General features: G+C 44.9%; 1 protein-coding gene across 1 annotated transcript; it reads left to right on the forward strand.

Annotated features, from left to right (window-relative positions):
* Window positions 1-33,719: 33,719 nt before the first annotated feature.
* On the forward strand, window positions 33,720-51,494 carry HYPK (huntingtin interacting protein K). The gene is made up of 4 exons (XM_069222639.1): window positions 33,720-33,950; window positions 41,092-41,147; window positions 47,148-47,199; window positions 51,206-51,494. Exons 1-4 carry the CDS (start codon window positions 33,789-33,791, stop codon window positions 51,299-51,301), a joined length of 366 nt encoding a protein of 121 aa, XP_069078740.1. The 5' UTR covers window positions 33,720-33,788; the 3' UTR covers window positions 51,302-51,494.
* Window positions 51,495-72,089: the final 20,595 nt, after the last annotated feature.

The raw sequence follows: 72,089 nt of genomic DNA on the forward strand, positions 1-72,089 counted from the left end.
TCTGGGCTACTGGGTCCCTCGGTGTTGGTGGTATGATGACTTGAGTTCCTGTGACCAGCAGCTTCCCCACACGGCTGTGCCAGTATCCTTCGCCTGCCCATGCTGATGCTGGAAAACAGAAAGAGAGGTAGGGTCATCACGTTCTTTTAATACACTAACATCACACTGTACACATCTTTAACATTACATCTAGTAGTACTACACCCCCAGGTAGAACTAGGTTAGTGCCAACATCATGTCACAACAAGATACAATCTATACCCCTATATAACAATAATTTCACACGCCAGCTATCTCACACCTACAATACCATCATATAAGTAGAGCATTGACACTAACCATGCCATGTCAAACTGACTTGGCTACATGATTCTTGGTCCCTATCAATAGCAACATAGTCAACCAACAACCAAGCTATGGAAAATATTGTTAACATTGATTTCCACATATCACATACACAAAATCTACACAGACTTACAATTTGACCTGCTATCACGTACCGAGAAAGGAACCTTATCATATGCTAAACACAAGACAGCATGTGGCATACAAGCAAAACCATTTCATGTCACAGAGTTCACAACCTTCACAACTGAAACTTGTAAACATGCAACTACTCTCTTTGGCATATCCAAATTTGGAGTATGAAAGAGTCTAAACATGTCACCAAGACATGTACCAATAGAGATGTAGGAAAGGATGATACATACTAAGTGGACCTACTCATCTTAGTCATTGCCCACCTGTAAACAAAGCCTTGCACACTTATAAGGGCCTATTTAGCCCACAGCATTTACCCATAGATAACTACAGGTAGCATAACTACTCTTTAAATACAGTGGACACCTGTCATGTGCATGAAGGCCATATACAGTTCGACGTATCATGATGAGTGGCAACATCAATATCCACAAATCAGACATGTGTAGTCTTACATCTGTTTAGAAAAATATCAGTGACACAAAGCACACCTGAGCGCACCATGATAGATACATACACCTTGATGCAAGCCAATTGACTGACTACACATACCATTCCACCCACATGTGCTTGTGCTCTACCACACCTGCACCACAATGTAGTCAGTGCAAACAATATGTTTCCATACAAAAAGAAGTAAAAACATATCCAAAATAGCAATAGAAATTATGTTTAAGACACATTACAATGTTGGTTTATGACAGAACTTTACAATATACACATTATGTTGGCAAAAACCAGTTAGGATTGTAACTGTTAGAAAATGTATTGGCCTATGTATCATGCATACCACACAATGGATAAGGAATTAGCTGTGTAGCCACTTACCGCCTACAGAACATGAACATGGTATTAACATTCATAGCTCTGACATCAATGTATGTGTTCCAATAGCAGTCAGGCAATATCCCTATGGTTACCTACATTTAGGATGTCCACTCAGATGACACATTACAGGGGCCAATGTACAGCCCTTGCTTACCAAAGAGACATTGGAATAGACAGAGGGCAAAGACCTGGAGAACTTACCATCATAATATTGGGAGTATGGATCTATAGGTGGGAAGGAACAACCAGCAGGATATGAATAGCTGTATAGTGGTACACATATGACACAGTTACAAGTACATCATCATATTATTCTGTACAGAGGGGATAACATAGGAGAGTAATATGACACTATACACAATGGAATGGGCACACCTGGGTAACAATGTTGAGGACTACATCTATGTTTTCCTTGGAGACCTTTAACCCTTTGCACTTACCACATTGTCACTGCTTAGATTCTATCACTTCATAAACGGACCTGGCAGAGGGATGGAAATATGTTAAGTCAGTACTTATTCCCTTGTGGCTGTGCTGTGCTGCCCTCAAACGTCCATCCAACTCAGGTTGGACAAATGCCAACATGCGGACCATTAGGGGGGTGAAGTTCCGACAGGCACCCCTTTCTCCTTGGGAGGACAACCCCAGATGGGGCTCTGCGGGCTTCCAGGCCCAGCGTCACAGGTCCTCCCACCGCTTCTTACAGTGTGTGCTTTGCTAGCTGCGGATCCCCAGGGTCTGCAATTTCTTGGCGATGGCATGCCAGATTCCCTTCTTCTGATGGGTGTTGACCTGCATGGATGACACAGTCAAGAGTAGAAAGTCATCCCCACATGCACCATACCAAAACAAGAAGGGTGAAACAAAAGTTAGTGTAAAGTAGCCATACACACACTTCCTCCAACATCCCCATCTATATGGAATGGCAATCTGAAGTCAGGCCATGGGTGAAGTCTGAGTCAGGCATACAACATGCTTATCCAGCACCAGGTGTCAGCTAGAAACACATGACCAGACCACAAGCATGTCTTAAAACATGTTATATGTGTTCAAATATTTTTTACATCACCCTCAATTTTCAAGTTAGCTGGTAGGTGGGTCAGGGTACATACATCACACTCTCCCTGCTATGTATCAGGGTTCAAAATCTATCCAAGCACATGTGCACATGTCCATCTTGCCACACATCTGCTCCCAATCCATCATTCAAACACATTTCCTAAACATCATCGTACACTCAACAGTTGAAACACTTGTACTCCATTGCACTTACCTGCCTCTGGTGCACCATAGAGCTGTCAATACAGGGGTAGCACTTCCTCCACAAGCTGTCCCGCTTGTCAGCTGAGAAGGCAGGGGCCCTATCACTTGTAGGGCACGACATGATTGCTCCCAGGGGCAGTACACAGCAGCTCAGGTCGTGGATCTCTTGCTGGCAGCAGTGTCAGGAGTAAAGTGAGGGATGAGAGATGGTGGTCATGTCCGCCACTTAAGAGACAGTCATCACCAGCGGACATCGTCATAGGCCCAGGTCCACGAAAGACAGCATTGTGTCCTCCGCGGTTGTGTCCACCTACTGCCATGATGACATCCCTCGGCGGGGTTAGGTCACTTCCTGATGTCAAGTACAGTAGGTCAGGTAGCTGCCATTTTAAGGCTCATATATGTACGTTAACATTTTTATGACATTCGGTTAACTGCTGGCTTTATGCAAACATGTAGTAACGTGCATGTAATATGTAGAGGATGTATCCTGAGTTATGTACATGAAATAGTATTGGCAGCAGAGTAATGACAATCTGAAAATAGTATAGGTGTACTAACTATGTTAAACATATTAAGTAAGTTGATGTGACTTTTACTGTCAGTGATGTGTCTCCTTTTAAAGAACATGTTAGGGGTTAGGGGATCTGAATGTAGTCATTAACCAAATGTTGCCTAGGTATGTGCTGAGTACAGCGTTTTCACTGTTTCCTGTGACAAAATGTATCTTTATCTGTGACGTTGGTGTGATCATACTTATGATGTATGGACTGAGTCATACACATATATTCTGGTGTTGTTTCACATAGTCACCCTGCCATGAAAAGAGCAAGACAACCTCCAGTGTACCGTCTACTAGCAGACCATGGAAGAACGACGGGATCCAAATATATTGCCTGGATAGGCAAGACAATCAAGGATCTCGGTTATCAGTTAGAGCCATATCTGATGCCTGTCATTCGTAATGCCAATAGCATACCTCCCATTGTACAATTCATGTCAGTGCAACACTTCCTGGCCACTGGGTCCTTTCACAATACTGTGGCCCTAACTGCAGGACTGTCTCAGCCTATGTTCAGTCTGATCATGAAGGCTATACTGGCTGCATTGTTGAAGCACCTGGACAGCTACATCCGATTTCCACAAGATGAAGATTTGGCACACGTAGAGGCTGATTTGTATGCTTTGGAACACATCCCATATGTGTTTGGAGCCATAGATGGCACCCATGTAGCCTTGGTTCCCCAAATGCCACTGAACAGGTGTATAGAAACAGGAAAAACTTCCACTCCATCAATGTCCAAGTGGTCTGTTTGGCTGACCTCTACATATCATGTTTGTGCAAAGTATCCTGGGTCAGTCAATGATTCCTTCCTCATGTGGAACAGCAATATTCCACTGCTAATGACACAACAATCCACAGAGAGGTCCTGGCTGGTTGGTAAGTCATGTATGTCATGTGTGTCGGTACCTTTTATCTACTACCAGATATGTGGATGTGCAAGATTAAAGTTTTGCTTGTTGTAACTATTCTTTACACGGGACTCTGGCTACCCAAACCTTCCTTTGTTGTTGTCACCAGTACCCAACCCCGCCAGGGTAAGTCCGCTTCAATGAAGCCCACGGAAGGACAAGGTGTGTGGTAGAGTGGACATTTGGGCTCCTGAAGGCAAGATTTTGCAGCATTGATAAACCTGGAGGAGCCCTCCTCTACTCACCTAACAAAGTTTGTCAAATTATTGTTGGCTGCTGCATGCTCCACAACCTCGCCCTGAGACATCATTCATACCAGATGAGGGAGAGCCAGCAGATCATGTGGGTGATAATGCAGATTTGCCAAGTGAGGATGAGCATGATGAGGATGAAGCTGGAGACACCAGGGTGATCTATTCAATCTGTACTCCACCTGACTTAAGGTATGTGATGTGAAGTAATGCAAGTGATTCAGTGGGGTATTGGTGAGGTTTGACCACCAGATAGCTCATAATCACCTCCAATGCCGTTTACTCTGATATGCATGCACATTGGTACATGGAGTTGTGTACAGACATGTTATTAACATAGTCTAATGTTATCACAATGCACACTCAAAGTCACATTTGTACACATGAATTGGCTGTGTAATGTACATTACTGTGTAATGTACATGTATCAATATAACCTATACCTTATGTTTCTCAATTATTGATTGCAGATAGGCTGCTTGGCTCATCCTCATTTGTCAATATCAGACAGTGGCACAGGCAGATGGGATTTGCAGACTGACATGTGAAGGGATTTGTGGTGTATGAGTTCTATGCCCAGACTGTCAGGGCATTGGGATGGTAGTGTCCAAAGACCTGTTTGGTATTGGAGATGGGGCCATGTGTGTCTTCATTTGTCTCTGACACATGTTACAATGTGGTATGCAGACCCTCTAACATCATAATGGTTTGTGTTGGATGAGAACTAACTTATATGTAGCTGTCAGTGTTTTTCCAATTTGCAGACCCAATTTGCATGTGTCTGAATGCTGACATAAGTGAATGGCAAGCCTACAGATACCTGACCATGGTAAGTGGAAGGTTTCATGACTGGGGACATTAGTACTGACCTCTGTCTGTTACATGGGGTCTGTTATTTTTTGTAACTATGGTATGGGTATGTGATAAGGCTTTAGCTGATGGTGCACTGAACCAATGTGGTTGCATCCTGGCATTGTGAAACACTGACATGTCCCTAACTTCAGAAGTGTGAGGGGTTGTAGTGTATGACACCTATGCTGAAACTCACAAGTTAGCAGAAGTACTTAACTATATGGTCATTGGCATTTTCCAAATCTATATGTGTGAAAGGACAATAAAAGTGACCTGTTTCATGTATATTATACTTTGTCAACGCAATATCTACCCTTGTTAGACAGTACATGTGTAATGACTATGCCTACGTTTTTACATTACATATAAACATTATAGTGCAAGAGTTGTTATACATGACAGTTGTATATGGTTGATAAATCACACTAACATATGATCTGTGGTTCAGTGGTATTTTTTGGGGACTGCACAGAAAAATTAGTGATTAGAAACAAAAATAACATAAGGAAAACAGCGAAGGGTTCAGTCATGGTGTATGAAAACATAAGGGTAGTTGCTATACCATTTGGAAACACAAGTCCAGTGTCCTTGTAACATAGGAAAATTGAGATAGATTTCGAAACTGTCAACAGGGTGTATCTGTGCCACACAAGAGGAAGCAATCAGTAGATGTTCACTGCTTGGCAGGGGGTTTGGTCCTGGCATCTGCTCCTCCTAGGTGTCTGGGTGGGCGTCCACGTTTGCAGAGGGGTTCTTCAGTTACAGAGGGTGGGGTGTCTGATACATTCCCTTCCCCTGGCATGGCCTCCATTCCACTAGCTGCCACAGATGTAGAAGGGCCTAATGTTTCATTGCAAGTGAAAGAGGCCTGGTGTTGAGTACAAAACCTACTCAGTGTGGTATTAATGTCTCCCAACACCCCAGCAATGGAAGCCAGGTTGGCATTTTGGGCATGCCACTGCTGCATAACGTCCTGGTGGTTGTCCCTCTGCAGCTGTTGGATCTCCCCCATCAGGGTCAGTACCTGGCCCATCATGCCTTGGGAATATTGGTATGCTCCCAAGACTTGGGAGACAGTGAATTGGCCAGTTGTGTCTCTTGGAGGCCCCATCCTCTGGCCCACACCATGCCTCCCACGCACCCAACCCCCATGTGTCTGTGCCCACTCCCACTAGTGGCAGGTCCATCATTGTCAGGGGTGACAACAGGAGACTCAGGTACCTGTACTGGAGGGCACACAATGGAAGACACTCTCCTTGGGACACAGGTTTGGGGGCAAATGGTTGCCTGTGATGTAGATGCAACAGAGCTAGGAGGAATCAATGTGGGGAGGGGGAGGCTCACAGTTGTTGACTGAGCAGGTATCCCTGATGGGCCAGCTTTGCATCAGTGTTCAAACATCCAGGGGTGTTTTCCTCACTGGGTCTTCATTCAGAATGGTAATGTCAGTGTCTGGTGTCCTCTCCATGGTGACAATGGCAAGGTTACCTGTAGGAGAAGTGGAACACTGTAACTAATGCAACATGTGATGTTTAACTTTGACCACTAGACATGCTATGTGACATGTTCACCTTGCCTTTTCATGATTCCCTGATGTGACAATGACAGCTGCTTCCAAATCTGGGTTAGAGCAATGTGGGACACAGAGATTTGCAATTGCATACACCATGCTCCAAGCTCTTGGAGTATGTTGGTGATTAAATGACTGTTGATTCACTCATATCTTGTCTGAGGAAAGACATGACAATGTACATTTATCTCCTAGTAAGGTGTATGGTATCATTGATTCAACTAACAGCTGGACAATGCACAATGATGACAGAGCTGGCTAACAGTTTGGGAGTTACCATGTGACTTGGGCTTCTGTATGGGTGTAGTGCAAGTACATCCAGTGTCTTATATACTTATCCCCCAGGTAAGTAAATTACATTGTTTGGAAGGTTATCTCAAAGGCCAGTTTAGTAGGGAACTCAGCTGTAGCTGTGTTCTGCTTGTGATAGTACTGGTAGTGGGCCATAGCATTGCTGTCATTGCCATGGACTGTTAAATAGTGGAGCATTTATGATGGCCTGCATTGATTGTTAGTGTAACATGCAAGGCAATTTCACTTGTTCTGTTCTGGTTTTCTTACAGGTGGAACAGGGCTGCTGGGAGTTTTAGTGCTGTCAGTCCCGTACTTCACATGCAATACACAAACACTGTGACCCCAGGCACGTTTGGTTTACATGTGGAATGCCAGAGAGGGGCATTTAGACATTTGAACACAGGGGTGGTGGGTGGTTTGGTCACTGAGGTAGGGAAAGGTTATCAGTGTGCATGCAAGACAAAACTTCTTGATGACACGAATGGTGTAGTGACTTACCAGACTCCACTCCCCCAGGTATTCAGTCCGAAATGTGGATTTTTTTGTGGGGACATGGTAGTGGTGGACGAGACAGGGGAAAAATCAGGTGATGAGGTGAGGATGCTGTGATGTGATGTGAGTGGATGACGGTGGGTGTGTGTAGTGTGGGGTACTAAATTGTGTGTTCTATGTTGTGCAGGTGTGGGATGAGTGCTGTGTGAAATGTGTAGGGGTGCCTATTGTGTGATTTGGTATAATTTTTATTTTTGGCCTGTGTGTGACTGTGTGTCATGATCTGGTTGCAAAGGATTGTGGGATGTGAAGGGATGTTATATAGTGTTATTTGTAGGTGTGTCGGGTGTGTCAGGTGCGTGGATGTCTGTCAGGTGTGGGGTATTCAAACTATCCAATGTGGTGTGGGGTTTGACTGATGTGACTTTAGACTGCTGCGCTTCGCACTGCCAATGGTTTTCTGACATGGAAGAACCGCTCTTGTAATTTGTGGATCGTAATGTGATCGTAGATTTTTTGGCAGTCCGGCAGTGTTGTTGGTCAGACTGCCTCTTTTCCATCCGCCAGTGTCCGGGCGGTTTCAGAAATGTGGCTGTGTTTTGGCGCAGTTAGCTCTGTGACTCTTAATACGGCGGTCGGATCACCACCAACATGGTGTTCTTTTGGCAGCCACCACCATGGCGGTCTTGCCAAAAGACTGCCAAACTCGGAATAAGGCTCATAGTGTTTTTTTTTCCTTTCTTTTTTCTTTCTACTCCCATAACTTTTTTCATTTTTTCTTTGTTTTCTTATTTTACTCTCCTTATTTTCCTATTTTGTTTTTTTTCTTTTTCTTCTCTACTGTCTCTCGTTCATATTTCTCTTATTTTCTTCTTCCACCCTCTGTCTGGTTCTTTCTTTTGTCTCGTTCTTCATTCCTCCTTCTTTATACTCCTTTTTCTTTCATCCCCATTTATACTTCAAGTTCTTCTCTTCTATCTCTGTTTAGTTCATTGTTTCTTTCTGTTTTTTTTGTTTTATCATTCTTTCTCTATTTACATCTTGCTTCTTTTTTCCAATGATCAATTCACTTTCTCTCTGTCACTTTGTTTGGCTCTTCTGTCATCTTTAGTACCTACTCTTCCATTCTGTCATGCCGTTCAATACTGTGTTATGTATGTATCAGCTTTGGTCTGAACAACGTTGGAGAGGTTTCGCAAGGTACATTTCATTTTAAAGATTCAGAATGATTCAGGGCTAGTAAATTGCTTGAGCCAACCTAGTGGGCCCAGTGGCAGCCCCTGCTGCAACTGCACGAACTGGGGCATATTGACCTCCTGCATAACTTTCAGTCGATTGACTCTTAAAAAGATGGTCCAAGTCAGCTACACAGGAGACACATAAAAGCCAATGAAGGGAAATCATATTTCACAGGGTGCAGACATTTTGTAAACTGTGTTCCCTTATTTAATTATTTGAATTATATGGCTTATCGTGTGAATGAAAATTAAATTAACCTGTTTTCTTAAGGACTAATGTGATAGCAGATGCCATTTTACATAGCCATGCTAACTCGTATTATTGCACAACACTGTATTGTGTGCATAATCTTGCAAAGCCTCATTCCTGAGCTGGCAGTACTCAGTTTGAATCCTGAAACGGTTTGTTCATTATTTTGATGTTTTTATTCAAGTAACATTTTAAAGGACAGTCTGTTCTGTCTCTGGTTTGCTTCCATCTCCCCTTCAGAGAGTGGACAATGTTTCAAAAGTGACACATGCAATGTTTGTTAGAGGCTTCTGTTAGAAATTCTATAAATGAGGTTTGTAAATTAATGAAGGGAGCATTATTAATGCTCATATGGGAAGGCGACATTCTATCGCTCTGAAAAGTAATCGATTAAATAAACGTGTATCAGACTTCTCATGGTCTATTTTACTTTGTTGATGGCAAGGTTGAAAGTGGTTCGAAAGTGGTTGACATTCAAACTATACTGATTTTGCTTTCTGTGTAGTTCCATGAAACTGAGCTGCAATACCAATCTTGAGAAAATAGCTCTTGTGTCTACAAATCAAAGAGAGGAAGCCATGTCAGACTTCTTGTGGGCTGTTTTACTTCATCAGATGGTCCATTGGTTGGGAAGCACCTATGTTTATCATGGATAGAAAAGATGGATCAAGCTCCACATGAGGACCTCTTGTGAGGAGATTTTTCTCCAGGGTTACTTGGTGGAGAGCATCCCAGCACCCGACCCACCTTTGATGTAAGGCACCATTATTGCGGTTGAATTTAAATTTTGAAGTCTGGTTATGTTTAGTGAGATAATTAGGGTATAGAGTTTAAAGGAAACTGGAAACTCATGTTGTCGTCAGCGTAGATGACAACAGGACAGACAGGTAGGGAGTCCAAGGAGCTAGAAATGTGAATGACATCCAAAGAATAGAGCAGGTGGGCTCTAGAATAGAGTTGGAGAAGGGGAAGCTAGACAGGAGAGCCAGGAGGTTTGCACAGGACCCTTGTATGTGAATGTGCGAGTGAAATCAATCAAGATCGTGAGTGGAGAATTCAGAACGCAAGGGAGTCAGTGTTGGTGACTGATAGATACTTTCTTACCATCCTCCGAGGAACAGTTTAGGAATTTACTGTTAGGTCTCTCCGTTCCTGTTGTGCCTTTCTACTCAAACCCCTCCATGGGATAAGCTGCAGCACAAGGCAGGCCGACACCTAAATGTTTTCCTTTTTGTGACTGTGTCCTGATATGGGGGCAAAGAAGTGGAGACTGCAGCACCTGGAAAAAGCGATTGTAACCCATGCTATGTACCACCAGTATGGAAAAAGCACATGCAGCTAATGAGGATGGGAAGAATTCTTTCTGAGTAAGGTGCCTTTGATTTAGAGCACTTAAACAATTTGAAAAAGAAATGTAAAGATCTGAGAGTAAGATAGGGGCTGAACAGTGGATAGTGTTTTTCAGATTGGTATGAAGAAGCAAATAAACGCAAACATGAAGCACTGTTGCAAGGAATAAAGTAGTCTTATTCGACGCTCAGATTACAGGTTTACTTATTTGACCAACAGAGTTAGGGATTGTGCTCCACCTCCTCCATATCTATTTCCTCAAAATGTTTTGGGAAAAGGTGAGGCATATGAGACAAGGGAGGAGGATGTATTGAGTTTTCCCATGGCAACAGCAGATGCTGGCAGTGCTCCACCTAAAAATGGGAAGTGCAGGTTAACAACCAGCAGAAGGAATGCAGACAAACAATATGTAGGTAAGCACAGCAAGCGCGTCAAGACAAGTGACAGATGAAGAAGCCGACAACAAGAGACTGACTATGACAGTAAAGGAAAATGGGATGTGTTTAAAAAGAAAACAATGAAACATTTAAGTTTCATTTTTTAAGAGTAGGTAGTGGTCCATGGGACCACTGCCTGCTCTTAAAAAATATTTTTCAACATTCTCAAAGGAGAAAGGGTCTCAAGGTGACCCCTTTTCATCTGCGAATGGTTTACCACCACTTTTAAAATGGTGGTAAATTATTACTGTTTTGCGACTGTAATTCAGTTGCACAACAGCAATACACACCTTATCAACTCAGTATTTGGAGGGGACACCAAAATCACACTCCTTCCAAATACTGAAACACAAATGCTAATTGTGATTCAGAAACAAGTTACCGATTTGCATTTTGCACATTTGAAACAGCATTTGACTGGTCACAAACAGCGCAATTCTACAAATCTGGTCATTTACAAACAGAAAAATGCTTTGTACATTTGGCCCTTTTTTCCGCGATTTGGAATTCTGTTATGAATTTCCAGTTACCTAATTTTGTGTAATCTGCAATACAAGCAGCATTAGGACTAATTTTCACTGTAAATATTACCCTGAGTCAGCAGGTAAAGTAGAAAGGGTGATTGGCACGATAAAGAATACATTAGCTAAGATTTTTTCAGAAATTGACCTCAGACGACCAGATGCATTACTATTAGCACTTTGGTCACTCAGAGCTTTTCCAACCTAGAAAGTCTTCTTGTATTTGTGATGAGCCATCTGGTGGTACTTCCACTCCTCCTTGTTTCTGTCTTTGCTCGATCTACATTTAAAGGAGATTGCAACTTTCCAAAACTGCAAACAATTAATTTGCTTTCTTTTCAGAAACCACTCAAAGGTTCAGGATGCATTTCTTGCCAGTTTTGCTGAAGCTTTCCACAGTACTATTTCCACAATACTGGATATTTGAAAAATCCTTCCAGGAAAAAACAGCTTTACAGTCACAATGGTGAATCCTTTCCAGATCATGCTCATGAAAAATGCAGCAGTAAGGAATTGAAGACTCCCAACATGATTCCACATCCAGCACTAATAGAAGACACCAGAACCACCAGAAACAGATGAACCACAGTTAATGCACCTGTGGTCCAAGGTATTTTTTAACAAGGCAGTTGAGTTGAGCCAAGATCAACAAGTCGGAGAGACATTTCTGAACGCAGACTCTACGTCTAGTTAATCCCAGCTTCAGTTATAACAACTGAAAGACCTCCAATCATTTAATTCCTCTTTGGATCTGTACAATCTTTTTGCTGAAAGCGTTGTTACTCTTTTTCAATAAGGTATTCTCTGGAGTAATTAGAAAGTTTGTGTGCAGGAGTTAATTGCACCCACCATATGATTAATTCATGGGCACAACATTCTTTCTACAGTAAGAACATTTATTTTCACTTTATTGTGCAATATCAACAAACTTTGAATATTTCCTGTTGAATTTGCACTCATTTCGAACCAATGTACAGGGAAGTGTTGCCATGATTTCGGTGTCTTCTGTCAAAGAAGAAAATATGTCTTTATTTATACTTGCATGGTCACTTCCCTGATGTAGAATAATATTTCTGTTTGTTATCGAATGTCCAGTCCAGTTCCCCTGCAGTTGTTCATCTTGCTAATAATTGTCAAGGACAGAGTTATGAAAATGGTAACTACAGAATCTGTCTAGAGAAAACTGAGTGCCTATTCTATGCCCAATCCTACCGGACTCTAAAGCAAGTTTCTTCTATTTCATGCTACCATCAAGAGTCCTTTGTTCTTTTAGGTCTTTATTCCTGTGGTAAGACACAGGCATACCAGGACAAACTTCGTGTCTGGTGATAATACATGTGCTTGGATCCAGAGGGTCTGGTCTGGATCGTGCAACCAAGCATTTGTAGTTCCAACTATATGTCACCTTCTTTCTAACTGTCCACACCGGAAAAGACCAGTGAGAGTGACATCTGCTACTGTGTGGTTCTTTGTGATTCTGTTTTCCATGTATGGAATGGAATTGGCAACATGTGAACTATAATTGTTACTGAAAGTTTAGAAGATGTTATTAACTCCACAGCAACCACTCTGGGACTGATACCTGATGAGTTCGAAGCTCAAGGCACTGTGATCTTGCAAATTAGAATGCCTCTATAGTTCATCTAAACTGCAAAAGGAGACGAGTGCTATCATGGGTTCAGAATGTTGCAATTGCATACTATAGGAAAGTGGACTATTATGTGGTGCAGGTGTTAGTCCTCACCCCGTAATATTCTCACAATGCCCCAAAGAAGGTCCTTGGATTCACACTAATACATCCTTAGCTCAGTCCTGGTAGTGTGGCAAAGAGCAGTCAGGGTTTACTACAGAAATATGTGTTGAGCTTTTCAGAGCACCAACATGGACAATAAGTAATTTAATTAACATGGCTTGAAAGAAATCTGACACCGATTTATAAAAATTGAGATTATTTTTTATCTAATTTTAGACAGCAAAACAAATGGAATCCCATCAGTACAACCAGAGTTTTTAGAAGCAATATTAAATCAATGTAAAAATGTACTTGGAAAACATAATATTGCCGCAAATGAGAAAAAACACTAGTACCAATCGCCCACTTCGAGGTTGAGTTATGTGAAACTCTTATAGGGATAAGGTGGTACGGGCCCAAGGACCAGGCCACAACAGTCAGTTCACATTTACCTAGCCTGGGGAAGTCCGGGTGCAGAGTTGTCCTGGCTATCCGTGGTGCTGATTTTACTGCTTACATAATGCTACAAGAATCAAGATGCAAATACACAGCAGGGACTAAGTTGTCGAAGTCAGGTTGCAGGATCTGCCCTGTAGATGCAGTGTTGAGTGTGGGGGCAGGTTACCAGACAACAACTGTAGGAAAGTAGCAACCTTTCTGACATAGTTACCCCCACTTTTTGCCTGGTGTCAGTATATTTAGACTGCAGTACACTAGGATCCTGCAAACTAGGACCCCAGTGTCAGTGTTCTCACCCCTAAATTTAGTTGGTAAGTAACTTTTACACCTCACAATTGGCATACAGGTGCACCCATGTAAGTCCCAATATTAGTTAGGTAGCTAGGGTATTGTTACACCAGGGTCCCCCATGGGCTGCAGCATGTATTGTGCCACCCATGGGGGCCCATGCAAACTATGACTACAAGCCTGCTATTGAAGCCTCTGTGCATGCACCCTTCACCCCAAATATAGGGTTTACCTAATATCACGGTCACTGCACTCTGACCCTATAGGTCACCCCTACGGTAGGCCCTTCAGCCCAAGGGCAGGGTGAATGATTCTCAGTGTCAAGGCACCCCTGCATGAGCAAAGGTGCCCCTTCAAACACCAGAGGGGATGCCATCTTAAGGTATGTAGTGGATGCTGCTCAACACGAGATGTGTAACTACATAATGGCTTCACTGAACCTAGTCATGTTTGGTATCAAACAAGTTGGAATCATGCAACTACACCAATTCCAGTGCTAGTTGCATGATACTATGTGCTCTAGGGGTTCCCTAGGGGATCCCCCATTTCTGCATGTACAGCCTTGCAGGGTCTGCATGCCAGCCCATGCTGCTGCCGACCTCAGACACTGTTCTGCCATCCTGCTGCTGACCCTAACTCGAACACGGGAAGACAGAACAAAGGAATTCGTGTAGAGGAGAAGTGTTACCACCTCTCCTTTAGAAATCGGTGTCTTTGGGCTGGGTTAGGGGTGCCTCTGAGTGCCACCAGACTGCTTTGAAGGGCACATTTGGTGACCTTGTTGCATAAACTGGTTTACTCCAGTGCAGGAGCCCCCAGCTCTCACTCTGGTGCAAAATCACAAAAAGGACAGGGGAGTGGCCAACCCCCTGTCCAGCTCCTCCGCTAGGGAGGTGTACAGAGCTCTGCTAGGTGCCACTTGATTCTGCCATCTTGAAACTAAGATGTGCAGAGGCCCCTGGGAGCATCGGACTGGGTTGGTGGGTCACTGCAGTAAGTGTCCAAAACCCTTCCTGGGTTACTTAAGGGCTCCCGTGAGGGTGGGACCCTAGATTCGTCTATGGATTCATCCCTGGAACCATCTGAAGACTCTTCTGCAAGACACTTCTGCAACCTGGACACTGTAACCGCTGCTGGACTTTGCTGGGACCTACGACAAGACTGCACCTAGTAGGAGGACTCCTATGTCAACAATGTCCCCGTGCACTCTAAGGACTCTGCAACCTCTGTAGCAATGTATCCTCCAGAGTCACAAGAACTCTGCCTGCAACTAGGAAAGCAAGAAGAAATCTCCCACCTCAGTGTTGATGACCGGTTTGTGGATTCTGCTGTCCCATGGCTTTGCCAAGGCTCGACAACACAGGTGGTGGTTCTGTGGCCCTCCAAAAGCCGGACCTATATTCTTTGCAACTGAGAATTCTCAGGTCACTCCCTGGAGCTACCTGGCTGGAACCCCTGTGCACCGCATCTGTTTGTCATTGCCAAGGCTTGTTGGCTCTTCAGGCTAAAGACCTCCTAACTCCAAGAAACCCCAGCACTGCACAGCTCCAAGAATGACATCCTCTCTGCAAATCCTGCGACGTGGCCCCCCCTTTGCTGTCCTGCTGAGGCCTCCCTGTGACTCCCTGTGCCTGCTGCCAGAGGGTACTTCTGGGAGCTCCAATGATTCCTGCTGGATGTCCTGCTTGCTCAGGGCTGGCCCTGACTTATCTACAAAGGTAGAGTCTCCTGGACCTTGCTGGTCTCCAAAATTCTGCAACACTCAGTGCAGTGCTTTCTTGCATTTTACAATGTTTCAAACCAAAGTTAGTTTAGTGTTTGTTATAATACATAATACATTATTTTTCACTGGTGTGGTTCTTTCCTGTGTGTACATCACTGGCTGACCTGTGTGGTATCTGCAACTGATTTACACCCTCCTGGATAAGCCTTAGAAGCTCTCCACAGCTACCCTATGGTGATTTAGAACCTCTTACACTATCACTAAGGGTTGCCTGGACTCTGTAGAGAGTGCCTCACCTATAAGTGTACACCATATACTGGGCCAGCCTCTTACAACAACCAACAAGCCTTAGCGGCGGTAAGCACAATAAAAATCTTTGGGAACTTTACAAGGTCCTAGGGAGTGATGTAGCGTCCTGATACTTCAGGGCAGCCGAGACTATAACTCCCAGAACACAATGGACCATCTGAATTTGGGCAATCCCACGGATTACCCGATGGCAAGTGAATCTTGGCTCCTGCAGGGTTTTTTACCTGTAGTTTGGAGGGGACTGGTGCCACTAGTCCGAGGGAGAGGGAGGGTGCTTTTGACATCCACAGGAGTCTCTCTGGTCTTGAATGCTGAGTTTGAGCCAAGGACAAGGGTCGATCACACAGCTTCAAGTCTGTTGCCACAGGGACAGAGTATCCCTCTTTTGCTTTGTTGAAGTGGGCAAAGTCCTGTTGTCAGCGACACGGGTTACCTCTTGGTCCTTCTTTGAAGTCAGTTGTTCAGATCTGCGGTTCTAGTGTCAGGGGAGTCCCTTAAATCCTGGGTTTAGGGGAGTTATGAGTGTGGAGGATAGTGGCCAATGGGCAGCTAGCTGCTGCAGCTAATCCACCCCTAAGGTGACAACATCCGGGGGAATGGGTAACCTTCTACTACACAGAACCCTCTATTCTGCCACTCCTAACATGGCAGAAATCAAAATTTACTGCACAGACTGGGCTGCTCACCCTAGGGGTGTGGTCAGCCTTCTGGGGTTATGCACTAACCTGCATACCAAATTTCCCACCTGTCCATGAGCAGATGTGCCTGGGGCAAGAGGAAGACTGTGTCCTCAGGGGCAGTGAAGGAACACAAAAGGATGATGAACGGAGTGTTGAACAATGCAAACACTCACCCCCAGTCACAGATCTGGGTTTAATCCATCGTTCATACACTGAGCCTTTTAAAGACAGAGTTTAAAGCTTGCCTTTTTTCTTTTTTTCCGTTCTTCAGGAAACAATCAAAAACAAGGCTGGCGAGACAATAGACTCTTCAGTAGTTTTTTAGATAGAGGATCTATGGTTCTGTTCCAAAACTGCAGGGGCATCCCCAGGTCAGAGAAGTTTGGTTCAGCCCGTTGTTCGGGGTCTGGAAAAAAGTTAACAAGCTCATCCTTGGAACATGTTTTTTTCTTGGTTCGAGCGCTCGTCATGTTGCTGTTAGTCGCATAAGTCAGACTTTAACAGAGGGTTCCATGGAAAGAAAGAGGAGTCAAGATGGCAGTTACAATACTTAAAGGACTGGCTTTGCTGTGTTCAGTGCATGTTATGTGCATCATGGACAGTGTTTTCATGGGATCAAGGTGAACAATTGCTAATTGCTTTCAAGAAACCATTTAGGCCAGTGTCTGCAGCAATGCTGGCTAGGTGGGTGTGCTGGCTTTTAGCAGAAGCAGGGATTGATATTTCTCATTTTGGCTCCCATTCCACTAGGGACGCTGTGTCCTCCAAGTCCTCTGCTTTGGGTTCCTGTATAGAAGGTATTATGAAAATGGCTGATTGGTCGTAAGAATCTAGTTTTAAGATCCTCTATTATTAACATAGGATATTTATTGTAAATATTGCTTCATTGGTGGTTGCACAGTTTTGGACCGGCATAATCGGAGCCTCCAGTCCTGCTCGACAAGAAATTTCAGTTCTATTAAGGACACAGAGGCAAGGATTATCCAAACCAAAGCTTGTCTTTATGTTATGTATAAGTGTTCTGTTTTAGGATGTCAGCATGTTTTGGTCTATGTCATTATAAGAATTTGACCCTTCCTATTATGGGAAATGAAATTTATACACTGATCATTTAAGTCAGAGTTTATGGCTTGCCTTTTTTTTCTTCAGGAAACGATCAAAAACAAGGTTGAAAAGACAGCGGACTCTTCAGTCGTTTTTTTAAAAGAGGGCCTATGGTTCCGGTTCAAATCTGTAGGGGCATCCCTAGATCACAGAAGTCTGGTTCAGCCCGTGATTCAGGGCCTGGAAGAAAGTTGAGTTAATCGTTGGAACATGTTTTTTCTTGGTTCAAGCTCTTGTCATGTTGATGTTAGTCAGGGAAATCAGACTCTAACAGAGGGTTCTGGAGAAAGGAAGAGGTGTCAAGATGGCAGTTACAATACTTAAAGGACTGGCTTCTCTGTGTTTGGACCATGTGATGGTCATCGTGAACAGTGTGTTCATGGGATATGTGGTTTTTAAGTTTAATGTGTTTTAATTGGCTGCTGTTTTTTCATGCAGTAAAGATAGAGAAGCATATCCTATGTCAGGACCCGAGGCAAGGATTATGCATTTCTTTCTTCACTTTTTACTACAGCAGTTTCAAAGAGTTAACCAAAAAACAGTAAACACTACATATCCTGTGAACCATAGGGAGGTGTACATGAAAACTAATAACCAATCCCAACACAGTCTGAATGTCTATAGACATTGATGCAGTCCGTAGTTCTTCCTCTTTCTTTACTGCTGTCAGTTAAGTCCCTTGCTATATTTCGACTCGTGTGACCTGCTGAATGTTAGAGTGTGGGCTGTTTTCTTAGCAGAATTGTTAGTGCAGTGATTTTGTTTGACTCTATTTGCATTATTACTGTTCAAAAACTCTCACACGCAGCACGCTTCTGCCTAAGCGCCTTCTTGCCTTATTCCTAGCAGGTCTGCTAGGTTGCGCCGTTTCGTGCTGCCAGGGGATTTGGAGCACGTCTCATCCTGTCAGGGCAGCGCACTGCTCCCTTCAGGTACTGAGACGCGTGCAGGGAAGTGGTTGGCAGTAAACAAACCCTTTGAGGGCTTGTTTGACAACCTTTTACTCCCTCCAACCCTCGCTGACTCCGCTGAGGTGGTAGAGTCCTTTTGGCTCAGCACCCCAGCCTGCTTCTGTTAAACACCACTCAGTGGCATTACCTTGCATTTTTTACTATTGAGCTCCTGCGCGTGGGTTGCCCATAGACGTTCACAGGGTGAATTCTACAGATTTTTGGTGCTCACACTCTTTATATGATGGAGCCCCATAGAGACCATGAATATACCCCTAATCTGGCCTCTGAGAAGGAATGGCCCCCTCAGTGACAAGCTTCTCTCTCAGGCCATTTCTAGAGTGCTTACGTCCGTGCATGAAAGAGTAGACAAATTAATGACCCAGGTCTCTGGAGGCATCAGGATCCTTGGTGAAACAGGGGCAGGGTCTAGCGGACTATCTGCTGCAGGTTGTCACAGGGCCCAGATACATGACGCAGGACACCTGAAAAGCTTTGATTGCTTGAGAGAGGTCTTCCATAAAAGTGCGTGCATGTTGAAAAACGCATCATTCTGGGAGGAGGATTTCCCTGGGGACAACAGCGACGTTGACGCACCGGACTTTGACCCCAATGAGGTGTCCCCCAGAAAAAGGGGAGGGTGACATGGACAAGGACATATCCTCTGATGGGGGGCAAGATTCGGGGAGACCCTGGTGCCTTGGCTTAGCTGCCTCTTACTCCTTCAAAGGGGATTCCACCTCAGCAGGAATGTTTGTACCTAATAGCATCTACCATCCGAGGTCCTCGGAATGGATACCGGACTAAAAAAGTGGTGGATTATGTGCCAGTAAAATATGCCAACCCTTGGACAAAGAAGTTTGCACCCACCTGCATGTGCAGTGTCCTAGGCCCTCCTTAAGAGGCAAAGTTGTGGCCACACCTGACATAGACCCAAAGAAGTGTACCTTCTTTGCTAAATATATGAGGGACACTAAGAAAGGTATTGACCGCTCCTGGATGGCATGTCAGGATAAGTTCTTGGATGTTTTGGGCCCTCTGACAAAGCATTTTGAACTGGCAGAACAGTTGAAGCAAACGGGACCCCTCTCTTCACAGAGATCGTGGTGGGCTGGGCACAGAGGGATGTGTGGCTTCTGGGCACGCCAACTGTGCTCTATCCACCGAGGGGCACCTCTCCCTCCTGATCAAAATGGACCCCAAGCTGGGGGGTTGTCTTTGGCAGAGGTGGGTGCAGTCACACAGGGCAATTTGTTTGGTGAGCCATTTGTGAAGGAGCTAGGGAAGTTTGTGGCCACTTTCTCAGCACTCGACAAAGTCCAGACATTGATATAGAAAAATTTCCCGGGGTAGGTTTCATCGGGGCCATAAGAGGCAGGGTCCACTCCTCGGCTGCTCCTTTCAACAAGGCCCAGGCCTGCCAGAACAACAGATAGAATGACAGCTGGCAAGGAGCCTTCTTCCCCAACAGGGGAGGTAAAAAGGGCAGAGCCACCAGCACCGCCTGAAGAGGGGCTAATGCATCCAGAGGATTAAACAGTAAGCAATATCCATTCTTTCCCTCAAAGAGTAGGGGGGAGGCTGAGTGTAGGAAAGTACCATCTTGCCTGGCATGTTACCCCCATATTTCACTGTATATGTGTTGTTTTAGTCTATGTGTCACTGGGACCCTGCCAGGCAGGGCCCCAGTGCTCATAAGTGTGCCCTGTATGTGTTCCCTGTGTGATGACTAACTGTCTCACTGAGGCTCTGCTAACCAGAACCTCAGTGGTTATGCTCTCTCTGCTTTCCAAATTGCCACTAACAGGCTAGTGACCAATTTCACCAATTCACATTGGCATACTGGAACACCCTTATAATTCCCTAGTATATGGTACTAAGGTACCCAGGGTATTGGGGTTCCAGGAGATCCCTATGGGCTGCAGCATTTCTTTTGCCACCCATAGGGAGATCTGACAATTCTTACACAGGCCTGCCAGTGCAGCCTGAGTGAAATAACGTCCACGTTATTTCACAGCCATTTACCACTGCACTTAAGTAACTTATAAGTCACCTATATGTCTAACCTTCACCTGGTGAAGGTTGGGTGCAAAGTTACTTAGTGTGTGGGCACCCTGGCACTAGCCAAGGTGCCCCCACAATTTTCAGGGCAAATTCCCCGGTCTTTGTGAGTGCGGGGACACCATTTCACGCGTGCACTATACATAGGTCACTACCTATGTATAGCGTCACAATGGTAACTCCGAACATGGCCATGTAACATGTCTAAGATCATGGAATTGTTACCCCAATGCCATTCTGGAATTTGGGAGACAATTCCATGATCCCCCGGGTCTCTAGCACAGAACCCAGTTACTGCCAAACTGCCTTTCCGGGGTCTCCACTGCAGCTGCTGCTGCTGCCAACCCCTCAGACAGGTTTCTGCCCTCCTGGGATCCAGGCAGCCCTGGCCCAGGAAGGCAGAACAAAGGATTTCCTCTGAGAGAGGGTGTGACACCCTCTCCCTTTGGAAATAGGTGTGATGGCTGGGGAGGAGTAGCCTCCCCCAGCCTCTGGAAATGCTTTGATGGGCACAGATGCTGCCCATCTCTGCATAAGCCAGTCTACACCAGTTCAGGGATCCCCCAGCCCTGCTTTGGCGCGAAACTGGACAAAGGAAAGGGGAGTGACCACTCCCCTGACCTGCACCTCCCAGGGGAGGTGCCCAGAGCTCCTCCAGTGTGCCCCAGACCTCTGCCATCTTGGAAACAGAGGTGTTGCTGGCACACTGGACTGCTCTGAGTGGCCAGTGCCAGCAGGTGACGTCAGAGACTCCTTCTGATAGGCTCTTACCTTTCTTACTAGCCTATCCTCCTTCCTAGGTAGCCAAACCTCCTTTTCTGGCTATTTAGGGTCTCTGCTTTGGGGAATTCTTCAGATACCGAATGCAAGAGCTCACCAGAGTTCCTCTGCATCTCCCTCTTCACCTTCTGCCAAAGGATCGACTGCTGACTGCTCAGGACACCTGTAAAACCGCAACAAAGTAGCAAAGACGACTACTGCAACCTTGTATCGCTTCATCCTGCCGGCTTTCTCGACTGTTTCCTGGTGGTGCATGCTCTGGGGGTAGCCTGCCTCCTTTCCGCACCAGGAGCTCTGAAGAAATCTCCCGTGGGTCGACGGAATCTTCCCTCTGCAACCACAGGCAACAAAAGACTGCATCACCGGTCCTCTGGGTCCCCTCTCAGCACAACGAGCGTGGTCCCTGGAACTCAGCAACTCTGTCCAAGTGACTCCCACAGTCCAGTGACTCTTCAGTCCAAGTTTGGTGGAGGTAAGTCCTTGCCTCCCCACGCTAGACTGCATTGCTGGGTACCACGTGATTTGCAGTTGCTCCGGCTCTTGTGCACTGTTCCAGGATTTCCTTCGTGCACAGCCAAGCCTGGGTTCCCGACACTCTAACCTGCAGTGCACAACCTTCTGAGTTGTCCTCCGGCGTCGTGGGACTCCCTTTTCTGACTTCGGGTGGACTCCGGTTCACTCCTCTTCTAAGTGCCTGATCCGGTACTTCTGCGGGTGCTGCCTGCTTCTGTGAGGGCTCCCTGACTTGCTGGGCGCCCCCTCTGTCTCCTCATCCAAGTGGCGACATCCTGGTCCCTCCTGGGCCACAGCAGCATCCAAAAACCCTAACCACGACCCTTGCAGCTAGCAAGGCTTGTTTGCAGTTTTTCTGCGTGGGAACACCTCTGAAAGCTTCTTCACGATGTGGGACATCCATCCTCAAAAGGGGAAGTTCCTAGTCCTCTCCGTTCTTGCAAAACACCAAGCTTCTTCCATCCAGTGGCAGCTTCCTTGCACCCTCAGTTGGCATTTCCTGGGCATCTGCCCACTCTCAACACTTTCGCGACTCTTGGACTTGGTCCCCTTGTCTTACAGGTACTCAGGTCCGGAAATCCACTGTTGTTGCATTGCTGGTGTTGGTTTTCCTTGCAGAATCCCCCTATCACGAATTCTGTGCTCTCTGGGGGTTGTAGGTGCACTTTACACCTACCTTACAGGGTCTTGGGGTGGGCTATTTTTCTAACCCTCACTGTTTTCTTGCAGTCCCAGTGACCCTCTACAAGCTCACATAGGTTTGGGGTCCATTTGTGGTTCGCATTCCACTTTTGGAGTATATGGTTTGTGTTGCCCCTATACCTATGTGCTCCTATTGCAATCTATTGTAACTTAACACTGCTTGCATTACTTCCTTTTGCTATTACTGCATATTTTTGGTATTGTGTACATATATCGTGTGTATATTTGGCATCCTCATACTGAGGGTACTCACTGAGATACTTTTGGCATATTGTCATAAAAATAAAGTACCTTTATTTTTAGTATATCTGTGTATTGTGTTTTCTTATGATATTGCGCATATGACACAAGTGGTATAGTAGGAGCTTTGCATGTCTCCTAGTTCAGCCTAAGCTGCTCTGCTATAGCTACCTTCTATCAGCCTAAGCTGCTAGAAACACCTCTTCTACACTAATAAGGGAAAACTGGACCTGGCACAAGGTGTAAGTACCTCAGGTACCCACTACAAGCCAGGCCAGCCTCCTACACTGAGGTAATCCACACACAAGTGGGCAGAAGTCACATCAGACCCTTGAGTCTTGGAGGACGTGTAGGGCTACCACATAGAGTTTTACGGATCTCTGGTTGAGGAGGTAAGGCCAAATCCCTTGGTTTGTTTTCAGAACAGGACATGTATTTGATCGACTCCGAAGTGCAGGAGCTCCTCAGCAAAGCAGCGATTCGGAGGTCAGTATTACACCCTTGCGGTTTCCTAAGCAACCGCTTTTTAGTAGAGAAGGACAAAGGGTTTCACCCAGTAATAAACCTACAAGGCTTTAACAAGCGGCTGCTATACAGTCACTTCACCTCCTGAGGGACTTCTACTGCAAGAAGATTGGATGGTACGTCTGGACCTCAAAGATACATACCTCGCAGTGACTATATTTCCCTACCATTGCCATTTTCTGTAATTCATGTGGAGGGGTCAAATATTTGAGTTCCAAACTCTCCCGTTCGGCCTTTCCTCACTACCATGGTACTTCACAAAGCTCCTCAGACTCGTGGTGGAGGGTGTAAGGACAAAGGGAATCAGGTTGATCAATTACTTAGACAACATCCTCCTGATGGACCTCTTGCATACACAACTGTTGCATTTGAGCACAACTATTGCACTCCTTCAGGACTTGGGATTTGTCATCAACAGGCAGAGGTCAAAACTGACCCTGGCACAGACCATGATCTTCCTGGGGTTCCTCATAGATTGCAGGTCAGCCATGCTGAGCCATGTGGAGTCGAAGACCCTCAAGATCGAGAAGGAATAGACCAATGTTCTGAGAATGGACAGGATTTCCCTCAGGCAGTTAGCCAGGGTAGTTGGTTTATTGTCATTGTTGAGTCAAGCCAACTTCCCTGGCCACCTAAACAACAGGGTGCTGCAAAGCCTAAAGGCAACTCACCTCTGAAGGAGCCTCACCTACTCTGAAGTAATCTCACTGACTGCGCAGGCCAGGACGGAGTTGCAGTGGTAGACAGACCACATGGAGGCATGGAACGGCAGGTCGATTTTCAGATCCTCCCCAGACCTGATCATAGAACTGGATGCCGGCCGGCAGGGCTGGGGAGCCAGATGTGGCGAGATCTTCATGGGAGGCAGATGGATGGAGGAGGAGTTGAACTTGCACATCAACTGCCTGGAACTAATCACAGGATTGTTCGCAATCTGATCCCTTACGAAAGAAAAAGTCTCATGCTGCATACTTCTGAGGATGGACAATATGTCAACACTACAATATATCAACCACTTGCGGGGGACACACTTGTGGGCGTTAGCGTAGTTGGCAAAGGATTTTTGGCACTACTGTCTTCACTACCAGATTTCAGTGATGGTGGAGTGCCAGATTTCAGTGATGGCGGAGTACCTTCTGGGATCTCAGAACACAGTAGCAGACTGGAGTTCCAGATATATGAAGGACTCCAGCGACTGGCAGCTGGATCAAAAGGTCTTCCAGACCCTGATGGACTGATGGAGTCCATGCAGCGTGGATCTGTTTGCCTCCAGGCTGAACGCTCAACTTCCACAGTATGTCACTTGGTGACCGGATCCAGGTGCCACTGCAGTAGATGCATCCTGCTGAACTGAATGACAGGTCAGCCCTTTGTGATCCCAATGTTTTTACTGATTCCCAGAGTAGCCGCTCAAGTCTGATGTCAGAGGGCTTCTATGGTCCTGGTAACTCCAATCTGGAAGTCACAGGTGTGGTTTCCCACCCTGTTGGAACTATTGTGGGAAGCATCAATGCAACTTCCATCATTCTCACAGACCCTTCTGGATCCCCTCGGCCATCCACATCCACTGGTCTTGCAGGGTTACCTTATCCTTATGGCTTGGAGGATTTCAGGTGATGCTGGGAAGATGGCAGACTTTCAGACGAAGCTGAGAGACTCATCCAACAGGTCTGGGCCCCAAGGACAGTCAAACGATATAGATCAGCCTGGAGATGATGGGTTCGTTGGTGTGTGGAGAGACCCTTGGATCTCACGGGATGCAGATTACTGACAGCTTGAATTTTCTAGCAGAGCTGGCTAGTTAGGTCTCGCTTATTTTACAGTAAATTCTTTCAGATTGGCGATTTCAGCAGGACATCATCCAATCAATAACATCCTGATGAGGGAATATCCATGGATTTGTAAACTCCTGAAGGGCATCAGAATGTCTCAGCCCCCAGAACCCAGATACTCTAGGTTATGGGATGTCATTCTGGTACTATGGGGGTCATTATGAACACGGCGGGAATCCCCGCCGTGTTCATGCTGGTGGTCTTATCATAGACCGCCAGCCCCCTTGAGACTCTGCCGGACAAATAATTAACATTCTGCTGGGCCAGCGGGCGGAAACAGTGTTTCCGCCAGCCAGCCCAGCGGAATGCTGGGCCGGGACGTTGCAGACGGTTCCACATGGATGCTCTCAATGCTGCAACAGCATCCGTCGCACAGATCACTGCCCGTAAATCAGGCAGTGACCTGCGCAATGGGGCTCTGCATGGGGGCCCCTGCACTGCCCTTGCCAAGTACATGGGCAGTGCAGGTGTCTCCATGGGGGCCCCGGAGCATCCCTTCTGCCAGCCTTTCTCTGGTGGATGAACCCGCCAGGGAATGCTGGCGAAACAAGGGTTCTTTATCCGGAGCAGCGCTGCCCAGTCGGATGAAGAATTACACCATCGTTAGGCTGCCTGTCAGCAGTAGTCTGGCTGGGGTGGAAGGCCGTCTGTGGCGGTCCCCACTGTGCGCATTATGTGGTGGTCGAGACCGCCATGCCAGTGGGGGAAATCGTCGCCACCACCGGCATGGTGGTCTCGACCGCCAAGTACATAATGAGGGCCTATGTCTTCTTTCAGGATGGCAGGATAACCAATACCTTCCTGGAAAGGAAATTGTTAGAGAGTTTCTGATGTCAGGGCATTAAACATCACAGCAAGAGTTTTCACTCCGTAGGGGTTACTTTCACTATCTCTAGAAGGACCAAAACTAATAGCTGGTAAGTAACCTTTGCAGCTTTTGAGGGTTCACCCAAATTTTGTGTCGCCCAATGCATTAAAGCGTATGAGGAAATGACAGTGGACATCAGATCTCCGGGTAAGAGACAACTGTTGATTGATATCAAGAAACCGTTCAAGGTGGTTTCATTTCCTTCCATTGCCAGGTGGAAAAGATGGATTGTGGCTGAAGCTGGGATTCATATACATCATTTTGGGGCTCACTCAATAAGGGAGACCATGGCACCCAAGGCAATTCAGGTAGGTGGAACACTGGAGGACATAATGAACATGGCAGATTGGTCCTGAGAATCCTCTTTAAAACATTTTATTTCAAACTTATTTATGATGCTGCATCATTGGTGGTAAGTAAGCTTTGAACATGCATAATCCTCGCCTCCGGCCCTGACATAGAATGAGATATTTCCTAGTTTACGTAAAGGAAAGTTTAAATTCTATTAAAGACACGGAGGTGAGGATTATCCCACCCCATGCATATTTACAGTATGACTTTCCCGCCTGTAAATCTGGGATAACAGGAAGTATTCCATAATTTTGTGTTTGTGTTTTCATTGCCTCTGTCCTTAATAGATTTAAAAAATCTTGTTACATAAGCTAGATTTTTGTTTAGTCTAAAGTCATTCTTATCAGCAGGCGCCCCTTACACCAGTAGCATTTTGGAATTGTGAACCAGCAAGCTTGGAGGTTGCACACACATCTCTGCTGCCGGCAGTTCAACAACTAGTCTATTGTACACTCCAAATCAGTTGTCGATGTGGGCGAGATCGGAGGGGCATAACATGCCCATATTTTTATGATTTATGAAACACTGTTCCCCTACTTTATGTAAAAAGAAAACCGTAAAGGGATAGTTAATTCTGACACTTTAAATGCTTCAGCTGAAGTGTCTATCAGTGAGTCTCCTGTGCGGTGAAACCGAAGCTGGGCAGACAGCTAAACAAGCCTTCCTGCTAGGTGCCTGCTTACCTGAAAGAAATCTAAATGTGCCCTACAACCTAATCTGCAAATGTAAAGGATGCTTTGGAGCGGTGCTGGCTTTAATTGATTGTGGTGCGTAGATCGAATGTGGAAGGTTGACATTCGATCTACGAGACGGGGGTTCGGGAGGTGGCGGTTAGAAGAAAGCAGTCGGGATGAACGGAGCGGTTCCGACATTGCTCCTGTAATGTACCCACATTATCTAAGAATAAAATGATTACCTGTTACTGCCGGTCTCCGTCTTTACAGTGGCGATGAGGCGGGCAGGAGCGATGTCGGAAGTGAGGATCGTGCTTTTGTTTTCGGCGATTTTCTGGCTGCTGGTGCTTTCATAACTTGAGGGGCTGCGCATTAAGTACCTCTTGATGTCCAATGGCGATTTTCTGGCTGCTGGTGTTTCCATAACTTGAGGGGCGGCGCATTAAGTACCTCTGGATGTCCTGTATTGGCAAGATTTCTGTTTCGGGAAAAAAATCTGCAATTACGCCAGGAATTATGGGTTGGAGTGTGCCCGAATTACTCTAAAGAGTGAACAACACAGTTGATGCAACCATTTTGAAGTGGTTTCTTCAGAGATCTTTTTAATCTTTATTGAGGAACACGATAGCAAATTAGCAGCCATCTTTAAGGAGTAGACCTCATGCATGCAAATATTGTCTACAATTACAAGGAACTAGGCACGCTTAGTGTGCAATAAATACAATTACAAGGAATTTGGCACGTTTAATTTGGAATACGGTGATAGGCACACCTTGTGCTTATAATTACAAGAAGAACCTTTTACCTATACATTTGACTTGTTGGATGTGCTGGAATTTATTGTGACTGGACTCTGTTTTAAAAAAAAAAAAAAAAAAAGAAAGGGAAAAACTGTATTGTTCAACTGCATTCAGTGATTAATGATATAGGACATTGTTAATTACAGAATTTCTAGTATTCAACCTCCACCATTTTTTTTAAATGAACCAGGAGATCCGCCCATTCAGTGGGAATTGTGGTTGGATTTATTTGAGGCATATGTTGTTGTGTTGGAAGAGGGCGAATGTTCACCTGATAGGCACCTGTCATTGCTTAAACATCGTTTGGGCGCTGTAGGGTTAAGGGAATTTAAAAATGTACCACCTGTAGATAATGTGCATGGGGTAGATGTGTATAAATGTGCTTTACAACAGTTACAGGATAGGTATGGCCGGAAAATAAATGTAGTCATGGAAAGATACAAATTTTATTCCAGGGAACAGAAGGCTGATGAGTCCATTGACCAGTATATGGCAGTGTTAAGAGGCTTAGCAGTTACGTGTGCTTTTGACAATATGACATATGACCAAGTTTTGAGGGACCAATTATTAATGAAGACTAAATCTAAAAAAATACAGGAGAGACTTTGGTCTTCTGGGGAAATATCTTTAAAAATGGCTGTTGAAGTGGCGAGGGGCATTGAGATTACCGAAGATTGCATACAAACTATGAGGAGGGAAGTTAAAGATTGTGACAACGTTTGTACTGTAAGTAAAAACAGGGAATGCATGGACAATAAGAAAAAAATAGTTGCCCGGGCTGGTAGTGGGGACAACAAATCTGGGGATAACAAGTCTAGCATGTACAACAATACTAAAGTGTGCTTTAGATGCGGTGCCAGTTCGCATTTTGCAAATTTTAATGGTTGTCCGGCGATTGGGAAAAATTGCAGTGCATGTAAAAAAAAGGGACATTTTGCACGCGTCTGCAGAAGTTTCGAAAAAAAAGTGAGTTGTGTTGTGGAGAATGTGGATGATGATGAGGTTGAGGGAGGAATTCAAAATTTGGTACTAAGCATTCAAGAGCGTAACATTAAGGGAAAAGAGCTTCAATTTCTGAAGTGTTATGTAAATATTGACGGTGCACGAGTGGAAGTCATGGTGGACTCGTGTGCACTATAATAGGCAAGTCTCTATTTAATCAGTTGTGGCCTGGAAGGAGTTTACAAAAAACAAAAACCAGTCCTTGTAGTTTTTCTGGTCATAAAATTGCTATTGTAGGAAAAATACAGGCAGAAATCGAATATGCTGGAAAGAAGTGTTCAGGTGAAGTTCTTGTGGCAGAAGGAGGGGCAACTATTCTGGGTTGGCCACATATATGTCAATTGGGGTTGAGGGTGGACCCTAATGCTACTCCGCCAGTGTACATTGTGAGTATGGATACGTCGCAGAATGATTTGTATCATGATATAAAGGGACTATTTCCTACCGTGTTTAGTGGTTGTTTGGGAAGTATGAAAAATTTTAAACATACAATTGTATTAAAGGAGAATGCTGTTCCTATAAGGCAGAAGTTGAGGAATGTTCCCTTGAATTATAGAGAAAAATTGAGGGAGATGTTAAGGGATTTGTGTGATAATGATATTATTGAACCAATTGAGTGCTCCGATTGGGTTTCTCCGATTGTAATTTCGGTAAAATCCAGTGGGGACCTCAGGTTGTGTGTTGACCTGCGGGCACGAAATGATGCAATTTGGATAGATGCATTTCCTTTACCAAATTTGCAGGAACTGATGTCATCTATTGGAGATGCTACTGTATTTTCAACCATTGACTTGGCAAGTGCGTATCACCAGATACATTTAAGTCCTGAGTCTAAACATTGTACAGCTTTTATTACTCCGGAAGGGATGTTCCAGTACAAAAGGATGCCGTTTGGATTGGCTAGTGCGTCTGCAGTTTTCCAGAGGGAATTGTCCAAAATACTTTCGAATGTTAAGGGGGCAAAGGTATTCCAGGATGACATTTTAGTATATGGTCGCGACAGAATTAAGCATGACCGGAACTTAAAAGCAGTATTGCAAGCACTGAGTGACTATGGATTAACTGCTAAGGATCAAAAGTGCACATTTGGAGAGAGCCACGTGGAATATTTAGGTCATATCATTTCTAAGGATGGTATTCGACCTAAGGTTAGTCACATCAAAGTTATTAGTGAGGCTCCAGAGCCAAGGTGCAAGGAACAATTGTTATCATTTTTAGGCCTAGCAGAGTTTTATTCTCGCTTTGTGGAAAACTTTGCATCCAAGGTGGAGAACCTCCGTGCCTTGCTGAGGAAAAATGCGATGTTCTGCTGGACACAGATACATTCCAAGGAGTTTTCGACTATAAAGGAAGAAATTGTCAATGCATCTTGTCTCAAATCGTTTGATGAAACTGCTGAATGTACTATAGCAGTAGATGCTTCCGCATATGGTATTGGTGCGGTTTTGTCCCAGAAGAAGAAAGGAGACACATGGGTGGTCGCATATGCTTCTCGTACTCTGTCTCAAGCAGAGAGGAACTATTCTGTAATTGAGAAGGAGTTATTGGCCGCTACGTGGGCTGTGCAACGATTTAGGATGTACATATGGGGGTGCAAATTAAAAATTTGTACGGATCACAAACCTCTGATTAATATTGTGAGCACGGGAGGGGGAAGGAACCTCACCCCTAGGTTGTCAAGGTTGGCTTCAAAATTACAAATGTATCACTTTGAGATTTTGCATCTTCCAGGGAAAAGTAATTGTGTGGCGGATGGGTTGTCTCGGTTACCACTATCGCCTAGTAGTGCCGAGGAAATTGATGATGGAGAGTGCGATGTTGCGTTCACTTGTAAGGATGTTATGTTTCTGCAAAATGGGAATGTGCATGACAATTTATCTGAATGTGTGTGGATGAGAGAAATGCAGATGAGGTTTTGTTGAAAGTGAAAGAGTTTATTTTGAAAGGATGGCCATCAGAACGTAGTTTACGAGGCGAAAGCAGTACATTTTGGAAGATTAAAGAGGAATTGTCTGTGTCGAATGACATTATATTAAGAGGTGATAAAATTGTGCCTCCCTATGGTATGCGTGATACCATTGTTACGTTGGGACATGAAGGTCATGGTGGCATGGCAAGTACCAGGAGGAAGATCAAAGAAGTTTTTTGGTGGCCGGGGTTAGATGGTATGGTAGATCGTTGGGTAAGAGAGTGTGGTAAGTGTGTATTGAGTGACAAGTCTGTGAAACCATTAGTGGTACCATTACAGTTGGTTGAGTTGCCAGATGGCCCGTGGCGCAAAGTTGCAATTGATTTTATGGGTCCGTTTGTTAACTTACCTGCTAAGGAAGGGTATGCGATTGTCTAAGTTGATTATTTTTCCAAATGGCCAGAGGTTCGTATGGTTGGCAATATAACTACTGATACTGTGATCCAATTCTTAAAAGATGTATTTGCGAGGGAAGGAATTCCTGAAACTATTGTTTCGGACAATGGTGTACAACTTAATTCTGTTAAGATGAGTTCCTTTTTGAAGAGCTGTGGGGTAAATCATGTCAGGGTGTCATTATACCATCCCGAAGGTAATGGTCAGGTTGAAAGGTTCAACAAGGTTATCAAGGACACTATACAATTAGCTTTAGAATCTAATTTGTCTTGGAAGGAGGCCATCCAAAATATGTTGTTATCATACGGAATTACGCCACATTCAGTCACTGGGAAAACACCTTTTGAGTTATTGAGGGGTCGGAAACCATCTTCTAAACTAATCCCTTGGTGGTTGATGAACAGAAGGCAAGGAAGTTTTGGTGGGGTAGACTTTAGCTCTGTGAAAAATCGGGTGCAAGAGTATCAAAACAAAGTTTTAAGCAAAATCAATAGTGGAAAAACTATGCCAAACTTGGCAGTTGGACAGTACGTACGTGTGAAAAAATTTGGGCTAATAAATAAAGGGAATGCGAGATGGTCACGCCCTATGAAAGTGGTGAAGGTATGGAATGGTGCAGTTCAGCTTGAGGATGGAAGAGTACGTAATTTGTGGCATGTGAATTTGTTTTATGCAAGTAACTTTCCCCAGGAATCTGTGTGTGAAGATTTTGATGAAGAGAGTGGATATTTGTGGGGTTACGAGGATGCGCGGTCAGACAGAGGTGAAGGAGGTGGTGAATCCCGTGGTCTTGAATCCAGGAATCAGGAGGATGACGTGATACCTATTCGTAAAAGTTTGAGAGAAAGGAAATTACCAAGGCATTTCAATGAATTTGTGATGGGAAGTTAACTAAATGGGAATGCTTCCAATTCAATGTAAAAAAAATGATTTTCTTTAGAGGTACATGTATTATGTATTTTCTCTTATATGTATTTTCCCGATTTTAAGTATGTTAATTGTTTTTGTTGTTGTTGATAAGAGGGGAAGATGTGTGGTGCGTAGATCGAATGTGGAAGGTTGACATTCGATCTACGAGACGGGGGTTCGGGAGGTGGCGGTTAGAAGAAAGCAGTCGGGATGAACGGAGCGGTTCCGACATTGCTCCTGTAATGTACCTGCATTATCTAAGAATAAAATGATTACCTGTTACTGCCGGTCTCCGTCTTTACATTGATCTAATCACTCGAAGCTTTGTGATGACAAAAATGTATTCTTTTTGAGTGGTAGCGCAAAGAGTTATCAACTGGGCTGTCAACTGCATGCTTTTAATTATTACACACTGACAGTGCTTTCTGTCACAGGCTGTGACCTCTTAGCACTAAAAATACACAAGTAACTTTTCTCCACTGCACCAACCAAGACTTAATTCTGCGGCTCTCTCGTTACACACAGACCTCTGCAGTGCATTAACCAATACAGGTTTCATAATGTACTGTTGTGCATTTCCCAATGATTAACAACGTTTTACATTTATTTTTTATTTAAACTGCATGTTATTTTATAAGACCAAAAAAACTTACAGAATACTTTTTTTTTTCCAGCCACACCTTTGACAATTCCCCCCCTGCCAAATTCCCCCACCCGCTCACTGACTCCACCGCCACTGCATGCAGCATCACAGTCTCCATACTTTTTTAAAATGCACTTTGACCATTGCTCCAAATATTCTCAATATCTCAAAGGAATAATGGAAAAACTAAATATTCAACATGGAAACAGACTCTAGGGTGCTATTTTAATGCACTTTCTAGTCCAGGATCTTGCATATAAGAAGTAAATATGGGAATTACGGATTTGTTTAACCCTTGATAAAGTATCACCCAAAGTGTGACACAAAAATTATTGAAATGTCATACATACACTTACTAAAATATGTAAAAGTCACACATAGGCAAATTGAAAACATGACAGCTATTTTCAGGCATGTTAGTCTAATTAGCAAAACGAAATCAAAACACGAGTACAACACCCAGAACGCAGTAGGGTATCACACAAAATTCCACACATAAACTAGTGTCCGTAATTATCTAAACGCAGATGATCATTCGAAATAAACTCAACAAATGCAGGTATTGAGCTCCGTCCATACACTACGAATTGGTGACCTGCCCTCATATCTGCCATTCGCCTGAATGTTAAAAACTCCGCTTTGTTTTTTCATTAAACTACGTCCGAAACTCAAATTTCCACCTTATTCAAGATGGCCGTTGTACGGACTCTGATCTTGTAAACATGTGGGTTGTCTAGTCTAGTGTTTAAAACTGCCACAGCCTATACCGAGCGACGCTGGCCCGCCCTTGAATTCTATATTCTTTTGACGTAAAAAAGAGGCGGATCACTGGAGGTCTTTGGCTGCTGTCACTTTAAATGGCCTCGTTCAATTGGCCGTTGACAGGCGATTCCGGAACGGGGCGTGGTTTACACTGTCATGTGCGGATGAGCTTCCGGGACTGTACATGAGGACCCATCCTATTTCTTGTGCTTGAAAGATGGCCGCAGAGGGGGATGTTGAGTTGGAGCTCGAAACCGAAGAGAACTGCACCGAACGGCCCACGGAGAAGCCGCGCAAGCATGATAGCGGGGCTGCCGACCTCGAGAGAGTCACCGACTATGCGGAGGAGAAAGAGATCCAGAGCTCCAACCTTGAGACGGTGAGATATTCTGGGTCTGGGGGAAAGAGGCGATGCTCGATGGAGTGAGTGGAAATAGCACACAGCGAAGTGTGTTTCTCTTGAACATCGTGGTGGGCTAAACTGTTTGGGAGTTACCCAAAGAGTAACGTTATTAGATGACTCGGAATCACTAAGGAGACAATACTCCGAGTCTCAGGCTTTTCTGGTTCAAAGCATTCTTTATATGTCACTTCTCAAGTCTATTTGAGGTATTGAACAAAGGCTATAACGCACAAAGGGCTAGTTTTTTTCAAAAATGGAATTCTGTTACCGCAGCAGAATATCAACAGTCTGGAGGAGGTGTAAGAGGTGTGGTGTAAGCGGTATAAGGATACATCATTCTAAGATTGTTTTATGTATGAAAATATTTAATTTCCTAAGAGATGATGGCTAATCTGTTTTGGTTATATATACTGGATTGTTTCACTTTAACAATTAAGGGTGTTGGGGAGAAAAATAGTTATAATTTGGCAGTTAAAACAACAAGGTTTAGCAGGTGTAGGTCATCAGATGTAGGTTCGTACAATAAATTATGGGATGGGTGTTTTATTTTTGGAACTCCTAACTCGTCCCTTTATGATAAATTATTACACATTGGGACTCGTTTTAGGCCAATTAATCTTTTGACCTTGTTGAGAGACACCTTAGGACGACATAGCTAATCAATATGTCAATAATGCCATCAATATTTATCACAATAATGCATTTCACTTTAGTCAAAGACATTAATCAAACTCAAGACACCACCATGACCTTACAGCCATGAATAACCACACCAGTTTAGTATGAGTTTTAGTGATATTTATTCCCTATTTGGTTACAGTACTACTAGCAAATTAATTAATCTCAGAACCAAGAAGCACAATAGCATAGTCACAATATGGCAAGTCTGATAAGATTTCATCAAAGCAAAAACCACAAACATTAGAATATAACACAGTGCAAACATAGGTTGTTCCCAAGCAGAATGTATTAGCGCATTGTTCAACAAAACGTAGATTCAGTCATTTGTCTATTTGAGTCAGTTTAGTGAACCCCTCACCTAACCTCAAATTAGCATTGGCATGTTGGGCTTCATGCAAAACAATTTAGTAACACCAATTTGGAAAACATCTAACTATGGCTCCTGTCAAAAGAAAAGCAGTTGGTACCTAGAAAGGAAAAGCAAACAGACAATTAAAATTCATTGTCTCATAGTTACCCTCCAAGTTTGGTCAGCACTCGGGCTCTGTCTTCGTCTTCAGGACATCAATTGATTCGCCATCAAAAGAAATTCAGCTCCAGCAAAGGCAAAAGGGGCACTTCCCTCATAAGGAGGTAAAGTGTAAATGTGCAATCTAAGGACAAGGATGGTTCTAAGTAAAATCAGCAAAGTCACTAGGCAAAGTGACAAAGTCTCTGGATCATATCAAATCGCATCAGCATTTCCCTAACTAACTCATTTCCGTGTGTCAAGGGGTTTTATCCCTTTTTTGTTGTACATTCCCCTAAAATCTAATTGGTCAAGGGGTTGCACCCCACTATCTATAACCAATTAAAAACACATTGTCATACATTTTTGTTTTCCCACGTATTTTATTGGTGCTCATGATTAACGTCTTTAGCGGGTTGTAGGAAGTTGGCTCTGTATGTGCTATTTCAAAGTAAGGAATAGCATGCACAGAGTCCAAGGGTTCCCCTTAGAGGTAAGATAGTGGCAAAAAGAGATAATACTAATGCTCTATTTTGTGGTAGTGTGGTCGAGCAGTAGGCTTATCAAAGGAGTAGTGTTAAGCATTTGTTGTACATATACACAGGCAATAAATGAGGAACACACACTCAGAGACAGTTCCAGCCAATAGGTTTTTGTATAGAAAAATATATTTTCTTAGTTTATTTTAAGAACCACAGGTTCAAATTCTACATGTAATATCTCATTTGAAAGGTGTTGCAGGTAAGTACTTTAGGAACTTTGAATAATCACAGTAGCATATATACTTTTTACATAAAACACATTTAGCTGTTTTAAAAGTGGACACAATGCAATTTTCACAGTTCCTGCGGGAGGTAAAGTAATGTTAGTTTTTGCAGGTAAGTAAACCACCTACGGGGTTAAGATTGGGGTCCAAGGTAGCCCACCGTTGGGGGTTCAGAGCAACCCCAAAGTCACCACACCAGCAGCTCAGGGCCGGTCAGGTGCAGAGTTCAAAGTGGTGCCCAAAAAGCATAGGCTTCAATGGAGAGAAGGGGGGTGCCTCGGATCCAGTCTGCCAGCAGGTAAGTACCCGCGTCTTCGGAGGGCAGACCAGGGGGATTTTGTAGGGCACCGGTGGGGGGGGGGGGGCACAAGTCCACACAAAAAGTACACCCTCAGCAGCGCGGGGGCGGCCGGGTGCAGTGTGCAAACAAGCGTCGGGTTTCCAATGGGAGACCAAGGGGTCTCTTCAGCGGTGCATGCAGGCAAGGGGGGCTCCTCGGGGTAGCCACCACCTGGGCAAGGGAGAGGGCCTCCTGGGGGTCACTCCTGCACTGGAGTTCCGATCCTTCAGGTGCTGGGGGCTGCGGGTGCAGGGTCTTTTCCAGCCGTCGGGATTTTAGAGTCAGGCAGTCGCGGTCAGGGGGAGCCTCTGGATTCCCTCTGCAGGCGTCTCTGTGGGGGCTCAGGGGGGACAACTTTGGTTACTCACAGTCTCGGAGTCGCCAGAGGGTGCTCCCTGAGGTGTTGGTTCTTCACCAGTCGAGTCGGGGTCGCCGGGTGCAGTGTTGCAAGTCTCACGCTTCTTGCGGGGATTGCAGGGGTCTTTAAATCTGCTCCTTGGAACAAAGTTGCAGTCTTTTTGGAACAGGGCCGCTGTCCTCGGGAGTTTCTAGTCTTTCTTGAAGCAGGGCAGTCCTCTGAGGATTCAGAGGTCGCTGGTCCTTGGGAAAGCGTCGCTGGAGCAGCCTTCTTTAGAAGGCAGGAGACAGGCCGGTAGGACTGGGGCCAAAGCAGTTGGTGTCTTCTTTCTTCTTCTGCAGGGGTTTTCAGCTCAGCAGTCCTCTTCTTCTTGTAAGTTGCAGGAATCTAAATTCTTAGGTTCAGGGGAGCCCTTAAATACTAAATTTAAGGGCGTGTTTAGGTCTGGGCGGTTAGTAGCCAATGGCTACTAGCCCTGAGGGTGGGTACATCCTCTTTGTGCCTCCTCCCAAGGGGAGGGGGTCACAATCCTATCCCTATTGGGGGAATCCTCCATCTGCAAGATGGAGGATTTCTAAAAGTTAGTCACTTCAGCTCAGGACACCTTAGGTGCTGTCCTGACTGGCCAGTGACTCCTCCTTGTTGTTCTCATTATTTCCTCCGGCCTTGCCGCCAAAAGTGGGGTCGTGGCCGGAGGGGGCGGGCAACTCCACTAGCTGGAGTGCCCTGCGGTGCTGGAACAAAGGGGGTGAGCCTTTGAGGCTCACCGCCAGGTGTTACAGCTCCTGCCTGGTGGAGGTGTTAGCATCTCCACCCAGGGCAGGCTTTGTTACTGGCCTCAGAGTGACAAAGGCACTCTCCCCATGGGGCCAGCAACATGTCTCGAGTGTGGCAGGCTGCTAGAACCAGTCAGCCTACACAGGTAGTTGGTAAAAGTTTCAGGGGCACCTCTAAGGTGCCCTCTGGGGTGTATTTTACAATAAAATGTACACTGGCATCAGTGTGCATTTATTGTGCTGAGAAGTTTGATACCAAACTTCCCAGTTTTCAGTGTAGCCATTATGGTGCTGTGGAGTTCGTGTTTGACAGACTCCCAGACCATATACTCTTATGGCTACCCTTAACTTACAATGTCTATGGTTGGGCTTAGACACTGTAGGGGCACAGTGCTCATGCACTGGTGCCCTCACATATGGTATAGTGCACCCTGCCTTAGGGCTGTAAGGCCTGCTAGAGGGGTGACTTATCTATACTGCATAGGCAGTGTGGGGCTGGCTTGGCACCCTGAGGGGAGTGCCATGTCCTCACCAGCACACACAAGCTGGCAAGCAGTGTGTCTGTGCTGAGTGAGGGGTCCCCAGGGTGGCATAAGATATGCTGCAGCCCTTAGAGACCTTCCCTGGCATCAGGGCCCTTGGTACCAGGGGTACCAGTTACAAGGGACTTATCTGGATGCCAGGGTGTGCCAATTGTGTAAAACAAAAGTACAGGTTAGGGAAAGAACACTGGTGCTGGGGCCTGGTTAGCAGGCCTCCGCACACTTTCAATTCAAAACATAGCATCAGCAAAGGCAAAAAGTCAGGGGGTAACCATGCCAAGGAGGCATTTCCTTACACGGGTGGTATGTCTGGTATGATTTAATCGTCTTGTGAACCTTTGCACATCTTCGGTCAGTGGCTCCATTGTCCGTACCGGTTTAGGCAACCTTGTTAATCTACACTGTTGCATTTAGCTAATTTTTTTTACTATAGGCAGGGTGAATTTCATGAGAACGGATCCACTACAGTTACATTCAGCTTCTAGCTTTTGAAAAAAACAAGGTCATGTCCTTTAGCGAGTCAGCAAATTGCATGTTAGAAAAATACATTTAATATGAGAGTCAGGCAGCTATGCCTCGACTCATGCTAACTAAGGCCTACTGCTTTATTAGCAAGAATCTAATACATTTAGCCTGTCAACATTAATGTAAAATCACAATTTAAAACATTTCACCATTATTAGTCAGTTTCATTAATCCCCGTATACATTGGCGGCCACTCCCCGTGGTCACATTTCAAGTGCACATTTTAGCAAAACATATTAATACAGTTTCCATGCGGTACCATCTTACATTAGTTCATAAACATTTCAGCTTAATATTGATTATATAAGCTACGCTCTCTCAGCAGCGATTACTTGATGCAGGTCTTTTCAGAATTTTATGGTGTAGAGTAGTAGTAAGGCCACAGTACACTGCTATCCGACACCAGGGCATGGTATCAGAAGAGAGCGGATAGGCTTTCCTAACTTTCATCTTTCTTTCATTTTGAGGGTTGTCTTTCCTTTTTGGCCTTCTCTTTATCCTCCAAACAAGCAACATGCCTTATTTGGCTATCAGGGGGGTCATCTATCCAGGAAACCTTTCCCACCTTCCAAAACAGGTTTTGTTTGCTGTGATTTCAGTGGGATCACTCTCAAAAACTGCTTTATCTCATCCACTGTGGATTCTCAAAAAGTTGACAGGCATAATCATTAGTTCTTCTGAGTACTGTTTATGGTAGGAATGGTGGGATGGCAGCAAAAGGGGCCACTCGAGGCTTATGGCAACATTTTGCTTGTCACGTGAATCGTAATATTGTGAGAGTGTTCTGTTTCTCAGCAGCATAGGATAAAGAGCCAGAGTGGAAAGTCAGTGCTCCAGTTAAGACCTACACAGATTTGAGGGGTCCCTTGAGGAAGGCCATAGACACCAAGCTGCATTTACGGGTAGTGGGAGGAACACTGGGATTGAGTACTGATGGAGCTGCATAGTACACATAACCTCACTTTACTACCATGACCTCCCAAACAACCCTACTAAATTCACCCTCATTTATCTCACCCTGCTACTATCATCTCCCTAACCCCTTCCACAGACTCTTCCCTCCTCCTTTACTCATCCCAAGCCTAAATCCTATTACCATATACTCCCAATTAACACTTCTAGATTCTTTCTTCCTCCACCCCGCCATTACTCCAGTCAATTTAACTAACAAACTCTCATATCTACGGCTCAAATTAACTCATGATAATACTAAAACTGTACTCATATTTCCCGATACTAATCCATCACTCATTCGTGTTGGGTTCCGGAGTAGCGTGCTACTCACCGAAAAGCGCTTCAACGCCTCGTCAGGGGTAGTAAGCGCTATATAAATACTATTACAATACCATACATGATGCAGTAATCTGTGATGGTTGTTTTGAGGCCCTAACCAGAAAACAGTGGTAGTGGTGGGTCAAAGGTCTGCCTTGTACGCTAGAAACTAGGGTTGCAGGATACATTTCAGTGTATGAACGGTGGCAGAGGATTAACTTGGTGATGACTGTAATTGAAAAGCGTAACCAATGGGAAATGAAGACTACAGCTCTTGCATGGAAGGACCATGGTGCATAAGGGATATTGGGTATATGTGGTTCCAAACTCCCCCACCCCTCCAGACTTATTCAGGGCATGTGCTGTGCTGAGGGGGCAGAGGGCCTTTGTTACTCCACTGGTGGCAACATGTGCTTTTTGAGACCAAAAACTTTTTTTTTTTTTTTTTTTCTTTTTGCCGGTGTTTGTTACACTGGTGAGGGCCTGGGAGCTCCCACAAAAATTAAGTGTTACAAAAGCCATTTCAGGACAAGACACGCATTGAAGAAACCAAAAGATTCTCAAAAAATGTTGAATCGGTTGGCTTTGCCAGTGCTTGTTTGTTTTCATGCTTTCCATAATCTTGTTGAACATGGTTACACTGATGTTTGATTAGCAATATTTTTTTTAAGTACTAGCATCCATCAACACGTTTTGCTAAGTGACACTTCAAAGAAATAGCACCTAAAATTCCATAGTAGTGAAACTTTTTTTTTTCCTACTTGCTTTTTTTCTGAAGATTTTATTGTGAAAGTAAAGAATCATCAGTCTTGTTTATAAGCTTCTGCAAACATTTGCAGCTAATCAGTGAGCATTCTGGAAGCATTATACTTGGCCTCCTATTGTTAAACTTTTCAAACGAGTGTACACTTTTTTTTTTTTTTCCCACTGGAACCACTGTCAGTAGTGCAGTGTGACCTTTAAAACGTTTATTTACACTGCTCACCCTCATACTAAAGGTCTTTCATGAATGAACCATAGATACAAGTATTAACATATGGACACACACGTTAACTGAACTGCAGACAGTTCACTGCTCTGTAAACTGGTAGCCAAAGGGTTTGTGCTGCAGGGTGTTAGGCATACTTGGCCTAAGAACAAAATAAACATGAAAACTTGTTGCCCTTGATCCCAAAGAATGTCGCGGGTGGTAGGAATTCCACATCCCTGTCAATAGCAGTTGTAAAAAGGTATAACATTTGAATGAGAGCTAAAATAACAAGTGTTGCTGAATTATGTGAATATTTCTAGGTGTAACCATACCCAGTTAGGAATAATCTTGTAAAAGAAATTCTATTATTTATTTATAGGCAATGTCTGTGATTGGAGATCGAAGGTCCAGGGAGCAAAAGGCAAAGCAGGAAAGGTAAATGATCTGGTCGTTCGGGTTTCTGTAGACTTCTGAAAGCAATACAGTGAACACGTACTGTGTTTTTGTGTTGATTAAAAACAATTCTGAAATTGTATGTTTTAATACTGTTTTGAAGCTACAGTTCAGTTTTCATTTTAGGTATTTATAGCAAAGCAGCAAAAAAAATCTAATTTGAATGGTTTGACAAGATTTGTTTAAAAGCAACATTTCAAGAAGGATTGCATGATTCACAAAGTCTGAAGGAATAGTGTTGGTCTGTAAATAGTATTCTTGAAAGTTGAATCCTAAAAAGCTTCTAAATTTGCAACAAGAAAGTTGCAATGGAAATTTGAAACATTAACCTGAATATGCCTTTACAAGGGCATGTATTCTGTAAGGGTCTTAAGTTGCATGTCAGTGGCCAAGTTATTTTATCTTACTTTGTAGTTTTGTATAAAGTGAAAACAAAATGTCAGCTTCAAATGAGAGCGTGTGTGTGTTTTTTTTTAATTTTTTTTTTTATACTAAATCAGCCTTTATTTCCATTACCCATGCATAGCATACGCCTTGCTTTTATGTATTAGGTGGCTACATTTCAGGCTTTGAGTTCATAACAACTACCTCTTTGACCGTGGAAGACTGCACTTTGGATTTCAAGAAGATGGTGTTTTTTTTTTTTTTTTTAGGTTCTTAACTGGGGTAGCTTTTTATGCTTCTGTGGGACATTTTGGGTGGCATAGTCAAGCTGAGTGTAAATGGATGCATAGTCAGAAAATCATGTGCCTGTATTTTAGGTGTTCAGTAAAGAGTTTGAAAGTGTCTCAATGATGACTTCAATCCAATCCAGTTGAGTTTTAAGATTGGCGTGGGTGGCTTATAATTGGAGAAATAATGTCAAGAGTGCTGGGTAACCAAGTTTGCAGTTAGATTAAAAAAAAAGTGGGTGACAGTGGTCAAACCCCCCCCCCCCCAGTCTCCCCCCAAAATAATATATTGTGGTTTCCCTTTTGACGGGTAGTATTTTGTGTGCACTTTTGCCTGTGACTTTAGACAGAAGAGTTGTTTTGATGATCTAGTTGTAGTTCTGGTAAAAATAAGTAATTATGCATTTACACAGTGCACTTTATGCAAAAACATCTGTAGGTGTTGTGTAGCCAGATTCCAAGGACTCTTATGAGAAAAGGCACGTCTTTAGAAGATGCCAAAACCTCTTGCATGAGGATTTTACTTTTTGGGAAAAGGGAAACATATTTTAAAATGAAAGGTCCAAAACTACAAAGCTAATCCTTCCTATTTGTGCATGTTTGGAGTGAAAATATATCAGTACTATATCCAAATGACGAGAAGATACAATGGGTAGGATTTTCCCAGATAACTATTGTAGAGTGTTACTGTATCTGACTTCATACACTATGCATAGAAGGCAATTTTGCTCCCCATTTTCAGCCAGTGAAGCCAGGAAAAGACTTATGACACATAGTCAAAGAAACTTTATTTCGGCTACAAGAGCCATAAAAGCGCATAGCAGCAATGAATGCAAATAAATACACAAGGTAATAAATATAACAATACGTATAATGATTTAAAAAAAAAAATGGAATAAAGATAAAATATACTCACACAGTGTTATGGGACAGTCTTGTTGGAATCATTAAACAGATAAGAATTTCCTTCTGGCAAACCAGCTAGCTCTGAGGAACTTGGCAATGGGGTTCACTTGCGTTGGCCTAGTGTCTGATCTGAGGATTCGCAGGGCTAATTCAGAGCTGCGGACTCCCAGCAGTCTGCATGCCGGGGCCAGCCATTTCCTACGTGAAGCGGTGTACGCGGGGCATGCAAAAAGGACATGAGGAAGATTCTCGGCAGGGGCTTTGCAGGCTGGACAGGCGGTTGATTCTTTGTGTGACCAGCGGCTGGTGAAAAGTCTTAATGGTAGTGTTCCAATGCGGAGCTGAAAGTACAGTTTCCTTTCCCTTGGGACCGTGATTATGTCCCAAAAAGCCTCATACTTGCATGTCTCTTTTAGGTTAACAAAATCACAAGATAGTGTAGTGTGAAGTGCGGCCCCTATATCTTCGTGATCTGCCAATATAGTTTCTTTAGTTTGCTTTTCGAGGGAAAGATGGAGGTGGTTGGTGAATTCCAGAGTTCACTGAGCCCGAGTGAGTAAAGTGACCCCTTGATGTATCGTAGCCAGGGGATTCTGTGAAGATGATCAGCTTTTAAAATAACCTGCAGGGCTTCAGTAAAGGTTTCAAGCTCTGGGGTAGTCCAGAGACGCCGCCAATACAGCAGAGGGCGTAGGCGGGCTTTATGACAATGCGTTTTATGCCAAGGTCCTTAAAAAGGGGGAACAGTGGAGTGCTTAGCGGAAGGGACCCAAGGTTTCTCAGGAAGTTGTTCTCAGCGATGGTTATGTCTTGGATTTTAGCATAACCCCATAGTTCAGCCCCCTAAAGTGCTGAGGTCACAGCCTGGGCTTCGTATATCTGTATTGCTGGGCGAATTGGTTTTGTGTATGAGAGGTGGAAGTTTTTTGATAGTGCCCCTGTTGTTTGCTTTAGTTTAAGGCTTGCTTTCCTATGTGTGATTTCCAAGACATGTTCTCAGTCAATGTTATACCCAGGTAGCTGAAAATGCCCACCTTCTCAAGTGTGGTGCCCTCTAGTGTAAACTTCCCTCTAAAGGATCTATGGGGATTAAGGGTCATTAGTTTTGTTTTAGAGGCATTGATTTCAAGTCCCCGCATTGAGCAGAATTTCTCAAAGTACATGAGAAGTTTCCTTAGTTTACTAGGGGTCTTGGATATCAGGAGAGTATCATCTGCAAAGAGCAAGACAGGGATTTTTTGTGTGCCAAGTGATGGTGCGTCAGCCTCCACTCTAAGCAGGGAAGGGACGATTTCATTGATGTGCAGAGAGAAGAGGATCGGGGCAAGGACACACCCTTGACGCACACCCCTTAATACATGGATTCTATCAGTTAGTTGCCCCTTGTTGTCCCACCTAACTCGTGTGTAGTTGTCCTCGTGGAGCCGTATCAATATTGCTAGGATATGGTCCGGGATTCCCATTCGGGAGAGTGTCCCATAGTTTGTTGCGAGTTACTAGGTCAAAAGCAGACTTTAGATCCACAAAAGCAACATAAAGGCTCCCTTTACCAATGAGCATTGTTTTCCGGTATAAAAATAGGAACCTGAGGGCTTGATCAGTGGTAGATATTTTCTTCCGGAAACCAGCTTGGAGGGGACTAAGGATATCATGTTCAGTCATCCAGTCTTCGATCTTTCCCAAGAGGCAGTGGCAGAAGACTTTTTGCACAGTCAATTAGACTAATTGGTCTACAGTTGCAGGGGAGTGATCTGTCGCCCTTTTTGAAGATTGGGATAACAATAGCCCCTTTCCAGGACTCAGGGATAGGTGCCCCAGATGCTATTGCGTTCGCTATGATGGTGAGGTATCTTGACCAGGATGCTATGTCGGTTGAGAACAGGTCTGCTGGGACACCATCCGAGCCAGGGGCCCTGCCGCGTTTTATGGTGCCTATGGAATAAGTTATGTCACTTTGAGAGAACAGCTGGGGTACTTCAGTTGTGGGCGCTAAAGAAGTGTTTAGGCAGGGGTCCATGCAAACAGGAGTGGGGCTATCATGGTCATGGGAGTACAGCCTGCTAAAATGATCTACCCAGTCTTTCGGGGCGATGTTGGTTGTTATGTCCAATCCACTGCTTTCTGGGCCTCCCGCTGCCCGGGACCAGAACAGACTACAGTTCCTCTTGCGCACAGTGTCACTAAGTGCTGTCCACCACTTAGCGTCTTGGTCACGCTTGGCTTTGCGTATGGCTGACTTGTAGGACTTTCTAGCTAGGCGGATGGCGGTGGCATCCTTAGATTTAGTAGCTTGCATTAATTGCTTATTTAGGGACTGACACATTTTATTAAACCAGCGGTGCCTACCTATGGGTCTCTTGCCATCATGGGATGTGGATACTGAGAAGTGGGCTGCGATATCCCTGAAGCATGAAGTGTGGATTAAGCTTATTTCCTTATAGGGGATTGCGGGACCCACCTCTAGGTTCATTAATGTAGTCTTTAGGGTGTTATTGGCTGCGTAGATGAGTGCGGGCCGAGCCGCAACCTTGTCCCACTTGTGTTGTTTGTCGTTAACCAGGCTAATACCCTCTGGTGCTGCTACTGAGGAGTTAATCGTGGGCGAGAGGTTGCCCAAAGCTAACGTGTGAACAGAGAGAGGATTATGATCACTTTCAGTTCTTTCAACGATCGTCATATCGATGACTAGGGGCCATAATCTTATGTCGAATAGACAGTAGTCGATTTTGCTGGTGTGGTTGGTTTTGTGTGATGGCCTTTGGTGTCTGATTTGGTTCTGCCATTTAATGCCCTGAGCCCGAATTCCATGGTCAGTGACTTAACTTGGACTGCGACCTGCGTCCATCTCTTGATGGGTGGAATGGACAGGGCGGGGATAGACCAAGCTCGATCCTCCTCGTCTGTGAACCTGAGATCATCCCAGTCTAGAGGTTCGAATGTGACATTGAGGTCACCTGCCGCAATGGTTTTATGATGGCGGGGACAGTTTTGCTAAAGGGCTGCCAGGACACAAAGGGTTTTGGAGACTTGACAGCCCCTTCCCCCCCCCCCCCCCCCCCCCCCCCCCCCCCCCTCGGGTGTAGATATTGAAGATGTTCACGACAGTGTCCGGCCCGAATGAAGACCTAACAGGTCGGGAGAATTGGTGGGTAGCTGTAATATGACAGTTAAGTGATGTTCTGATCCAAATAGTCAAGCCCCCTGAAGGCCTGCCTCTAGTACTGGGCACAGCAGGGATGTGGAAGTTTGAATAGCCTGTTCGAAAAAGTGGATTGGTTGACCATGTCTCTTGAAGAAGACGTATGTCATGCTCCTCAATAAAGGAGGTGAAGGATGGAAGAGTGAGAATAGATTTCAGACCTGCCACGTTCCATGAGACAAGTCGTACCCCAGTTAGTGGTTGAACTATCCTGTCTATTTGCCTGGTATTTACATGATTAGCCTCCAGAGATTTATTTGGCAGGTATGGTTGAGTGGGAAGAAGTAGATTAATACCAATGTTGGTCTGTGAGACCTGGGGTGAGTGGTGATGTTCCTCTAGTGGAGCTGACCTGTCCCTGGTGAGGGAAGTGCTTGCAGGCTTGGCTATCTGTTCTTGATTTGGTGGGCAATATTTCTGCAAGATGAAAGGTGCAGTATTGTCATATTTGCACAGTAAACTGTCAAAGGTCTTGGGGAATATGTCCTGAATGGGAGAGAGAATACTTGCACTGGCAGTGTTAGGGATAGCAGCAGGCTTATGACATATATTAAAGATCCACTTTATCCTGGACATTTACATTACCTCTGTTGTGTGCAGGAGTCGTTTGACATTCTATAGATTGACAGTTTGCACACACCATTTGTCGAGCCAGGCCTGGCCTTTTTTCCTCATTAGCTTGACTGATCATTTAGCAAAAAAGTGCAATTAGTGCCTTTCATTTGCAAGTTTTTAATGCTCATTTAATTGACGGAAGCAATAACTAGCCTCTTAAATCATCATGATTTGCGTCATCTGCTTTAATTTGCAAGTTGTTTGAACTCCACACTTAAATAATAGTTAACTGTTTTGAAAATGATCTTGTTCCATCAGGGTAATCTTTAGTAAAAAACCTTTTTGTTGTGAAGAGGTTGGCTAGGGGTTTCAAGCAAATATTACAAGATTGGTACTGATCTCCTAATTTGTGTACTTGTATTGTAATAACTGAGCCACACAAGGGCAAATTAGTTATACTTAATACAGATCCAAACTAAGTATCATTAATGAAACCAAAGTGTTTATCTTCTAAGTGTTATGTAGTATTAAAGTCTAACTCTTGTGTCTAAATTCTGGTATATGACATATCTCTTGGAGAAAACATGCTTAATAACATAAGAAATTCTAAAAAGCTGAAAAAAAATTCTAATTAAAATCTTCTCTTTACAGGGAAAAAGAGTTGGCGAAAGTAACTATTAAAAGGGAGGACGTAGAGTTGATTGTAAGTATGAAATTGTATAATACATATTGCTGTTTGTGTAGCACTCTGTTTAATGATGAATAAAGTCTTCAAGAAATGCACCAACAACCATGCCTGTCTCCAAGAATACATGCAACACCAGGTGCCTAAAATATGAAATCTGTGTTTGACTAAATAGTATTGGATTTTCTGGACTGTGCACCTTAAACGTGGAATGCAAACCAGACATAGATCAGCAGTTTTTTTTATTTTTTATTTTTTTATAAATCTGTGTCCTGCATGCTTGGTCTTTGGGGTTAGCAGATGTGTTGCACTTCATATAATAGACAGGAATGGTAACCTGTGTGTTGATTGGATTGGCTGTAGTGTGAAGATGACTTTTTCAGTGGAATAGGATCACTGTTAATACATTTTATACAATTCTTAACATGTCTGTTTTTATTGGTCCCTTACCTTGATTCCTTTTTAAACATGGGCAGTACTATAAATTAAGTCAAAAGTATTCCAACAGTTGTCAGTTCTAAAGAGAGCATCATTGTAGGCAGTAGACCATTGTAACGCCCTGTTATTTGATCAGTTGAAGAAACGTATTCACTGTTTTCAATATTTGAAGGCTCTGAATGTAAGTTCCTGTCGGATATCACCTCTTGTGACTCTAATCTTTTACGTGTATGCTCCTAGTTAAAGGAATGGTATACATAATAATAGTTATTATTATTATTATTATTATTATTAACAGTGCTTGCCTATCCTCGACTTACCCAATCCATCAAACACTCAGGAGGTTAGCTCCATAGATTGATTGATCTGTCCTTTTTGCAACCAGAAGTAACTAGATTGTGTAAATCATATAAAATTCCAGCAGCTGCTTTTCTTAAAAGTCCATGCTCCGTGTTATCCATGAAGCTTTTATAAGCATTTTGTCCAGCTTTGGTACGATTTTGTCTAAGTAGGCGGGCCAATGTAGCTCAAACTCTTCATCATGGGGAGATGGAGATACCCAATTGATGATTATTTTTGCACAGGTGGTTTTTCTTTTTTTCTTAAATTTCAATGTCCTGCAATTGCAAGCATTGGCAATTGGCTTTTAAGTACTGGCTGAGTCTACTTCTTTGGAAAGTGTCCTGCCTCTCAAAATGGAGTTTCAACCTTATTACAACAATCCTGTAGGGCCAAATAGTGGCTCGGCTACTTTGTATGAGAATGTCATTAAGGAACCGGAGTAGAGCAAATACCTCGTCGAGATAAGTCTTTGAACTGGCATTTGAAGGCAGATTTAAGCAACACAAAAGGATGATGGATGGAGTGCTGAAACTTTTCAAACACTTGCCCCCCAGTCACAGATCTGGGTTTAATCCATCATCATTTTGCCCTCCGTACCACCTCAGTTTGGATCCAGCCATATGCAAATCATTCTTGACCCTGTTCCCCTTCAGAGCAGTCCAGCCCAAACTGCCAGGCCGGGTCCTCCCTCGACTGGAAACAAGCATCCTGTGACCAGTTTCAGGGTATACACCCTTTATCAGCGAGGCTAGCTTGATTCCAGTGGCACATTGAGCACGGGACCTATGTTGGGTTTAATTGATCTTTCTTTTGCTCACCATGCTTTCTCAGTTTGGACCCAGTCAAATGCAAATCAGCCTTGACCCTGTCCCCATGGGAACAGTCCAGCCCAAACTGCCAGTGATGTTGCTTTGAATGCTAATGGCTGATTTGATTCCTTCAGTCGGAGAGCCAAATAAATTGCGATTTAAAAAAAAAAAAAAAAAAAAAAAAAAAAGTGTAAAGAATAAACAGTCCACACCTGAATCAGTATAATTGTAATCAACGCTGTGGATTCAAATATCTGTTCAATAGGAAAAAGATTAAGCAGCAGTACAAATGCTGGAATCAAATGCTGTTTTTGCTTAATAAATTGTTAAGCATTTTCTGAGACTGGTTTGCCGTGGTAAGAACAAGAATATCTGTTTTGCTATTAAACCTGTTTCTTTAAATTAAATATGGAGTAGGCTTACGGGAGGCAGCAACGGTTTTAGATCCGATATGTGCAAGGGGATGATTTTTAAAGTATATTTAAAAAAAAAAAAAAAAAGCTAAACTGTAATGGGTTTATTCTTTGCATTTAGTATTTTATTTATGCAATGCTTATAAACTTGTTGGAATAATACATTTCTGTTTAACTAAGTGTCATGATTATAAATTGCATGTATAGTATGCTTGACAGACCTGCATTCTTAAACTATTTTTGAATCTCAAAATCTTTAATCCCACATAGTATTCTCATCTTGGGAGGCCTGAAAGGAGGGAAAGGTTGATAATCTCGGTTCCAAGAAGGATTAGCACAACCTGAGCAGCACATCCTCAAATGTTAGTTTCAAACAGTGGGGATATACAGATGAATCTTTGTGGTCCTCTGTTATGGACATCCTCATACATGAAAATGAGCAAAAGCACCGTTGGCAGGCAGGCAGTTCGATTTTTCTCAGCAATTACATTGGTATTGACTTGCACATTTTATTCTCTGCCATGAGAAATGTGACCGGATGGTAGTTACTGAACTATAGTTACTGGTGTGGTTCAGATCTAGGGTACGTTTATTTATATAGCTTTTTTATTTAAATCTAGTTGCCCATGGGTCTGGCACAAGTGTGATAGAGAGGCTGGAATGTATCTTGGCTGTCGCAGTTCTAGCAATACTGTGCACTTTATATTTTATCATTACATGTCACACATCAATGAAACTCTGATTTATTCCTAAAGGATGGTCTGTAGGGCCTTGTCCACTCAGGCGGGATCAGGAGAGGGCATCCAAAAGAAAAGGTAGCCCAGGGCGCACAACTATACTTAATACTTTGTATGTTTCTTTCCCCATTTCAAATAATGTAGCTGGCAAGCTCATCATAAAGAGGGATAAACATGCCTGGTTGACAGAATTTCTTAAAAATAGAGGAAGATTGGCTTCAGACAAATCTGGACATCTGCAATTTCCGTGGAAAGAAACTTAAGGAGTGTGACAGCACTGCGTTCTTGTATTTCGGTAATCTTAGAGGGTGTCTTGCGACATGAGTTTTCACTTAAGATCTCCATTCGAGTAATAGAAAAGCTTGCCTATAGGATATTGGGGTCTTCTGGAGCAGCACTTGTGCTTAGACATTTTGTAATGCAGAATGTAAAATACTGTTTACAATGGCCTCTCTTAATGGAAAGGAGTACATGCACAGGTACTCGAAAAACAAAATCCGTCAATGGGCCTAGTGCCTTCTAAACAAGTCCTTGACTGGTTGCACCCCCACTGTATCTCTCCAAGGAGATTATAAAAGTATCTGAAGTGGTCATGCTTCGCCAACGCTCTAGCCAAATTACCAGCTAACTTGCAAGTTGCACCTAAGATTCCAAGCAGGCTTAATGACACTCTGCAAAGGCACAAAAACCCAAACTCCGAGATCTACTGTGATCTAATGACCATATCCCACAAACCCGCACAACAAATTATCACCATTTATCATTTGTCTGGTCAAATGATTCAGCCCAATTCTAGTACATGTACACAAACAAGATTTGTCCAGTGGAAGCTCTCTTCTAGGGTTTTAATGTGTTATAAGTCTCAACCCATAACCTAAAATATAGGTCCAGCCATTCATGGACTCTGTTTCCCCACTCACTTATGCCCCTAAGTGGGCTAGAGCTGCCGAAAGGAGTTGAATTTTACAAAAAACTATTTTTGCTGATCTTCCTTCCTTTTGTTCTGTTTCGATTGTGTGAACTAACCAGCAATTCTCAAAACACCTGTAAAATGCATAGAGGGTGTGTTATTCAAATTGCCTGAAAAGTCCATTATGTGTGTGTTGAGCTTATTGCGTCACTGGCTTTTTGTATTAGAAAATAGAGGCACATTTAATACATCTTGTTGACATCCCCAGTTCGAATCAATTTTTGTAACATCCTGATTTGTCTGATCTGATTTAAATAATTATTGCAGCATTATATGCTTTTTAAAGACTTTTTTTATTTTGATACATTCTAACAGATGAATGAAATGGAGATCCCACGCGCAACTGCTGAGCGGAGCCTTCGGGAGCATATGGGGAATGTGGTTGAAGCCCTAATTGCCCTCACAAACTGAATAATCTGGTTGTTTGGTATGGTTCAAATTGGTGATTCATTCTTGTTTGGAAGAGCAGCAACAGGAGTGGGAAAATTCTAATAGAAACTACTGTCCTTTTCTTCAGGTCATATTGACCCACAAGTACAGTGTTCATTAATATTTTATTTTTCCTAGTCTGTAATTGCATCAATAAAAATATGTAAGCAAAGTGTGTTTATGTTCATTTAATCAACCATACATGTTCTAGTTATCTTGTGTAATCAGGCAACTGCCATTTTCCTTGTGTGAAAAACATACATTCCCCTGTGGGTAAACTCTTGAACTGTGTTCAACAACTGCTGAATGCTAGGATTTTACTATGTGTACCCATATTGCTTCCCCCTTTGTTACAAGACAAGTTGGTCTTGTTTTGATCATTTTAGTTGGAGTGAGTTCTGTTTTAGGGATTAAGGGTGTTATTTAGAGATTAGCGGGGAGGAGGGGGTGGTTTACTTGGTCACAAGCATGACAGATATCCTGTCTGTCATATTACAATTCCATTTCAGCCTGTGGAACTTGTAATACGGCAGACAGGGAATGTGTCATGTTTGTTGTGGAGTAACCCCTCTGCCAAACTCTAAATCAAATCAGGCCCTAAATGTTATACCTGTGTGAAGCAAGCTTTAACTGCCACCCATGGTACCCTGTGCAGCAGCAGCAGGGGGATGCACATAAATTCTTGTAGAAGAAGCGAGGGTTAATTATGTTATTTGCATGGTAAAAGGTGTGTGTGTGTGTGTTGTGTGTTATTATGAGATGAGGTGTCCATGGGTGGAGAATGGGTGTTCACATGCACCCACCCTTGGATTTTGGCACACCACTAGATTTATAAAAACCTGTAAACCTTGGAATGTGTCAAAAGGTCTTGCCTTATCAAGTGAGGCGCAACAAAGAGAAATATCTTTATTTCTCCTCATTATTTCATCTTTCCACGTGTTATGCATTCTGCAGCGCTCATAGAGGAAAATGCCTTTAAAGATTGTTTTGCAGAGGAAAGTATCCTTCCTGCACAAAATCAATCCTTCTTGTAATGCACACACCCTTGCACTACAGTGCAAGGGTGCCTGTGTTGGTGCTAGTCTGCACACTGTGCGCCAGTGCAAGGAGAGAGCAGAAATGCTCCATATCTTTGTAAATATTGAGTATTTTTGCCCTCTTCCTTTCACGCGATGCAGAAACTTTCCTTGTGTTGTGTGAAAGTTTAGTAAATGTGTAAGTAGCAGTTGCATAGCCAACACTGTAAACATTGGGGCAGCAATGTTTTCTTCTGCTTAACTGCTAATTGGAAACAAACATTTGACTCTGCTAATTCACTACATTTCACTTGTTCAGCAGAACTTGTATGGTGCGGTGTTGACATATGTAACTGAGCACACTAGTGCACTTGGGTTTCTTATTGTAGGAAGTTGGTTCTGTATGCACTATTTCAAAGTAAGGAATAGTATGCACAGAGTCCAAGGGTTCCCCTTAGAGGTAAGATAGTGGCAAAAAGAGATAATACTAATGCTCTATTTTGTGGTAGTGTGGTCGAGCAGTAGGCTTATCAAAGGAGTAGTGTTAAGCATTTGTTGTACATACACACAGGCAATAAATGAGGAACACACACTCGGAGACAAATCCAGCCAATAGGTTTTGTTATAGAAAAATATCTTTTCTTAGTTTATTTTAAGAACCACCGGTTCAAATTCTACATGTAATATCTCATTTGAAAGGTATTGCAGGTAAGTACTTTAGGAACTTTGAATCATTACATTAGCATGTATACTTTTTACATAAAACACAATAAGCTGTTTTAAAAGTGGACACAGTGCAATTTTCACAGTTCCTGGGGGAGGTAAAGTATTGTTAGGTTTCACAGGTAAGTAAGTCACTTACAGGTTTCAGTTCTTGGTCCAAGGTAGCCCACCGTTGGGGGTTCAGAGCAACCCCAAAGTCACCACACCAGCAGCTCAGGGCCGGTCAGGTGCAGAGGTCAAAGAGGTGCCCAAAACACATAGGCTATAATGGAGAGAAGGGGGTGCCCCGGTTCCAGTCTGCCAGCAGGTAAGTACCTGCGTCTTCGGAGGGCAGACCAGGGGGGTTTTGTAGGGCACCGTGGGGGACACAGGTCCACACAAAAAGTACACCCTCAGCAGCGCGGGGGCGGCCGGGTGCAGTGTGGGAACACGCGTCTGGTTTCCAATAGAATCCTGTGGGAGATCACGGGATCTCTTCAGCGTTGCAGGCAAGGGGGGGGCTCCTCGGGGTAGCCACCACCTGGGCAAGGGAGAGGGCCTCCTGGGGGTCACTCGTGCACAGGAGTTCCGTTCCTTTTGGTGCTGGGGACTGCGGGTGCAGGGTCTTTTCCAGCCGTCGGGAAATGGAGTTCAGGCAGTCGCGGTCAGGGGGAGCCTCGGGATTCCCTCTGCAGGCGTCGCTGTGGGGGCTCAGGGGGGACAACTTTGGTTACTCACAGTCTTTGAGTCGCCGGAGGGTCCTCCCTGAGGTGTTGGTTCTCCACCAGTCGAGTCGGGGTCGCCGGGTGCAGTGTTGCAAGTCTCACGCTTCTTGCGGGGAGTTGCAGGGGTCTTTAAATCTGCTCCTTGAAACAAAGTTGCAGTTCTTGTGGAGCAGTGCCGCTGTCCTCGGGAGTTTCTTGTCTTTCTTGAAGCAGGGCAGTCCTCCGAGGATTCAGAGGTCGCTGGTCCCTTGGAAAGCGTCGCTGGAGCAGGTTTCTTTGGAAGGCAGGAGACAGGCCGGTAAGTCTGGGGCCAAAGCAGTTGGTGTCTTCTGTTCTTCCTCTGCAGGGGTTTTTCAGCTCAGCAGTCTTCTTCTTCTTGTAGTTTCAGGAATCTAAATTCTTAGGTTCAGGGGAGCCCTTAAATACTAAATTTAAGGGCGTGTTTAGGTCTGGGAGGGCAGTAGCCAATGGCTACTGTCCTTGAGGGTGGGTACACCCTCTTTGTGCCTCCTCCCTGAGGGGAGGGGGGCACATCCCTAATCCTATTGGGGGAATCCTCCTTCTACAAGATGGAGGATTTCTAAAAGTCAGAGTCACCTCAGCTCAGGACACCTTAGGGGCTGTCCTGACTGGCCAGTGACTCCTCCTTGTTTTTCTCATTATCTCTCCTGGACTTGCCGCCAAAAGTGGGGGCTGGGTCCAGGGGGCGGGCATCTCCACTAGCTGGAGTGCCCTGGGGCATTGTAACACGAAGCTTGAGCCTTTGAAGCTCACTGCTAGGTGTTACAGTTCCTGCAGGGGGGAGGTGTGAAGCACCTCCACCCAGAGCAGGCTTTGTTTCTGTCCTCAGAGAGCACAAAGGCTCTCACCGCATGAGGTCAGAAACTCGTCTCTCAGCAGAAGGCTGGCACAGACCAGTCAGTCCTGCACTGAACAATTGGGTAAAATACAGGGGGCATCTCTAAGGTGCCCTCTGTGTGCATTTTTTTATAAATCCAACACTGGCATCAGTGTGGGTTTATTATTCTGAGAAGTTTGATACTAAACTTCCCAGTATTCAGTGTAGCCATTATGGAGCTGTGGAGTTCGTTTTTTGACAGACTCCCAGCCCATATACTCTTATGGCTACCCTGCACTTACAATGTCTAAGGTTTTGCTTAGACACAGTAGGGGCATAGTGCTCATGCACATATGCCCTCACCTGTGGTATAGTGCACCCTGCCTTAGGGCTGTAAGGCCTGCTAGAGGGGTGACTTACCTATGCCACAGGCAGTGTGAGGTTGGCATGGCACCCTGAGGGGAGTGCCATGTCGACTTAGTCATTTTCTCCTCACCAGCACACACAAGCTGGCAAGCAGTGTGTCTGTGCTGAGTGAGGGGTCCCTAGGGTGGCATAAGACATGCTGCAGCCCTTCGAGACCTTCCCTGGCATCAGGGCCCTTGGTACCAGGGGTACCAGTTACAAGGGACTTACCTAGGTGCCAGGGTTGTGCCAATTGTGGAAACAATGGTACATTTTAGGTGAAAGAACACTGGTGATGGGGCCTGGTTAGCAGGGTCCCAGCACACTTCTCAGTCAAGTCAGCATCAGTATCAGGCAAAAAGTGGGGGGGTAACTGCAACAGGGAGCCATTTCTTTACACTTATTAACTAAGAAAATGAATATTCTCTGTTTTGTGTGCTGCTATCTTACAGGTGAGTCATTTTGTATTACAGTAGCTTTGACCCATCCCTGAAAAGCTGCACTGGATTTGATGGTTTTTGTGATCAAGTTCAAGACTATTTTTTTTTTTGTTTTTTTTTTTTTGTTTCAAGTAAGGCAAAATGACTGTTAGTTCGGTCTCCTGACACACGATGCACCTCTTTGACCTTGTAAGAGCCCTGTAATAATAAGAAATGCTGATGAATATACAAAGAAACATAATTTATCCTTCTCTATATACAATCCTTGATAGTAGAGGAGAGGGTTGTAGGTTAACAGATGACTGATTACGGTGAGGTTTACCTGAAAGCTTGTGATTGTGTCCCTTAACCAGGTTGCTGATGTCTTTAAAGACTGATAAAATGTATGCCTTTAAAGAGGTAGCCTCCGCCCCCTTTTCCCCTGCCAAAAAATAATAATAATCTACCAGGCTCATCTATTGTAGCACTAAAACAGTGTAATTTTCGTTTCTAGTTTATCATTTCTGATGTGTTGTACTATGTGTGTTCCTTCCAAGCAGACTGTCCTGTTTTGTAGTGCATAGACGTCTGTACACTCATTGTTTTAAATGCAGTTTTAACAATAACAATCCAGTGTCTAAAGTGTTTTTTTTTTTTTTTTTTTTTTTTTACTCTGTGGGAACTTGAGATAACAGTTCTCACAAACTATGGTCCATGCCACCTTCCAGTGACCACACACAGAACAGTTATATCAATAAGAAAACTGCATGAAGGAAATATCTATATCTTTGAGAAATTCAGGATATTACAGCACAATGAGGCTTTGCGGACCTCTGCAAACAGTCCCAGAGATTGTCTTAGTTGCAATCCATGAGGCACTAAGGGCCTGATAGGTGGTAAAAATGATCTCACTATGCTAAACAAATCTTATCTTCCTTCAGTGTAAACTGTGATACTATTTAATCTTCACCAAAGGCCAGAAGAACGAGTTACTTACCTTCGGTAACGACTTTTCTGGTGGATACATTAGCTACCTGTGGATTCCTCACCTAATGAATACTCCCCATGGCGCCAGCATTCGACGGAAATCTTCTTCCTAGCTTCTGCACGTCGACGTCACATTTGCCCACGCGACGCCGTCTGATGTCATACAGGCACTAAGAGGTCCTCGCCGACGTCAGTACCAACATTTTTTTAAGTGCCTGAGAACAATAATCCCATTTAATGAAAAATAAAGGCAACATTTCATAACATCGCAAACTACACATCATTGCAAGAAGATGGCTATAGACTATTGTTTAAAAAAAAAAAAAACATATATACACTATATATATATATATATATATATATATACACACACACACACAAATATACATAATCTACACCAGTCCTCAAAACCAAGAGGAGCACGCTCCAGGATTACTTGGTAAGACCAAAAAGGCACGGGGAGGTGGGTGGGACCGTGAGGAATCCACAGGTAGCTAATGTATCCACCAGAAAAGTCGTTACCGAAGGTAAGTAACTCGTTCTTCTGATGGATACAACTACCTGTGGATTCTCACCTAATGAATAGAGTCCCAAAGCAGTACCACGCCCGGTGGTGGGTGCCTGTATGGTCAAACCAAGAAATCCTGCAGCACTGACCGTGCAAAATGGCCGTCCCTTCTGACCTCAGAGTCCAAGCATTAATGCTTCGCAAAAGTGTGAAGGGACGACCAAGTTGCGGCCTTGCAGATGTCGACCACAGGAACACCCCTAGCCAAGGCCGAAGTGGTCGACTTAGCCCTGGTGGAATGGGCTCTAATACCATCAGGAGGATCCTTCTTTGCTAAAGAGTAACACATTTTAATGCAAAGAACAACCCACCTGGAGAGTGTTCTCTTGTGGACAGCCTTTCCTCTCCTCTTGCCCACGTATCCGATGAAAAGCTGATCATCCAGCCTGAAATCCTTCGTTCTGTCTATGAAAAAGCTTAACGCCCTCTTTGGGTCCAAGCGATGAAGTCTCTCTTCTTCCTTTGAAGGATGAGGCGGAGGATAGAACGTGGACAGAGTAATTGTTTGAGCCAAATGAAGGGTGAAACAACCTTTGGAAGGAAAGCAGCCTTGGTCCTCAACACCACCTTATCCCCATAAAAAGTTGTATAAGGGGGTTTTACCGATAAGGCCTGCAACTCACTCACTCTCCTTGCAGATGTTATGGCCACCAGGAAAACTGTTTTAATCACTAAGAACCTTAATGGACAAGAATGCATAGGCTCAAAAGGGGACCCCATAAGGAAAGTAAGGACTAAGGACAAATCCCATTGAGGCATAACGAAAGGTTTTGGAGGGTATTTATTCATAAGGCCCTTCAAGAATCTAAGTACTATAGGAGATTTAAATAACGATGGTTGGTCACAAATGAAGGCTGACAAGTAACCTTTAATAGTAGCCACTGCACAACCTTTCTGCGCTAAAGACAAAGCAAAAGATAAAACATCTGACATATGAGCACGTAAGGGATCAATCTGTCTCTTCCCCACACCATGCCACAAATTTAGACCACGTATTAGCTTAGATAGATTTAGTGGAGTGTCGTCTGGCCGCTAAGATAACATCCATTACATCAGGTGGGAGAGAGAAGGAACTCAGGTTGCCCCGTTCAATCTCCAGGCATGAAGGTGCAGGCTCTGGAGGTTGGGGTGTAAAACCTGCCCCTGCGACTGCGAGAGGAGGTCTGCCCTGAGAGGGAGACGGAGCGGAGGGCACATTGAGAGTTGGAGAAGGTCGGAATACCACACCCTCCTTGGCCAATCTGGAGCTATTAAAATTACTTGGGCCTGGTCTTGGCGAATTTTCCTCAATACTCGAGGAATCAAGGGTATGGGGGGAGACGCGTAAAGCAACTGGTCGCGCCAGGTTCTCTGAAACGCACCCCCCCCCCCCCCCCCCAAAGCCCCCTGCACCGGATACTGGAGGCTGCAGAACAACGGACAGTGTGAGTTCTCCCGGGTGGCAAACAGATCTATCCGAGGAACCCCCCACAACTGGAAGATTAGATGGACTTGATCTGGATGGAGACGCCACTCGTGGTCGGCCGAGAAATGGCGACTGAGACCGTCCGCACGTACATTCAAGACTCCGGCCAGATGATTTGCTACCAAGCAAATCTGATGGTCCTTTGCCCAGGACCATAGTCGAAGAGCTCTGCAGAGAAGGTACGACCCTACTCCTCCCTGCTTGTTTATATACCACATCGCAGTAGTATTGTCCGTCAGGACCTGAACCGACTGACCGCGAAGGGATGGGAGGAAGGCCTTGAGAGCCAGACGTACAGCCCGCAACTCCAACAGATTGATATGAAAAATATGTTCCTCTGGAGACCAAAGCCCTTTGATCTCCAGATCCCCCAGATGAGCTCCCCACCCTAGAGTGGAAGCATCCGTTATAACCGTGGCCACTGGTGGCGACTGCGTGAATGGCCTTCCTTGTGAAAGATTGTTGCCCGCAATCCACCACTTCAAGTCCGCAGCAGCATCTCTGGAGATCTTGACAGAACCTTCGAGATCTCCTCTGTGTTGAGACCACTGCCTTCGGAGGCACCACTGAAGAGCCCTCATGTGCCAGCGAGCATGCGTGACCAACAGTATGCAAGAGGCAAACAGACCGAGCAGACAAAGGACCTTGAGGACTGGAACGACCGCTCCACTTCGAAACATTGGAACCAACTCCTGAATATCTCGAATCCGCTGAGGCGGAGGAAAGGCTCGATCCAATGTTGTATCCAGTACTGCCCCTATGAACAGGAGGCATTGAGAGGGCTCTACGTGAGAGTTGGGCACGTTCACCGAAAAGCCCAGGTCAAACAACAACTGGGTTGTCGACTGCAGATGATGCAACACAAGCTCTGGGGACTTGGCTTTGATCAACCAGTCGTCCAAGTAAGGGAATACTGCTATCCCCTTCCTTCTGAGCTCTGCCGCAACCACCGACATCACCTTCATGAAGACTCGAGGTGCCGAAGTAAGACCGAACGGGAGGACCGCAAACTGATAGTGCTGCGACCCCACCACAAACCGGAGATACTTCCTGTGCGACTTGAGTATCGGGATATGAAAATAAGCATCCTGCAAGTCGACAGACACCATCTAATCTCCATTGTTCAACGCCAAAAGCACCTGAGCTAGGGTCAGCATCTTGAACTTTTCCTGTTTGAGGAACCAATTCAAGATCCTCAGGTCCAGGATTGGTCTCAACCGACCATCCTTCTTGGGAATCAGGAAGTACCTCGAGTAACAACCTTGACCCCTTTCCTGCTCTGGAACCAACTCCACCGCACCCTTTAAAAGGAGGACTTGAACCTCCTGTTCTAACAGGAGGTGGTCTTTTGAACAATAAGATGGGCGGGCGGGATGGGGGCCGGAAACTCCCGAAAGCGAAGGGTGTAGCCTTTTCCCACAATGCTGATAACCCAAGTGTCTGACGTAATAGCTTCCCACTTGTGAAGAAAATGCAGTAACCTTCCCCCTACAGGAGAGGAGTGAGTGGGAATTAGTGGAAGCCTAAGGCTGCTTCCCCTGCTGCACCCCTCCAGAGGACGAGGAAGAGGCAGAGTGCTGCTGAGAGGCTCCCCTGGTGCGGACCCTACCCCTCCCTCTAATTGATCTAAAGGTGAGAGAAGAGGCAGGTTGTTGGAATCTCCCCCGAAAGGAAGAGGAGGAAGAGCCACGTCCAAATCCACGAAACCTAAAAAATCTGGAGGAGGCAGAAGAAGCGGCTTGCAGTCCTAATGACTTGGCTGTGGCCCTACTTTCTTTAAACCTTTCCAAGGCCGAATCCGCTTTGGCCCCAAAAAGTTTGTCCCCATCAAACGGGAGGTCCAACAGGGTCGACTGCACGTCCGAAGAGAACCCTGAGTTGCGAAGCCAAGCCTGTCTCCTCGCAACCACAGCCGTGCCCATCGCTCTAGCCACTGAGTCAGTTGTGTCCAACCCAGATTGGATAACCTGGGTTGCAGCAGCCTGGGCATCCGACACAATATTCAAGAGCCCTTGGGGAAGCTCCGTATGCGATGATGTTATTTCGTCCATAAGAGCATAGATGTACCTCCCCAAGATACATGTAGCGTTGGTGAACTTCAACGCCATGCTACAGGACGAAAATATTTTCTTGGATTGTGAGTCCAACTTCTTGGAGTCTCTGTCCCTCGGCACCGTCGGAAAAGATCCAGGCGCAGATCTAGAAGAACAGGAAGCCTGGACCACCAAGCTCTACGGCGTAGGGTGTCTGGACAGAAAGCCAGGGTCAGATGGTGCAGTCCGATACCTCCTGGCCACAGCCCTATGAACCGCTGAGGAAGATACCAGCTTCTTCCAAACCTCCAATACCGGATCAAGCAAAGCCTCGTTAAATGGTAAGAGGCTCTGCTGCAGTAGAGGCCGGATGCAGGACCTCAGTTAATAAATTCTGTTTCGCCTCCGCTACCGGCAAAGGCAGTTCGAGGAAGTTAGTTGCCTTTCTTACTACAGCGTGAAAAGTGGCTGCCTCCTCAGTATACTCCCCTGGAGATGACAAGTCCCACTCAGGGGAAGTATCCAGCCCACTAGCTGTATCCAGTCCATGAAGACCCTCGCCAGAATCCTCAATTTCTCCTTCCTCCAAGACCCGTTGGTATTCCTGTTCCTCCAAGAGACGGAGAGCACGTCTCCTAGAATGTAGCCTCTCTTCAATACGCGGCGTCGACATGGCATCCGCCGAAGTCGAGGAACGACGCCGATCTCCGCGCTAGGAGCCGGATGAAGAGAGGCGCGTCTTGGAGTCCCAGCTGGTCCTGTCGGGGTCACTGGCCGAAACCCTGAAGTCGACGGGATGGAAACCTCTGGGGCCGAAACCTCTGGAACCACCGGAGGGGACACCGGAGCCGACATCGGCGCCGAGCCCACATTCCCCAAGGGGAGAAAGGGCATGAAGGGTGCTGGCCGTAGCAGCGCTGGAGCACCCAAGGTGAAAGCCAACGGCCCGAAAGACCAGTCGGAGCACCGCCTGGAGCCATCTGCTGGAAGATGGTAAACATCGCATTCAAAAATGCAGTATTATCGGCTCCAGGGGCAGGAAAAGCTGGATACTGGGGTGCCTGGATCGAAGGCGACCCCGACGCCAGCCTCGACGTCTGCGACGCCGGAGAGAACACCTGAGGCTGCGTCACTTCAACCACTGAAGATGTCTGCCCAGGCGAAGCCGGAGAAGGCAACGGCGTCAATGGATGTGGAGTGACTGTGGGACTGACCTCCCAAGTCTTTCGACGCCGAAGGCGACCTCGATCGAGACCTCTCCTTGCTCGAATGGCGCCGGGAGTCTCAATGACGCCGATGAGACTTCGGCGAGGAGGACTTCCTATGATGTTTCTTCTCCTTCCTTTTTGACTTCGCCATGAAGAGTTTAGCTTCTCGCTCTTTTAGGGCCTTCGGATTCATGTGTTGGCATGAATCACATGTTGCGACGTCGTGGTCGGAGCTTAAGCACCATAAGCAGTCCGAATGAGGGTCATTAACGGACATCTTGCCCCCACACTCCCGACAGGGCTTGAAACCAGACTTCCTCTGAGACATAGTAACCTCAGAGAAAAACCACGCAGCAGAAAACACACTGTATCTTCGAAAGCAACAGTAGCTCCCTCGAAGATAACTGTTTCGAATGCACGGAAAAAAGGGAACTGACGTCGGCGAGGACCTCTTATTGCCTGTATGACGTCAGACGGCGTCGCGTGGGCAAATGTGACGTCCTCGTCGACGTGCAGAAGCTAGGAAGAAGATTTCCGTCGAATGCTGGCGCCCTGGGGAGTATTCATTAGGTGAGGAATCCACAGGTAGTTGTATCCATCAGAATCAGAAACTTAAAAAAAAAAAAACTTTGCATTCCTGTTGAACTACACTCTTCCCCGACCATTCCATGCACCAGACCCAACTAGGTGAGAATGAGTGCCCCCTTAGAAGAAATAGAGATTAGCCGTCTGCTAACTAAGATTGTTAAAAATCCAGCTGAGGAGGTATATCCAAACCCTCCCAGAATTTCATTTGTTTGAAGACTTTATGGGAAAGGTGCTTTTGTCGATGATGAGCTAAATATTAGGAAGTGTACCTATATTTGTTTATTTTAGATTAAATTAGACCATGTAAATAGCACATGGATCGAAGAAAGTCCCCAGGTGCAGGGTGACAACAGATTCTGCTAGTGAGGTGCAGTGGGTTTACTGTCAATCACATCAGTCTGATGCGGACTTAAAAAAATATATACATTTTTATTATTGCACCTTTCTAATTCTCTGGGAAGTTTTGATCAAATATAAATTGTTTAAACATATATGCATACAAATGTGACCTTATATTTAAATTGGTCTTCATTATGAGCACTGGCAGATCTTCTTCCCTAGAGAAATGGTTGCTCCAAGATATTAGATAAGTTCAGCAGCTCAGTCCCTGTGCTGCTGTTTACATTAGAGCCAGTAAATGTTGCCCTAACACCTGGATACTCAAAGGACAGTCGGGGGGGCTGCATGTGGCCCCAATTACCCTTACACGCGGCCCCATAGGCAAAGGGGGTGCTGCTGTTCACTCAACTCTGCTCTAACTATAAAAATATCTTTAATAAAGAGGTAATCATTTATGTCAAGGCTAACTTGTGTTTAAAAAAAAAAAAAAAAAAAAAGGGAAGTAACTAGGGCTTCACTTAAGAAACATGTTCATTTTTAGACATCCTGCAGCAAAAGTGTAAAAATATAAGACACTTCAAAAAGTGCACTATGTTGACATGCAGAACCCTTTAACCTAACTATAATGTATTATACCGGTGCATTGAGAAGTATTAATTTAAAAGTGATAGTTTTCAAATAATGTATTTCAAAACATTGATTTTTACCCCTACCCTGACAAATATGCAAATAGTGAATTAAAGAGGCAAGTCGGATGTTATGTGCACTTTTTGAGTGGCCTAGGTTCCTATTTTACATGAACAACATTATAGTTTATTAAATCAAACACAGGAGCAGATTTGTACAGCACAGACCCTGACATTAAGCTGTCCTCATATGTGATGATGAAGAAAAAGGAGGGAAAGTGAAATTGAGCAATTGCCTAGGATCACACAAGTTGGAAAAGTGGGGAAGCCACGATTAATCCCAGGTTTTCTGGTTTCATATTGCTCAATTCAGCCACTAGAAGTATATCCTTCATTTCGCTTACCCATACCTAACTGTCAGTCCTCCTAACCACCTCGCCGGTCATTCCACTAGAATCATCGTGACCCTTTGGCACATCAGACTAAACTTTTTGGCCCCTTGGAAAAATGTTTGCGAGTCCCGATGCCCTAAGAGGTGCTATTGAAATTGAAAACCAAGACTGGATAATCTCCACATCCTACTGTCTCCTTGTGCCTGAAACAATCACACACTGTAAATTTGCAGTAACTGCAATTTCAGGAGGCGTCTGAACAAAAATATCTGTGTGTCAATATACGTTGTGGAGATACACCTCTGGTGTAATCCTTTCTAAGGAAGGATGAACTTCAAGAAATATAAGAGTCCTGTGGGAGGTATATCTTGAAATTCTCTGGGACTAGCTAGCAGAAAATGAGAATTTGAGAACTTGGGCACTAGCTTATCGGTGTGAGAAACGGGCATGAAGCAACAGGAGTGAGGTGGTGGTAAGGACAGGCAAGCAAAAGTACCTTTACAAGTGTGCAGCAAGTAGAAAGACACTGGCCATGGGAAGCAGTTCTTGTTACAAGACCCACAGCAAGGACGAAGACACTGATGAATAGCAAGAGCTAACCAATGGTAAGTAATGGGTGGGCTCTAGGTCCCTTTTCAGATTTTATTTTTTCATTACAATTTTCCGAACACTGCAAGTAAAACCTTAGAGCCCCAGATATTGTCTTCCACACACTGCCTCCTGACCTTTTTGTACTGTATGGATTTGAAGCATCCCTCTGCCAAGAGAGAGCATAACTCAAAATCCACTAGTGAAGGTCAAAATAAGAAACAAAATGTCCTGATGAAAACAAATCGGGTATGATTTTTGGATAAAGACAGAAGGATGAGTAGTCTGTGGTAGTCAAGTGATGATAACCAACATCAAAAAATGATTGGGTGAGGGCTCATTCTCCTCAATGTTGTGGTAGTGAATGTCTCTGTGGAACATCAGAGGATGAGCAGTAGTGAATGTGCTTTTTTAAATATTTTTGTAATTTATAAATAAATTGTAGGAAGTTGGCTCTGTATGCAATATTTCAAAGTAAGGAATAGTATGCACAGAGTCCAAGGGTTCCCCTTAGAGGTAAGATAGTGGCAAAAAGAGATAATACTAATGCTCTATTTTGTGGTAGTGTGGTCGAGCAGTAGGCTTATCAAAGGAGTAGTGTTAAGCATTTGTTGTACATACACACAGGCAATAAATGAGGAACACACACTCGGAGACAAATCCAGCCAATAGGGTTTGTTATAGAAAAATATATTTTCTTAGTTTATTTTAAGAACCACAGGTTCAAATTTTACATGTAATATCTCATTTGAAAGGTATTGCAGGTAAGTACTTTAGGAACTTTGAATCATTTCATTAGCATGTATACTTTTTACATAAAACACAATAAGCTGTTTTAAAAGTGGACACAGTGCAATTTTCACAGTTCCTGGGGGAGGTAAAGTAATGTTAGTTTTAACAGGTAAGTAAGTCACTTACAGGTTTCAGTTTTTGGTCCAAGGTAGCCCACCGTTGGGGGTTCAGAGCAACCCCAAAGTTATCACACCAGCAGCTCAGGGCCGGTCAGGTGCAAAGGTCAAAGAGGTGCCCAAAACACATAGGCTTCAATGGAGAGAAGGGGGTGCCCCGGTTCCAGTCTGTCAGCAGGTAAGTACCCGCGTCTTCGGAGGGCAGACCAGGGGGGTTTTGTAGGGCACCGGGGGGGACACAGGTCAGCACAAAAAGTACAGCCTCAGCAGCGCGGGGGCGGCCGGGTGCAGTGTGCAAACACGCGTCGGGTTCACAATGGTTTTCAATGAGAGATCAAGGGATCTCTTCAGCGTCGCAGGCAGGCAAGGGGGGGGGCTCCTCGGGGGTAGCCACCACCTGGGCAAGGGAGAGGGCTTCCTGGGGGTCACTCCTGCACTGGAGTTCCGTTCCTTTAGGTGCTGGGGGCTGCGGGTGCAGGGTCTTTTCCAGCCGTCGGGAAATGGAGTTCAGACAGTCGCGGTCAGGGGGAGCCTGGGGATTCCCTCTGCAGGCGTCGCTGTGGGGGCTCAGGGGGGACAACTTTGGTTACTCACAGTCGTAGAGTCGCCGGAGGGTCCTCCCTGAGTTGTTTGTTCTCCACCAGTCGAATCGGGGTCGCCGGGTGCAGTGTTGCAAGTCTCACGCTTCTTGCGGGGAGTTGCAGGGGTCTTTAAATCTGCTCCTTGAAACAAAGTTGCAGTTCTTGTGGAGCAGTGCCGCTGTCCTCTGGAGTTTCTTGTCTTTCTTGAAGCAGGGCAGTCCTCAGAGGATTCAGAGGTCGCTGGTCCCTTGGAAAGCGTCGCTGGAGCAGGTTTCTTTGGAAGGCAGGAGACAGGCCGGTAAGTCTGGGGCCAAAGCAGTTGGTGTCTTCTGTTCTTCCTCTGCAGGGGTTTTTCAGCTCAGCAGTCCTCTTCTTCTTGTTAGTTGCAGGAATCTAAATTCTTAGGTTCAGGGGAGCCCTTAAATACTAAATTTAAGGGCGTGTTTAGGTCTGGGGGGTTAGTAGCCAATGGCTACTAGCCCTGAGGGTGTGTACACCCTCTTTGTGCCTCCTCCCAGGGGGAGGGTGTCGCATCCCTAATCCTATTGGGGGAATCCTCCATCTGCAAGATGGAGGATTTCTAAAAGTTAGGGGCACTTCAGCTCAGGTCACCTTAGGGGCTGTCCTGACTGGTCAGTGACTCCTCCTTGTTGTTTTCTTTGTTTCCTCCGGCCTTGCCGCCAAAAGTGGGGGCCGTGGCCGGAGGGGGCGGGCAACTCCACTAGCTGGAGTGTCCTGTGGTGCTGTGACAAAGGGGTGAGCCTTTGAGGCTCACCGCCAGGTGTTACAGCTCCTGCCTGGGGGAGGTGTTAGCATCTCCACCCAGTGCAGGCTTTGTTACTGGCCTCAGAGTGACAAAGGCACTCTCCCCATGGGGCCAGCAACATGTCTCTAGTGTGGCAGGCTGCTGGAACCAGTCAGCCTACACAGATAGTCGGTTAGGTTTCAGGGGGCACCTCTAAGGTGCCCTCTGGGGTGTATGTTACAATAAAATGTACACTGGCATCAGTGTGCATTTATTGTGCTGAGAAGTTTGATACCAAACTTCCCAGTTTTCAGTGTAGCCATTATGGTGCTGTGGAGTTCGTGTAAAACAGACTCCCAGACCATATACTCTTATGGCTACCCTGCACTTACAATGTCTAAGGTATTGCTTAGACACTGTAGGGGCACAGTGCTCATGCACTGGTGCCCTCACCTATGGTATAGTGCACCCTGCCTTAGGGCTGTAAGGCCTACTAGAGGGGTGACTTATCTATACCTGCATAGGCAGTGAGAGGCTGGCATGGCACCCTGAGGGGAGTGCCATGTCGACTTACTCGTTTTGTTCTCACCAGCACACACAAGCTGGCAAGCAGTGTGTCTGTGCTGAGTGAGGGGTCTCCAGGGTGGCATAAGACATGCTGCAGCCCTTAGAGACCTTCCTTGGCATCAGGGCCCTTGGTACCAGGGGTACCACTTACAAGGGACTTATCTGGATGCCAGGGTGTGCCAATTGTGGAATCAAAAGTACAGGTTAGGGAAAGAACACTGGTGCTGGGGCCTGGTTAGCAGGCCTCAGCACACTTTCAATTCAAAACATAGCATCAGCAAAGGCAAAAAGTCGGGGGGTAACCATGCCAAGGAGGCATTTCCTTACATAAATGTTTTATTGTTTTCAACACATGCAATCGACAATGAACACAAGCATCAAAGAAACAGGATGCCAACCTTTACACAATATTCAAACATCAACATAACAAACTAAATCTGGATCCAAGTTGCAGGACTTCCATCCTGCAATAATCAAGTACTCCATTAACTGCTGGTACATTTACAAACTCTTCCGTGGGAGGGAGCCGTAGGCCCCTTACTCCAACATCCATATATTAATAAACTATGCTACAATAACTTATATCATATGTCTCATATTTGTTTACATGTCATGGTCGAGTCTTTTCTTGCTGCCTATTACATCAATTATTTAGTTTCACAACCCAATAGTGATATGTGGCTACATATGCCTTTATCGCATTGCTGCAGTTTAATTCCTGGATACAACGCCTAATCATCAGCCATCCTTTGTATGTATTCTAGAAAAATTATGGGCCTGATTACAACTTTGGAGGAGGTGTTAATCTGTCCCAAATGTGACGGATAATACCACCAGCCGTATTACGAGTTCCATAGGATATAATGGACTCGTAATACGGCTGGTGGTATATCTGTCACTTTACCGTCACTTTTGGGACGGATTAACACCTCCTCTAAAGTTGTAATCAGGCCCTATGTGTTATCTTATCACTTTCTAATAGCAATGAGCAGCCATCCTCTTCCAAGTACCCCCCAACCCCCACCCCCGATCCAATGTGCTGTTTAAACAAAAGGAAAAGGGAATTGCAGAAAACAGAAACGGAAAGCGCAGCCGGTGTGTCCTCATTACCACATTTATGCCTTTTTCATCCAGATTCACGGCGGACGCTCGCCGTTCTTAATCTCCAATCTAGTAACAAATGCCTCCCACGCGTCATACCCGTGTGAGTCTGCCCTTTATCCCGTAATTTGCGTAACACTTGAGCCTCCGTCCGTGCCCAGTGCAGCGTCACAGCTCACCACGTCTTGGTCTCTGGTACTCTGGGAGCCTTCCAATTCATGTCAATCAGTCTTTTGTCTATTATGAGGGCCAAGTCTGCAAATCTGTGAATATATATGTTTCTAGTTCGAATACCCAATAGACAAGATCTTGGTTCTGGCAAGAACAAATGTTCCGTAATGTCAGATATATCTGCTACTACCTCCCGCCAGGCTTCCCCCAGTGGTCCACACTCCCATACCATGTGGTAAAAGTGAGCTGTCCGGGAACCAAAGCGGGGACACAACGGATTAGACGCGGGAAACATGCACTTTAAACGGGACGGTGAAAGGTATGTCTGATGTTTGATATTAAATTGAGTGTAACGAAATCTGGGGTTCCGCAACACTCGCTGGGTCTGGTTAAGGGCAAGGGACCATTCCTCAGGGGATAAAGGACTCAGGAAAACTGCATTCCACCGCCCTCTCGCGTTTTCCATCCCATTACCGGGAACTCTATTCAAGGCTTTGTAGAGGTTTGTAATCACTTTTGTGTGGCCATTATCTGATAACATGTAGTGTAGTGTGGGGGAGATATCTGGTTCTTGGTCACCTTCCGCCCATGCTTTCCTTATTGAATGACATATAGAGTAATATGACAAATTGTCCCGATCCCACTGACGTTAGACCTTTTATGGCCTCAAAAGACATCAAAGCGCTGTCCTCAAAGCAATCACCCACTGTTGATATTCCTGCCTCCGCCCATGCGGCAACCGAATAAGTTCTAATCAAGCCTGCACTCCCCGGTATCTTCCCTAAGGGGATAAGGGGTGAGTATGAGGAACCTGCACCCCCTTTTTGTACATATCGTCTCCAGCAGGCATGAGCAGCTATCATTAAGGGATTGTCAATGTCCCACTTCACCACGCCATTCGACAGCTATGTATATACCGATACGCCTTGTAATTGTGTGCTAACCCACAAAGCTTCCACCGATTCAGGCCTATGTATCCAATTCAGTACCCATTGTAATTGTGCTGCAGCAGAATAATGCTCAAAATTAGGGCCCCCCCAACCCACCCTCATTTAATGGATGTTGGAGGGTGACAAGCGCCACTTGCGTTCTACCATTTCCCCCACATAAGTCCCAAAAGTAATCTATTCAATTTGCGAAAAAAGGCCTTGGGCAACACTATGGGCAATGCTGCGAAATAATACAGAAGTCTTGGGAGCACTAGCATATTCGCCACCCTACCCAATGGCGACAAGGGGAGCGAGCACCAAAAATGCAGAGACCCCTTTATAGAGCTCAATGTTCGGCCCAGGTTACCATCCCTCAAGTCCTCGGATTTGTGATATATATGGACTCCCAGGTATTTAAATGTATCAAAGCACGTCCTGCAGGAATATTCTCTCTCACTCTCATGGGCAGAACAGCCAGAGGAAACAAGCAAGATTTGTCCCAATTGACCCTCAATCCTGATATCACGCCATATGTATCTAGCAGGGACATCACCTCGCCATCCCTTTCCAAGTAGATCCATGCATTATCCGCATAAAGAGAAATAATATATGTTCCTATTCTGCATACCCCCCCTCCCCCAAATTGCCTCTCTAGCGCACGTGACCTTGTCGACAGCTGTTCCATCGCCATGGCAAACAACTATGGTGACAGGGGACAACCCTGCCTGGTTCCCCTGCCAATGGGAAAGCTATCCGATATGATGCCTCCCGTTTTTAGGGTCGAGCCTGCGTTGCATGCGCTTGCGCATGCGTATCGCAGCGAGACTCTTTAGTGTTTAGAAAAGGGCTCGGAGCCCTGTCAACATCACGTCAGTGTTTTTTATTGGTTCTTGGGCTTGCCTAATAAAATCTGCTTGCTTTCATTAGTCGAAGTCACGCATACGGCATGCCTTTTCCGGTGGCTAGCCCTCCTCGAGCGCAGCGACCAAGTGGAGAAAACATGTGAGGCTCGCTGTTTTTCATCGGGCTCATGGACTTTTTTTTTCTCAAATTTACGAGCACAATCTCGCTTGGCAGAAGTAGAGCGCTTTACATAGTTAATTGCACTTTTTCGGTTACGTATATAAATGCACTTTTGCCCGATAGGTGAAAAGTCGGGTTAGGAGTTTCAATGCTATCAGCTCTAAAATGAGCAAATGCGAGACCCGTTGCATTACAAATGCTTGTTACTCTAGCCGTGGGTTCAGCATATAAGGTCTGTACCCAGCGTATAAAGCCTGGGCCAAACCCCATGTCGTGCATGGTGACAAACAAAAAGTCCCATCCCAGTGTATCAAATGCTTTCTCGATGTCTAGTGACATCCCCACATTATCATGTGCCTCAGTCGGAGTGTCACCAATAATACTAAGCAATCTGCGTACATTCAGGAACGTATTACGTTTTGGTATAAAGCCATTCTGGTCTTTGTGAATTAATGTGTGTATTATGGGTGGGGCTAGTCTATTTGCTAACACTTTACCCAAAAATTTGCAGTCCAGATTAAGTAGGGAGAGCGGCCTATATGACCTCACATCTGTGGGATCCCGACCCTGTTTTGGAAGTACCACTATCAATGCCTCCCTCTGCGACGGTGGAAGCAACCTACGAGTCCATGACTCTTCAAACACTGCCAGCAAGTGGCTTTTCAAGTGTTGTGCATAAGTACTATGGTACTCTATTGGCAAGCCATCCATCCCTCCTGGAGTTTTATTGCGGTATATTTGAGCCATGGCAACCTCCAATTCCTCCATTTTAAGGGGTGCCTCTAGTGCTATCCTATCTTGACAGCCGTGCCAGAGAAGCCCCACTAAGGAAGGTCTTAAATTGATGAATGTCACATGTCATTGGCCCACAATACAACCCTGTACAGTATTCTTTACACTTTATTGATCGCATCCTGCGTAGTAGATAAGGTTCCGTCGCCTGAGCATATAGCTCTGATAGGACTCTGTTGGCGGTCCTCCCTCAGAAGCCTTGCAAGCAGTCTCCCCTACCTATCACCCTCCGTCTGTAAACGCATAAGGTGGCAGTCATGTCGCCGGAGACGTTGATCCGCCTCCTCATAAATCACCCGCTGAGCCCGAAGTGTTTCAAATGACACCTTATTCTGAGCTACTGCCACCTCCAAGGTTCTCAGTTCTTTTTCCAAGTTGATAACTTCAGCGTGAAGTGTACGACGCACTCCCCAAAAGGCCGAAAGACAGTATCCCCTCACCACAACCTTGTGTGCATCAAACTCAGTCGCTCTCAATCCCGTAGAACCCTTATTTAGTTCCCAATAGTGCTTTATAAATGTATTCAATTCTTCTCTAAAGAATTGATCCAGTAGTTCCTCCCCCTGCAGACGCCAAACAGGGACTGCGGGATGCCTTCTTCCCCAAAAATGAGCAGTAGTGAAGATCCAAATTGGGATGAATGGTGAGTTTGTGTCTGCATTCAGTGTCATAGAGCTCACATTAGGGTTGTATGACACAACCACGCATGCTTTTACAACTAATTTTGCTGTAAAACTATGCTTAGTAAAGGAATATGTGGAAACAGCATGCATGGTTGTTATACACCCCCCTACCCCTCACACACACAAAAACCGTGGCCCCTATTTACATAAAAAAAAAAAAATACTCCGGCCTCCCTATCTGCCCTGAGCCCTAAAACCAACCCGCCCTTAAACACTGAACTACTCCGACACCCCCTCCTGCCCTGAACTCTAAAACCTTCCCCAACCCCTAATAACTAAACTACCCCGACCCTACTAACCCGTTCCTAAAAAATAAGGGGCATATTTATACTCCGTTTGCGCCAAAATTACGTCGTTTTTTTTACGCAATT

The sequence above is a fragment of the Pleurodeles waltl genome, chromosome 3_1 (genome assembly GCF_031143425.1).
Source record: "Pleurodeles waltl isolate 20211129_DDA chromosome 3_1, aPleWal1.hap1.20221129, whole genome shotgun sequence".
Classification (NCBI taxonomy): domain Eukaryota; kingdom Metazoa; phylum Chordata; class Amphibia; order Caudata; family Salamandridae; genus Pleurodeles; species Pleurodeles waltl.

Coding starts and splice junctions, on each gene's coding strand:
- HYPK (XM_069222639.1), top strand. CDS start 33,789: ATGGCCGCAGAGGGGGATGTTGAGTTGGAGCTCGAAACCGAAGAGAAC. Junction 41,148..47,147: donor CAAAAGGCAAAGCAGGAAAG/GTAAATGATCTG, acceptor TTCTCTTTACAG/GGAAAAAGAGTTGGCGAAAG. Junction 47,200..51,205: donor GGGAGGACGTAGAGTTGATT/GTAAGTATGAAA, acceptor ACATTCTAACAG/ATGAATGAAATGGAGATCCC.